The following is a 72,089-nucleotide window of genomic DNA, read 5'->3' as shown; positions in this document are numbered from 1 at the left end:
CACAAAATTATAAGAAGGTTTGGGTTGGAAGGGAAATTCAAAACCATCCAGTCCCAACCTCCCACTATGGGTGGTGTTGCCTTCTGCTAGACCAGGTTGCCCGAAGTCCCATCCAGACCAGCCCTGAATGCTTCCAGGGATGGAGCATCCACAGCTTCTCTGGGCAACTCATTCCAGTACATTCCAGCATGTCCAGTCCCATGCTGTGACTCAAGCAGTTAAAGCAATATCAAGTGTTTCTAACACCCAATGATGTGTATAATCTCTTTGGTACTCTACACCTCCTTTCTCTTTTTAACACAGGTTGAGACATAATAAAACACGAGATGGTACATTTGAAAGAGGAGAAGCCATTTCAACAATCACCGGGACCCATAAAATGGAATAAGAACAGTGGGAGATTTGCTTCCACCTCATAAATTAATGACAAAACTGCTTGCTACTACCTCCTAGTTGGTTTGGTGTTGCCAGTGTGCTACAACATGCTGGCCACTGCATCACTCAGAGGCAACCCCAAGAGTCATCCGAATAGAAGGAAGCTCAAATATTGAGTTTGTTTCCATGATATTGGCCTGAACTGTTGCTGGCACAGGGTGATAGGGTGACAGCTGTGAGCTTGCAAGGGGTACAGGAGACTAAACACATGCTTAAACACGGTGCTATTTGCCCAATAATCAGTAACATCGAGAGGGCGACATTAAACAAAATAATAAATTGTGTGCTGAGCTTCAAATTGGATCCCTTTTTTATTTGATTTTGCTAGGATTTATTCCATTTGACAAACCATGCTGTTTAGAATACAATAGTGGCATAATCACAGCCCGAGGCCCTCATTCTTCAAGATAATGGGATACTTATTCATCTAAGGCAGGTACAAGTCTGTCCTTGGCTTTCATTTTACAAGATTACTTGTATTTCTGTCTCGTTTGCAATAGGTGATATCTGTCAGAAAGCAATTTTCACCCAATTTGGGGTTCTTCATATTTTGTCTTTAAACTGGCTTTGTTGTTGATTTTTCTTTCCCCGCTGCTTGACATGCGTTTGGCAAGCAACCTGCAGACAAGTCGCTTTTCTTTTCACACAAATAAATAAATAACCAACATCCTGGCCCTGTTTACATAGCTCAACGATTTATTAGTTAAGCGTGACAGCACAGGAATTTTTCAATGTACAAGGCATCCTGGCTGATGTGTGTTCCACTTCATCCTTAAGAAAAGAGAGCTGTGCCCACTTTCGTTGTCTCTGGCCGTCTGAAGGTTCACCAGATAACCCCTCATCCCCTCCCAGATGTGCCAAAAAGCAGTGCCAACCGAAGTAGCCAAACAGAGGTCTTCATTCAGCAACATGCTCTGAGGGCTTAGCTTCAGTGTTTTGTTAAGTGAAGGCAAATAGAGAGAGGGTTAGTTTGTTTGTTTTGTTTTTGTTGGTTTGGTTTTTTTTTTGGCAGGAGTGGAGATGTTTTTTTCAGATGCTGTTGGAAAAGGGAAAAAAGTTGGTCCACTGGCAAGGTTCTGCTTAATGCTGAAATGAAACATTTGGATTGAAACACATTTTCAGTTAAAAAAAAAAAAACTGAGCTGAAACGGGGAAAAATGTACTAATCTGCTTGGACCTAGAAAGTATTTAGATAAGATGCTCACTGTTTGGGATATCAGTCTTTCTACATTCCCTACACAAAACCTTCTGTGTGATGGAGCTGTGTGAATCCACAGCTCAGTGAAGTGCTCAGCCCTTGTTACCAGTGGTTGTCCATCGCACAATGCATGCTATGGGCAACCCAGATGCTGATGAGCTTCAAAGATGGCATCTTCTCAGGTCAACAGTGGGCTTAGCCATTTTCAAAGGACAGCGAGACATCTCAAGGTGTCTGAGAGGCACAGGTGGAGGCAAAGCAAACAAATAAAATAGGGGAAATGTGGCTGAAATCAAAAGCGTATCTCTCATCTCTACTTAAGCCAGTTAGAGCAGCTCTGTGCAAAGAGAAGCTGCTCCAACAACTCAGACACCTTTCTTTTCTCTCTGGGTGTCTCCAAAGACTAATTTACTCCCTCTGCTCCATCAGCTGTCCCTTCCACTGTTTCCCACAAATGTGATTTTTTTTTGTCTTACTTCAGAAACATTCCTGCCTGAGCAATAGTCTCCAGCATGAAGAGCAGGGAGAGGAAATTAAGACGTTACAGAGGGTTGAGAGATATCTCATGTTTCAGAGTGGATCAGAAGGAGGTTTTTCTTCTTTTAAAATGCCTTTCCAGGGAGGTTGGGCAAACATGTTAGGTGGCTTATCTGGGCGAGAGGGCTGGGGTGGAGCAGGGTGGGTGTTCAGGGAGCCGGAACGCTTTGCTCTTCAATAAATGTGTCCTTAATTCCTCAGGTGGGTCCGTCAGCAGCAGGTAATCTCCTGGAGAGAAGAGTTTCATCTTTGGTGGTCTCCACAGGGCAATCACAAGGAGTTTTACTAGATGGATAAAAGTTCCCAGTTTTATTTGGAGAGTGGAGGAGGTTGGGTGGGTGTCAGTTGAGACCTTTTATTATTTTTTTTTTTGCAAAACTGAGCATAACTTTTGAGTGACATTTTTTACCTTGAACAATCACAAGCTGAAGGGAGCTGAGCCACTTCCACCAGGAGAATGTTTTGTCTTCTTATAGGAAAGTTCATTTTTTTAACTAAAGAACAAGATGTCTGTACACATGAAAATCCATCAGCTATGTTTTATGCAGTGGATTTCACTTTTTCCCATATGTTTCCCTGGATAGATGTGGACACCCACATGGAGATTTTAAACTGGCTCCTATATTGCTTTATTTCTCTCTGCTTCTTTTCATGGAGACCTTGGAGAAATGGTCTCCTGTACCTGGCAGCCACCCAGGGCTGGAGCCTCCAAGCCATGGAGGTGGCCATTGGCTCAATTCATTCAGTCTTTGTGGCTCTTGTCAACTATGAATTGACTCCATAAGGAAGGAAGATCAGATAAATTAGCATTACTGCTGCAGTTCTGATTAAATTGAGGCATAAAGTTAGGTTTACTGTGCAAAAACAATGGCTCCAACATCAGTTGGGGAATAGCAGGTGCCTTATCTGGGCTTTCTTGTGTGGATGAAGCATCTTTTCATAGGAAATAGCTCCAGCCCTGTCTCTTCCCCATGCACTTCCCCATGACCAATATTGTGTGGACTTGCAGCTTCCCAGTGTTTGGTGGAAATGAGTTCCTCAGGCAAAAATGCACTCTGTGAAATGGCTCATTCTTTGTTCAGCAGGTGTTGCAGAGACCTTAGGTTTGACCCCCAGTTGTTTCCAGTGCAAAGGGCACAACCCAATGGTTCTGAGGTCTGCATGCTGTGGGCAAGCTGGGCAGTCATGGTGGGTAGTGGGCTGGAAATAAGCCTTGCACAGATGGTGTCAACACTGCAGAATACTTTGTGTTCATTTATATTGTCTTATCCTGGCTGTTTTAAACATACCCAGATTCCTCAGCCATGTCCTAGAGCAAAACAGTCATTCCATGATGTGTTTTTCCATTATGATCCCTCCGAAAAACATAAGGAGGAAGTTTGATCTCCAAGGAGATGAAAAATCTTACCGACGTCATTTTTTATTGGACCTTCTGCTATGTTTATTGAAAAAACCTCACACCGCTGTTTATCAGTTCTCCCATGTGTTTTCTTGTGGATATGGTGCAATCCAACACTGATATTTTGCTTTTCTAATGCAGAGAGAATGTGATTGAAAGAATCCCAAACTGCAGGAAATCCCTACCTTCCTGGTGGATGGGGCATACTCTCTGCCTCTGGCTGTTGGTGGATTAATGCTGTCCTGCGTCCCTGCATCCCCTGGTTGGGGCTTCTTGGGAAGATTTGCAGGAGGAGCGTTACAGAGGGAACCCTGTAGAGATGCTGCTGCTGTGAGAAGGGGCTCAAAAGTCAGCAGGAACAGCCACCAGTTCGGTGGCTCCTGGGAGAAGTGGAGTTGGGAAACAGGCTTGGCTTGTCTCAAGCCTGTGGAAGCCAGAAAACGAAATGCCTTCTATGCTCTGAGTCCAACCTGGCATGCCTAGGATAGCCAAGATACAGTCTTACTGCATCTTCACTTGAATGCTATCCTGACAGTAGAGAAATTAAAGTATTTTCCTCTTTTGACTTCAAAAGGCGAAGAATGAGCTGTTCAATGGAGGCTGGGCTTCAGCCTCAAAAGGTCATGTTCACCTGGAGTCACTGGGCTATCTGTAGTGCCAGTGGGACAGAACTGGGCAATGGAGCTGAAGAATTTCCCAAGGCTGCACAGAAAGCCAGCCTTCATCAGAAAAGAGCCTACAAATCCTGAAGACACCGAGTAAAATGTATGCAAAAGCCTCAAGTGATGGACAAAAGTTGCAGGTATTTAAGTCACTTAGGCATTTTTAATATTTGTGTTGTCAAAGGCAAAAGAGGTTTCTCTGACATGTGCCTTGCAGCAGGTTGGAATAAAAGACCAGCATGGTCCCTTCTGGACTTGCAGCTTCTGAAAACAGAGACAGCCCCAGTGTGTAATAGGATCTTCACTGCTATGCCACGGCTTGAATAACATTATGGTGACTTTGCATAGATTTTTGCCCTTAATGCAAATAGGGAAATGATTTTTTAATCAGGTAAGATAAGGCTGAAACATGATAGATGGAGTTGAGGTTGTTAATGAAATACAAAGAAGTAGCCTGTAGGTCCATAAACTCTTCTTAAAAATAATGCGGTAGCACAAAAAAAAAAAAAAGAGTTACTTAGGGTAATAACGTGAAAGATCCTTGATGCAAATATTTGTAATGAGTGCATTTCGATGAGTGTTTGAAAAATATATATGTATTTATTTGCATTGATATGTTTATATGGCTTTACATATCAACTTAGTCAGGAAAAATTGAATAAAATGTCTCAGGTCTGGGAAATGAGAAGAGATTATGAAAAGCAGATTTAATACAGCACCGTTTTTTGATGTTTGTGGCACATTTCATCATATTGCCAGAGACACCCAATTACACAGCTTGCAGAGTAATCAGCAAATGGGGGATCCGAAGGAGAATATTAACTGTGGTCTTTTTTCCCCTTCCTCCTCCTTCTTCTTTAGCAAATATTGTGTTATGCTTTATGGAAATGGATCAAAATGCCACATGTGCAGTTAGTACTGAGCTCTGGAGCTCTTTCAAATCTTATTTTTCCCCTCACATTGTATTTTTCTGGAACAAACTTTCGGACATGGCTCTTAGGGCCAAAATATCACCTTGAACTTCCTGAAAGTTTGGCTTCCAGTTTTAGCAGGTGGCAAAATATATCTTGTCAACCTTGTGCCACAGGCAAAATCAAGTCATACTCATAATTGCATAGAACCATGGTGGATGCCTGTAGATAGTGAGTGTGATATTTGACAGCCTTGAAGCTTCCAGACTCTCTTTCCCAAAGGGTTTTGAATACTCAAAGCAAACCTGCAACAGCACTGAAAAGGGAAATCTAGTGATTAATAAAGCTACGTGACCCGTCCTCTCATTGTGAGCACAAATAGAAATAGTTGCAGTCTAAGGCGATGGTGGATGACTGACATTTTGTGTGCATGTGATCAAATGGTCCTCAAAGGCACTGATAGAAATGGGTCAAAGAAATCAACTAAAAATATTGCAGGCAGGTTGTTCTCAGACTGTTTTCATATTCCCACTGTTCCTGGCTCTCTGCCTGGTCTAAGAGAAAATCACTTTTCTTGAGAATAATATGAGAAAAGTCATTAATCATGATTACAAATGAACTTGCTTTACTTTCCCAATTATTTTTTCCCGACTGCATTTTTTCCACTAACATGTTTCTACAGTTGGGAAAAGAATCTAGGAAGTCATATCAGTCAAGTTTATGCAGAAGACATTCTGATTAGTTTCTTTTTCAAGAGCTTCATTAACAGGTCAGTAAAAAATCAATAATCTCAGCTCCATCTTTGTTTTCCCCATCAACTCCATCAAAGATCAAATTAGATCTGTAGCCAAGATGAAAAACATCATCACCAGGTTCTTCTCCAAACAGAAGCTTCTCCATCTCCGTGATTTACTTCTGACTAAATCAGAGAGTAGCAATGTAGAGGAATGAGTTATGCTATCTTGTCAAGCGCAGCCCATCCTGGCTTTCTTGACCTAGAAAAGGCAACTGATCTTCCATTAAAGCAATAGAAAATTGCCCAAGTTATGGAAAAGGCCCAACCATTTGAGAACAGCCAGACTTAACCTTTAAACCAAGCTCTGTCTCTGGTCAGGTCTCTCCAGTCACCACCCAATAAGACGTGATTTTGTCTCCTGGTTTGTGCTGGAAGATGCCTGGCTAGCAGACCCCTTGTGCCTGCCCTTTCAGTACTATCTTGCAGCCAAAGGGGACTTTCCTTTGCCATCCTGTCTGGAGGCAGTAGAGTCTAACAGCAAGATGCTGATTCCTTGATCCCCATGAGGTTGGCCATTCAGTGCCTTCCCTGCATGATGGCTGATGGCACATGTCACCACCAGCAAGGACATGTGGCAGGGAAGCACAGGTCTTGACACGGGCACCAATGCCTGGCCCATGCTAAAAAAACCCCATGCAGCCACCACTGACAGGTCGACCTGCTTGCACCCATGCCAATCTTCTTGGGTAGCTGTCAATGAAGGATGCACAGAATAAATTTTCCTTGATTTTTTTCCCCTTTTTATTAGTGGTGTATGAAAACAGGCAATAATTTTACAGAAAGCAGGACTGGCACAATTGGTACATAGCATCATGCTGCAGCTTTTCTGAAATGAATATAAACTCTTTTTCTTCTTCTTTTACCTATCAGAATAAATAAATATGATACAAGTTTGAGTTCCTCAATAGTGAATTCTAAAGCACAAGTTCTTACACTACAGCTCAATTTTACAGCAATCTGTACAGTATATCACTTTGTTTTCCTTTTTGTTTTCCTTTAGAAGCCTTTGTTCCTTTGCAAGATAGGTTTGACACACAAACACGTTTACACACTGGAGCTAACTGTATACCTTGGGTCAGAACAGCAAAAAGATTGATTGGCTCCTGGCATGAGGAAAGAAACCAAGAAGTAGTTTTCTTTTGCACAGACACACCTAAATTTCTCCAGCATGAGACAGACCTGCTCAGTAACTAGAACAGTTTTAAAAGGCTTCGGCCATTTGTAGGGCAGCAGATGCACTACGAGTTTTGTTTGTGTCTTTCTCAGCTTTTCAGAAGGCGTTTAGCCTGGAGCCCAGACTGCTCCAGAAATAAAAATAAATTATTCAATTCTGTTAATATAGGACAGATTTTTTATTCTTTGCAAATTAATGTTAGGACTAAATTTTGTTTGAAATCAGTGCAATTGTTCCACCGTGGCATCGGAGCAGTTCAAAGCAGTGTTGGTGTCTTACTTTAAAATCATAGAATCACAGAATGGGTTGGGTTGAAAGGAACCTCAAAGATCATCTAAATCCACCTGCCATTAACAGAGTTGCCAACCACTAAAGCAGGCACCAGATGAGACTGCCCAGAGTCCCATCCAACCTGGCCTTCAACACCTCCAGTGACAAGGCATCTGCAGCTTCTTGGTAGCTTCTTCTGAGACAGGAAAGATTTCATGACCTGGGACATATCTGAACTTACAGGTCCCAGTGGCACAATCAGTGTTGGCATTAATCAGAACCTTCATCAAAGAGAGGCATCCATTTATGAAAGAGGTGACATTGGCAGCTTGGCTTGTATATCCCTTCCTCAAGCAGCTCTTACAAACCAGGGACAACATGACCATCACTGTCCACATAGCTGGGGATGAAATAGTGCATCTGGAAATGAAATAGAGGTCTGGAAAGCAAAGGATGTTTCATCATCACTGGGCTGATTTGGGACATGGTGAGAATCCACACTTTTTTTTTTGTTTGTTTGTTTGTTTGTTCATGCTTTGCTGGACTATTTTTTTTTCTTATTGGAACAATCTTTTTCTAACCTTCTATCATGAGTTTGTATTGAAAGCAGATCTACTTAGAGAAATAGCTTTTTTCACTCAATAGTAAACGCAGGAGGTGTATTGCATTGCTCTGGGACAGACTGTAAAAAATCAGCAAGGGGTACATGGAGGAGTAAGGAAGGAGGGGTAGAAAAATCAACACAGCTTGTAAAAACCAGCAGGAAATTTCTGTAATTGAATTTTTTAAGCCTAATTGAGTTATGTTTCATAGCTACTGTAATTAAACTAATAGAATATGGTAGATTTGAATTTACATTTCCTCTCTACAGAGGTTTGTTTAATCCTTTTCATGTGAACTCTTCAGAAGTATCCTGAAGTTGCTCTAAGTTGTCGTGCCAATGGAAATACCATGCATGGCACATGGGACAGAAACAGATCCCTCTGTGTCCATCTGCCCTGGCTGCAGTGGTAACAGAGACCTGGAGCTGCTAGAATTTCTTGTTACAAAATGCCTCAGTGAGGAAAGAGATGCAGGGAGCAATCCATTTGTTGAGGGCTATTTTTATGTTTGGGAGCATTTTTGTATTACCTGCACATTAAATGATGATTTTTGATGGGGGAAGTGGAGGAAAAACTTGCATTGCTCTTTGTTCCCGTATAGGAACAAAGGATAAAGGGTAAAACATAAAGGATATTTCCCTTTGTTTGACGTAAAAAGAAAAATAATGTAAAAAGGGAAAAAAAAGCATTTTTTTTTCTTCCTCCCAGCATCATTACTGGTATTTCTCCTGCACCACTTAAATACCTCTTTCATTTTATTAATACATATCAGACTTCTCTTGCAGAGCAGGAGAAATTTTGCTGCAAACTCTTACCCTGAATATCATGACTTGTTTTCTCATGGGCTCTTACGCTGAATGGACCGTGGTTAAAACCCCTACAAATTCAATAAACAAGGGCTGAAGCCATGGCTGGTTCACCAAGGAAAGGAAGTGGATCAGATCTCTGCAGGGACAGCAAGGGGAGGGAATCCTCTTTCTGTTCTCTGAGACTCCATCAAAAGATTCCCAAATAGCTCGGAAAGGACAGAGAACGAGCAGACCTCACCTTCACCATCAGCAGTCTGGGGAGGTTTGCATCTGTCCTTTTCACTCAATAATGTTTTCAGGCTTTTAAAATGTGAAGAGGAATGACAGACACAGTACCATTCCCCTCAGTCTTTCCACTGTATATACTATATACTATATATAGCCCTGAATTGGTTGGGGAGTTGCTCTTTATATATATATATATATATATATATATTTCTATTTTTTTTCCAAATTCCCAGAGGCATTAAAACAATTTGCAGGAAAGGGTCTGTTTTGACAGATAATTCTTTGCAGAAGTTGTACAAGCTGGGAGCCTGAATTCTTTCTTTTCGTGCTTCCAAATCGGTTTTTGCATTATGCGTAAGCTTACTCTCGTTATGGAAGTTTTAGTTAATTTTGGCCATAAGAAAATAAAAATAAAAAAAAATTGGGATTAAATATTTTGGTGGCCTTATATAGATTTGAAGCAATGGTATGTGTTGTTGTTTTTTCTTGCTTTTTGTTTTGTTTTTTTTCCTGTTATTTTTAAATATTAGGCAATTTAATCCCAATTCAGGATAATCTCAACATAAGAAATGTGATCTGTCTACACCAGATGGAGGCAGATGTGCAGGATCCCATGGAAAGGCTGCGTCTGCCCTGGTGACAAAAAGGGGGGTTTATGGCTTTTTGTAGAAGGGGAGGACAAAAATGAAAGCTTTGTTCTGATGTCCCTGGTTTGGTTGACAGGTGCCCAGTGCTACCGACGTGAAAGCTGGGATGTTCAAGGGATCTTTCTGCAGACAGTAAATGCGCTTTGATGGTTTTAATTTAATTGGAGTCCTTTGAAAATGGCAGCCAAAAATTGACGATCTACAAATACATTCGGTTTTGGCAAAGCATAGAATTCTGCAGCGATCTGACAAAGTCAGGAAAGCTGAACAAGGAAAGAAAGGCCCAAAATGAAGCATTTGGCAGAGCAGAACTATTTAGGGAAGATGTTCCATTTACCTTGGAAGTTTGTGCAGTCAATGAGCTGCCCTTCCCTTTCTTGCAACAATTTTAAGAGGGATAAGGTATCATTTCCCACCAAATCTGGCTATTCTTGTGTCTCAGTTTAAGGGATTTAGATGCTTTTTTAAGATGTATTATTGGAGTTGAAAACACTCCTTCTCTTTCCCCCTCATGTTTAAAGAGGTAATTCAACCTATGGTTTCTGCCTTAGTATGAAGTGAGGCAGGAGCAAGAGGGTTTGTAGGCTGCGCACACGTTGCCTCTACATTTCTTCTTTAAATCAAGTAGGGACCAGATGATGGCCTGCAGTGAATTAGCCCAGCTCTGCTGCGTGTTAGTGGCAGACCTGGCTGACACCCTTTGGATTCCAACCTAGTACCTGCCACAGAGCCAGTCTGCATTTTTGGTCCTAGGCAATATTAGATTAGATCTGGGTTTCCTCCCTCCCTTCTGCTTGGTGCGGTGAGTTCAAAGGATTTATTTGGTTTGGGAAAAAAAAAAAAAAAAAGAAGTCCTTCGGGTTGGCAGAGAGGTTGCTTCTCAAGAAGGAAAAGCACTTTGAGTGGATTACTAAAATGAAGGGTCATTGCAGAGAAATAAGGCCAAAACTGTGGACTGAAATCACTTTGCAGTTGGTGAGTTTTGGTTACTTGAGGACCTTGTACTTTTGGCGAGTGTGTCTACTCCTTGCTGCAGAGAACAGAAAGTCCCCGATTACCACCTCGCTTGGCCTCCAGCATTTTTCATTTGTTACATTCTCACTTGCTAACCAGGGTCTGAAGCTGCACAGCTTGAGGGTAGAATTTGGTGATCGGAGCGTTTTTCTAAGAACAGCTTGCATTAATCGTGGTTTTGTCAAGGAACCATATAATTCATGGTGTATGAATGCAGTGGGAGTTCATACAAAGTTTTTATTGTTCTCTGTTGCCGAAGCTAGACCAAAATGCTCTCCAAAAAGAAAACCCCATAATTTGTAAATAGGGGAGTTTACACTTCACTGAAGACCAAAGAGGAAACAATCCAGTCAAAAGTAATCACGTGAGTTTGGCTTTCATTTTTTCTCCCCAGCCAGCAGCATTTGGCCAGTATTTTGTCCTCTGACTGTGAACAAGTGCTATTAGACAGTAAAGGAAAAAATGCTTGCCTTTTTGGAAGTGCTTAAACAGGAAATTCACCATTGCATCATTTCCTGGCCGCTATAATATCAGCGTTAGCAGAGAAGAGCTAAGTAGAGCAGTGAATTGCATAATGGTTTTTCTTTGCTCTAAGCACCATTAAGACTCTGAACCCAAGAAGAGCAACTAGCTGCGAGCTGAGGTTGGGAGCGTGGCTGATTTGTGACTTTGGGACTAGCTACCAAAACTGAGAGAAAGGGGAATAAAAGCAAAAGAGGGCACAGTTCTGTAACACTGACAGTAACACATGGGCAGTGGGTGCTTTCAACATTGTAAACTATGTACAAGACAAAGCAGGACTCTTTGTTTTCCCAAAGAATGCATCAACAACAAAAGAGGGTGTATATAACACAGTTGGCACATTATTGTGGGGTTGAGGTGAAGGGGCTCTTACTGAATGTTAACTCACAGCAGTCCAAAAGGACAGTTCATCTGTCTAAACACACATCTTCTCCCCCTTCCTCCTTAAATATTTAAAGAAGACCAAGCCAGTAGCAATGTCTGATGCAATTGTGTTGCTAGTAAGACATTAATAAATGCAAAGTTTTCCCTGATAGGGAGCACCTTACTCCAGGAAGAGACGAGGGTGGAAGGGATTCCAGGAGTGACATGTCTGGTGCCAACCTCTGGTGTATCTTCTTATGGGCAATGGTGGCCCATCTGGCAGTCAGTTGGGTAGGGTATCAAGCCCAAGGGATGCTGCATGCTGCTTTGCCCGGAGCCTTAGGTTCTCAATACTTGTTGTTTTACTGTTCAGGCTTGGCAGAGAGCTGGAGGCCTGCAGGATGGGTGAGGACCAGACCTGCTGAGCGTGGGAGAGCGATTGGTAGTACGACTGACAGTGCAGGGAGCTCAGAGGCGCCATGTTGACATTCATGCCCAAGTAGGGCATGGCAGATGGTGTCCCCATTTCGAAGGAGGAGTAATGGACCAAGTTGTTGGTAGCTGCCATGTGCTGGCGGAATTGCTCCTGCAGGCGGAAGAGGCTCAGGGGTGAGGAGGAGTAGGAGTGAGTTTGAGCCAGGCCACTGCTGGATGAAGGAGTCACAGTCGCGCTGATGGGAGACTCTGCATCAGGAAAGAGAGGGAACGGAGATTATTTTGGCAGGCTGGATGTGGGTGCTGGTCTGCACCTAGTAGGGTTCAGACTGCAGCAGGGTCTTCTCTTGTGCAGCCAGGTTGCAAAAGAGAAGAGTTGTGTTAGCACAGAAAGGCTAAAACGCATGTCCATTCCGAGCATCTTATTTCCTAGAAATGGAGTTGACATCTTTGCTGTGGCTTTCTGACTCTTAATGGACACTGTTCTCTCCACGTTGTAATCTGAGCAGAAGGCCTTTATTCTTTCTGCCATTCTGCTTCAATAGATATCATGCCCTCCAAGGGACACATTTAGCGCTGGGGACAAGAAGACAAGTCTGGACAGCCTACAAGCAAGCGCCCAAACCATAGGGAAAAAGGGTGAATACCCAACCACCAGCATCCCCTTTGGAAACATCAAGGACCCGATCCCAATTACCACCAAGATTCTGCCCCTCACCTGCTTTTGGGCTTGCTCTCTTGCAGTTCAAAGCCTTGCCGTCCACACCATGGCTCTTGTCCACTTTAGCCTCATCCAAGGTGCTCTTAAACTCCTCCTCTCTGTCAGTCTGGTCCTCGGGCGCCGACTCACTGGCTGACTGCTCTGACAGCGTTAGGTTGAGGTCCGTGCTCACCTCACTTGGGAGGCTCTGGGTCTTCTCAGTGTCAGGTACTGTGGACTGGGTCTCCAGCACCGGTGTTTCTGTCTTCCCCTCACTATGACTGCCTTCACAGTCCTTCTGCTTCTGCAGCTGCTCCTTCTGCAGGCTGCGCTGCTTCTTTCGGAATTTGGCCCTTCGGTTCTTGAACCAAACCTTCAACGTCACAAATAGTAAAGGGGAAAAATGTTGAAAATCACACATAATGCCAAATTCAGCATCATTCAGTAGGGCATCTTCAGGAGACTCCCACGTATGAGATACTGCAATGCCACTGTGCCCAAACCTCATTCCGCTTTGTTGTATCTTAGCCTTTTGTTAGTGCTTCTATGAGTAGCACAATAAATATATCGAAAAACATCAGTCATTATGTGTTTTTTTTTTAAGTCACCTCATTGTTTTGTTTCATTTTGTCTAAATTGATCAGGTTGTTCCATCCAATCAGAATGTCTTGTAGTTTTGTTTGATTACACTACACTGAAAAGTGCTCCAAATGGTGATTGCTAAAGTCATTCTGAGTGCATCAAAACTACAGAGGAGACAGTCAAAGTAAGTCATTATGATCACAAATCATTACAGGTAGAGGGTGGTATCTTGGACATGAATCTAGGGAAGGGGAAGGGAAGAGAGAACCCACGTTCCTTTAACTAGAATCAGTAGACCTGGAAGAAGTATGTTTGTAAATATTGTTACTGGTTTTTTTTGGTTGGTTAGATGAAGAAACAGAAATCATGAAGATCAAAATAGCTTGACATTCGTATAAAATAATTATTTTTTCCACTGTTTATCCCCAGTGAGTAGCTTGCTATTTTGTCTTGTCAGTGCAAGAACCATTCCACCAGCAGGTTATGAAGCAAGTTGCACAAGTTAGTCCTTTAAATAAATAAATAAATAAAGCCTTGGCCTGAGATGTTACAGTTATTGACACTGGTGGAAAAGAGCAGATGGAATTACTTGGGTTTCTGCTCCTCTGAGAAAGCCAGAAAAGCCTTACAAATAAATAAATAAGTAGACTTCTGTTGATGTTTCTAAAATTTTCCCCAAAGAAATGCGAAAGAACAGATGAAAACCAGTGTGCACTTCAGTCAACCCTAAATTAAAAAAATACGGCTGGGATTTAGAATTTCTTTAGCATATGTTGTGACCTCAGTTGAATGGTTTAGGAGTTGGGGCTCTTTTTTTCTTTTTTGGTTGTTTTTTCTCTCTCTTCACTGATATTTGTATTTGCCATGAAATATTTTGTTACATTGGGAGTATCTTGAAAGATCTGGGTTCATTAAGAGACGGAAAGGAGAAATGGTTTTAAACTAAAAGAGGAGAGAATTGGATGGGATATAAGGAAAAAGTGTTTTACAATTAGGGTGGTGAGGCACTGGCCCAAGTAGCTCAGAGAGGTGGTGGATGCCTCATCCCTGGAGATACTCAAGGTCAGACTGGATTGGGCTCTGAGCACCTGATGGAGCTATAGGTGTTCCTGTTTGCTGCAGGGGAGTTGGACCAGATGGCCTTTAAATGTTCCTTCAAGCTCAAAAAATTCTATAATTCTGTAACACCAGTACATTCATTTAATTATCCCCACTCACAAACCCACATAACAGCAGTACCTGGACTCTGGCTTCAGGCAGATTTGTGCACATAGCCAGCCGCTCTCTCATCACTACATCTGGATAGTGTGTCTTCTGGAAGGTCTTCTCCAGTGCCTCCAGCTGTTGGGCAGTGAAGGCTGTGCGGCTTCGCCTTTGTTTGCGGTGCTGGGATCCATAACGTGCCTCCAAAATGATGTCTTGAAATGTACAGCCGTTGGAAGACAAGAAAAGTGGCCAATTTAATTATTGGAATTTGTATGCTGACATTTGAATGAAGCACTTGCTAACAGCAGATGAGCCAACACAACGGTGTTTTGGTGGGCTCTAGATCTAATAAAACCCACGCATGCTTTTTGCTGGTTAGTTGAGGTGTCTGAGGAGGTAAAACCTGGGACTAGAAAGCTCCTTCTGGAGCAGAAAACTACTTCTATCACAGCTGTGGGAACTATTGAGACTCCTGATCTAAATTTGATTGAAATAAGCCAGCATTACTGGGGTGGAACATGAAGGTACGCAGCCCTCAATGTGGCCTAGACCTCTTAAGGCTCTTTCATTAAGAAACACATTTGAAAATAAGGTGTGTGGATTCCCTGTGCCAACTGGGAGAGGAATCCAACATTGTGTGTCATGTTCTCCTTGAAGCCATGGGCAGAGCTTTGACAGGCTTCAATGCTGCCATGACGTGGTGTGCTGATCAGTGGGAAGAGTCCATACAGCTCAAACACAGCTTTCCCAAGCCTGTTTTGTTGGCTGTAGCTGCACTAGAAGATATACACCTTCCCAGAAACCAGGCTGAGCTCGCTATTCTGTAGTGCCTTGTGTGTTGCTCACTGTAGTCTTCAAGGCATGACACTAGAAAGCCGTCCTGGGCTCCAGTTCAGGAAAGCACTTAAGCCCATGTGCTTTTGTGTTTAGCTTGAAGGCACGTGCTTTACTGAGCGTGGACACGCTCCAGCATCTGGGATAGAAAAGGCAGCCAGGAACCCAACCCAGCCCTGCTGACTGCAAGCCTAGAGCTCATGTGCTGAGCCCATCTTGGTGGAGGAGCTGCTAAGAGGGTCCGACGTTGCAAACTGCGCTCACAGAATTGAGAGCAGAGAAGAAATTCAGGCTGGGGGAAATCTGAGGCCCACATTTAAGGGTTATTATTTTACCACAGGCGTTATTATTGCACAACAGTTGGTGGGAGTAGAAAGATCTTAAATCAACGAAAATAAGTTATTTTAGAATGAAAAATAAATCCCTGTATTTCTCAAGTTGGGACATGTTGTGCTGCAGTGCTGGAATGAAATAGTCTGGCAAGAGGTTTGCTCTCAAAGAGGAAAATGCAGAAAGAGCTTTAGCGGTGTCTGGTATCATTTTTAATTCAGTTAAGAATGTAACTTCCAGTAGAAGAGAGGGATAAACACACTCGAAAACAACCTACCAGGGAGAAAAATCAGCATTATCAGTGTGAGGAGCCAGATGATGGCTCTCGCTGCTGTTTGTGCTTTTGTCATGAGTATCGTGGCATGAATGTAAACAGTAAAAGAAAACCTGCTGTCGGGCCAGCCCTAGAACCACACAGCTGGGTTCCAAATATGTCAGCTAACGAGCGTAGCGAATCAGCCCTGCACTGCTCGAGCATTCCTCTTCCCAGCTTCCAGCTGTTTCATTCTAGGTCAGCATTTGCTGTGCCTTTCTGGGTTATTGCCAAAGCAGTGTGGGTTTGGCAACCTGGAAAAGACTTGACTGGGGCAAAGGGCTTCAGCCAAATGCAATATGGCCCTGGATGTGTACAAGAGACCTTTGTGTTCAAGGTATCAAGCTCTTGGGTAATTGAAACTGGTAAAAGCTGCCACTTTGGAGGCAATGACATGGAGTTGAAGCTGCTCCTAAATGTTTCACAAAGCTAACAATTGTGTTTCAAGAAGAAGAAAGCAGGAGAAAGGACGCTGGTTTAACACCCTACCTGGAGGCTGCAATACTCCCGAATTTCTAGAGCAGAGTTAGACCAACCAGCTCCCCAGGGGCAGCAGCTCATGCATTAAGTTTGGCCACTCCAACGAGAGCTAACCAGCAATTATTTTAATGTTTTAACTATGTTTTCAGGCTTTGTGCAAGAAGAATATAAATTGCAGGTGAGGCCTTGCAGTTACAATCAGAAACCTCTGTTTTTTGACTTAAGGTCGTTTGCTTTTGTGCTGCTTTATTCTGACTGTCCCTAGAAGGCAAATGAGATCTATAACCCTGCACTGAAAGATATTCAGAAGTAACAGAATGTGAAGCAACTGCAAAGGAACCAGCTCATAGGTATGTAATGCGTTTCTTCTACCAAAGATAAGCAGACAAGGAGGCTGCAGGATTTAATTCAGAAAGGCTTCCAGGTGGGATATTAATTTTAAAGATAAGAGGTTGGAAGACCAATTGAATCTCCCAGTCAACAATACCAGAAGAGCTTTTTATTTCATCTTTTTATCTCCCTCTTTTACCCTAGTTAAGGTAAAAACTGTAAGTCCTCCATCCTGTAGTGTAAAAGATAACAGGTGATGACAAAAATCTTTGATAAGATACTTGCATCTAGGAAAGAGGCACCTTGAGACCAAGGTCTGGGAGGCACATTGTAGGTCTGGGGTCATCCACTCCCCTCTTATCATCTACGTGCTGGAATGGTTAGGCCAGGAGAGAATGGGTGACCAGGACAAGCAAACTGCTCATTTGTCCTCACTTTGAAGTAATAGAGACAGGATCAGTCTCCTCTCTACTTTGAATCCCTTTTTTTGACTCCCAGTTCTGCCCTATGGCCTCCCAGAGATCCCATAGGCTACAGTGAGTGGCTCAAGGAATCATTTTGAGGCGGCCACTACTAGCATTTCCTTCAGCAGATGGATAAGGAAAATTTTCTGCTGAGAAGACTTGAGTGGTGCTGAGAAGACTTCACTGGTACAGACCAAGACCTTCACCACCTTGCCTACATGGCATACTCACTTGAGTGGACTGTCCTGAAAATTCACCTTTTTTTTATTTCCTCAATATATCAGACAGCTGCAAAGCTTGCTTAAAGCAGATGAGCAATTTTTATGTGGTCAGGGAAGATGATCTATTCTGGAAAGGGCTCTGGAGTTGCACAGCAAAGTGTCAACTTTAGCTTCAGCATACTACTGCAATGCTTCTGCATCTCTCCTGTTGTCAGATCTGGTCTGCCACACCACGTCCCAGTTTGTGACCAGAGTGCTAATTTGGCTGCTGTTGGTCATTTGAACTGCAGAAGACTTTGATGATCTCAGCCGGATTTGGGTGCCTACAGTAGGCTGAAAAGCTGAGCGGATGGATTTACCTTGTCACAGTACAAGTAAATATTCAGGTCTCTATCAAATATTTTTGAACAGTTTCCCTCTACCAAAACATAAAATATTATGCACACTTTGCACTCCCTTTTAGATGGGACTCACAAATCAAATCAAATTTGGGAAATCAGATCAAATGGGAAAACAGGTCAAGCCAAGGGTTTGTGTTCCCTGCTGAGAAAGAGTTCTGCAAGGTGCAAGAATCAAGGGCTTTTCCCGTGGAAGGGCAAAAGCCGTGGGTTGTTCTTACCAGCCAGTCTCTCCGCCAGGGTGAGGGCGTGCACTGAGGGCCGGTAGTCGGGCGCGTGCTGTGCTTGCTGGGCTGCCTGCTGGTGCAGGTTGTACATGGCGCTCAGTGAGTTCATGGCATGCAGGGAGTATCCGTTCACCCCATAGTGCTGCATGGCGACATCAACCTGCAAAACAGCGGCCAGATCTTTGGAAGCGTTGATCCCAAACTCATTCCCAACCTTGCAATGCCTGCAGGTTTGGGGACAGGTGCTCCTAGAACGCAGTTGACACCAATCCGGCTGCCGAACTTAGAGATCAACATCTGTCTGTATCCTACACATGATATGCCTAAGGGATTTTTAAGCTTTCTTACACACATACCATAATAAAAGAAATCATATTATCATTGCTTTTAACGAACCGATCCAGCTCCATCACAGAATCAGCTGAGTGTTTCTTCCTATCATTGCCTGCAGTGGGCTGTTCCACAGGCCCTTTGCTAAAATGTCAAACTATGTTTTTTTTTTATCTGAACCTACTCACGTGTAATTTATTTCCACCCATTTTCCTTAAGGTTCTTCATGACAAAACCCAAATGATAGGAGGAAAAAGAAAAAAAGCATTTGGTGTAAAGGAAAATAAACCTGTAGCTTAGTAGGGCCAAAAATGTTGCTGCTAAAGAGGGAGTTAAGGTTTGCAATAAATGCTGAAGACTCACAGCTCAACAGCAAAGAAATTATTTGAAAATAAACAAATGGCCTTTTTTTCCACGGTGGGCTCTGCATGAAACTTCAAGCTGCTTTTCCTAACATGCCATCTATAAAACTGAGCTAACACTGATCCCAAAAGCTGAGTGATGCTACATTCACCCACATTATGAATGACGGAGGGCCTCTGGGATGTCATTTCTGTAGCTCATGAGCCGTCAGAAAGGAAGTTGTGAAACATTTGCCACAAAAGAAAATTTCAAAAAATTCCATTTACACCATCATCTGGAAAGTCAGTGTCATGAATGGGCATTGAGAGAAAAAAACCTCGTCTGCATGAGCTGAAGGAAAGCAGGCAGGATGTGTAGGCAACCTCTTAGAAAACAGTTCTGATCACTGATCATTGGATCATTGGTGGCAGTTAACTTGACTCCTGCCATTTTAGGAGGACTGTGATGCAGTTAATAGCAATCATGTTAGGATGGAAAATTATGTGATGCTCTTTTTGAGCACTGAGGACTCTTTAACCTATTGAAAGTACTGGCAGACGATTTTATTATCAACAGATGATTTATTGAATAACGCATCTAAAGGGTCCTGATACATATGTTGAGGAAAGTGGGGGAAAAAATGACATCAGATCTGTCCTGTATTAACAAATCCAGGCAATTCTGAATTCATTTTCAGAATATTTCAATTCAAAAGCTTAACCCAAGCTCATTAAAACAAAACAAAACAAAACAAAACAAAACAAAAAAACACCCCAAAACAAAACAATTGGTTCACCTTATCAAGGTTTTATTCATTCCAATGGGAGAGAAAACCAAAGCTGCTCTGAGCTGAGTCACTGCGACAATGGATGTTTTTTTTGATGGTTGGACTGGATGATCTCGGAGGTCTTTTTTAATCTTAATGGCTCTATGATTCTATATTTGGTACAAATGCTGACCTAAACACAAGGATGCAACAGCCCTATGCTAATTGAGGGAAGACTTAAGCCATGCCAGAACTGTTTGGTTGTTCTCTAAGTTGAGGGCCTTCCTGTGGCCACCGGAAGACAAGTTCCATCACCTGAGAGGGGAAAGGTCAGACTGGAGCGTGTGGCACATCCCCAACACAGATATTTCTACAGAATCCACACTGGGGCTCAGTCTGGTCAGGAGATACATGGGAAGCCAAGAGGCTTTGGCTCCCCAGCTCACAGAAATGCCTTTTTAATTCTTAATCCCATTGTACCTTCAGAAAAAAGAACAGAAGGGGAATTTTCCCGTATCATCAATGCTGGAGGGCACTGCAGTGGTGTGCCTTCCAGCTTCCACTGGAACTGTTGCTCCAGGGAGATTGCAGGTTATCTGGACCATAGAAGACTGCCGGAAAGGAGGCTGTGGTGAGATGGGGGTCAGCCTCTTCTCCCAGGTAGGAGTGACAGGACAAGAAAGAAAGGCCTCAGGTCGTGCCAGGAGATGCTCAGGTTGGATATTAGGAAACACTTAGGGAAGAGTGGTGATGCACTGGCACAGGCTGCCTAAGGAGGTGGTTGAGTCACCGTGCCTGGAGGTGTTCAAGGAACGTGTAGATGCGGTTCTAAGGAGCATGATTTAGTGGGCAGCACTGGTGGTATGTGGACATCTTAGATGTTTTTTTCCAGCCTTAATGATTCTATGGTTCTATATCATACACTTACTGTGTGATACAGTTTGAACTCATAGGCAACGTCAACTGAGATAGAAAACAGCTCCCATTTAATCGTCAGCTCTGAGCACACTCCAACCTCAATAAATTAAATATTTAAAAGACATCATACAGCATTTTTTTTAATGGAGAAAGCCATTCATCAAGCCACCGCTGTGTTTCACAAGCTGTCGAATAGTGCTTACACTGGTTAAAACAATCTTTATATTTCATTAAGCAACCAAATAAGCTGATCCCTCCCCACTGGCTGTATAGATGGTTTTAATTTCCAGAATCTGCAAATGCATCTTTTATGTGTCTGGATGGTTGGAAGGCCCGGGAGGAGGCTGAGTGCAGCCACCTGCATGTTGCATTTTGCCTGATGTTGTAGGAGAAACTCCCTGCTCCTCTCCTTTTAAGCCCAACATCACCAGCCCAGTCCCAAAAAACTCCTCTGTTACTGCTGCTTAATTTGATGCAAAGCAATGTGCAGATTTATGACTGGGGATGGGAACTCTGCTATCCTTGAGCACTCCCACTATTTCCTTCCCAACATTAGCCTCAGAAGCCTCAAATTCCCATGAAGTCATAGCATGAGTGGTGTGATTTTTTGCAGTTAATGTAGCGTATAGGGGAAATTTGGCTCTGAACGTCAGTATTGTCAAACACAGTGGTGTCATCTGACTTTGGCTTCTCAATTTGTATAAAATTCTTGCAAATCCCCTACTTAACCATTCATAAGGTTGAACAGAGGCAGATCATTCTGTCCTGAAACAAGATACAAAGAGGAGAAAACCACCCGCTTCCTTTCCAGGTGAATCCTATTCCTGTTGGCTTGTGCTTCTGTATGCATTGAGTTCAAACAGTCTGAAAAGAAATTTTTAAAATTTGATATTGAACTATTCTGCAAAATGCCTTGTGACAAAACATCTGTATCTTTCCCCTCTAAAGGGGAAAAAAGAGATAATAATAATAATAATAATAATAATAATAATAATAATAATAAATAAGACCTAGAGCTGTACTAATCTCACTCAAGAATTTGAGTTGAGGGACATTTTCTGCTTGCTGCTCTCCTCATTCACCCCCTTGCTCCCCCATCAATATGTCACCAGTCAGTCTCTGGCTTTGCATGCCAGCTGCACGTGAGGCATTCAACAAAAATACACAACTGACAAAACTTGTTAGGTCAGAAATGTATCGATTGCTGCAGCCCAAGTGTCACGGTGCTGGCCTCAGAGCTCGCGTCAGCGCCGCAGAGCCTCCCCGTGCTGAGCTGTGCTGAGTGAGGACATCCATGGCAGCTTGGCTGTAAGAGCAGAGTAATGCCGAACCAGTACAGCTTTTGCTTCTGTGTGTTATCCTGGAATAAATAGCTCTTACTCCTTTCTTCCTCTACATGAACGTAACAGGGTCTACAGGGAAGGATTTTCTTCTACAGTTCATTCTGGCCAGTTTTCCCAGGCAAGAGTGGAAAATGCCAGGGGTGAGATATTTGCCCTTCCCAAGGAAATGATATTGGGAGGGAGAGACCTGAGGTTGGGAGTAAGATGCTTTGCCAGGGCTGTGGGCCATTTTCACTTTTCTCTGCAATTGGCTCCTCTTGATATTGAGCCATCCCAAGCTCTAGAAAGTACTGAGACCAAACTTCAAACCTCCCTGCAGCAGGTGAGTTGGAACTGGATGATCTTTGGGGTCCCTTCTAATCTAAGCCATTCTAAGTTTCTAAACTGACAGACCTACACGGGATCCTCAGATACCACCATGAAGAATGGAGTAATAAAACCTATGAGGCACAGGTTGCCCAGTGAGGTGGTGGATGCCCCATCCCTGGAGACATCCAAGGTCAGGCTGGATGAGGCTCTGAGCACCTGATGGATCTGTAGGTGTCCCTGTTCATTGCAGGGGAGTTGGATAGGATGGCCTTAAAGGGTTCCTTCCAACTCCAGTAATTCTATGACTCTATGATAAGGAAGACAAAACTTTTCTTGGAAGGGTCAGGAATAGGATGCTGGAGCTGTAATTTAACTGATGGACACTGTGGGGTGTTCTCATTTCATTACATCTTTCCAAAAATTGGGGAGCGCTGGAGTGTGCAAGGGCTTCTTTATATAGAAAGTAATAAACTGTGCCATACGAGTGACATCTGGATTTTGACAGCTCATTGGTGGAAGTGGGTTTCAACACCATTGTTCATTTCTGATGAAAAGAGAAGAGCCAGAGATGTGTGTGAGGTTTGGAAGAGTTCTGCGCTGCATCAGGTCTGTGCCAGGAAGCAAGATGCTGCTTGGGAATGGGAAAAACACTGGGGAAAATAAAACAAGAAGAGAAAAAAAAAAGTAAAGATATGGAAAAACAGCCTGGTGTTTACAGGGAACCTATGCCTTGTTGTTGGCATTTGGGTCCTGTAGGTGACAGCAATACAGGAGCAGCTTTGCCATGTAAAAGCAAAGTTGCAGTCTTGCAGCCCGGCAAATCTGCTCAGTCAATGCGAATTCCTGCTTGCATTCTCTTTGCCAAGCACGGGAATCTGGTCGCTATTAACAGGGGAGGACAGAAAACAGTTTGTGCTGACAGTGTCCCCATTATTACTGATGGCAATAAGCCTCATCAAAACCGAAGTCATGATAAAATATTCCCCCCCCCCCCCTCCTCTGAGGGCTGCTCTGCTTTATGATTTCACGCTCTGAGTCCTTACTCAGAAACACTTCAAATCAGCAAGATGGATAACAAATCTCTGCCCCTGCGTATCTGACAGCACGGGGAAAGAGGCTCCATCCATAGGCAGACAGATGTTTTATATGTACTTGGTGCTAAATGAGTTACATGCCTACGAGGTTCTGAACAAATGGTCCTTGCAAGAGGTTTTCTTCAATCTTGTTTTTTTTTATATCCCTAAATCTTTGTATAACGGTCCAAAATCATGTAAGATAATAACCAGCGTGCCATAAATCAGTTTTGTGCCTCACATGAGGTCGTTCCCTCAGACATTCAGTAATCTCACCTTTGTAGGGGATGAAATATAAATAATTTCCAGTACTGCAACACATCATATTTTCCCATTCAAACGTCAAGCCCGAGACCAACATGCACCATAAAACCACCCTTCCAAAGGGCTGAGATCAAGGGAGTGAGAACAGCTCTCAAAAAATAGAAAAAAAAATAATCAAGATTCCCCCATTTCTAAAGCACTGGTGATATTTTTACATCTGTTCAAATTCTTGGATTGAAACACCGTTAATTCTAAGCGTGGAGTGAGATCTTAATTACATCTGGTCTGTCTGGACAAGTCACGGACCAACAAAAGCAAAACTGGACTTATTAGGTTTGTAGGTTTTCGAAACCAAGTCTGAGAGCATCCTGCTGGGATGGGGAAGTTTTAGGGCTCACAGGACTTGGGGATGTGAGCGGCCGAGAGCCAAGCCTGGCTGCAGCAGGAACGCTCATTGGTCACTGTGATTTTTATTTAAGGCTTTTGGGAAATCGCTTTCCCCCCTTCCTAGATATCAGCACCAAGTGATTGATTAGACAGATCCTGGCTAAGGAATTTACAGGGTCTGTGCTTTGCGAAAGCGTGCTTTGAAGGGCAGCCTCTCCCGGTCAAAAATAAAATATAACAAAATGAAATAAAAAAAAGAAACACCTTCACTATCCCTGTTTTTGAGTCAGGCACGGTTTTTAAGGCTTGGACCCCAGTGACGTGCAGCACAGGGACAAGTCTGGGATTGCTAAGCATCACCGTGGCGCTCACAGTGCTTGCAGATCAGCTCTGTTGGAGGAATTCAATAAGAGAGTCTGTAATTCACGTCGAAGCAAAAACACTTTCCTGAGTAAATAAGCTCACAATACGAACACCTCTACTTTCAGGATTTCATTCTGCTTCCAGCTCAATCAACAGCAAAAAAATAAAATAAAAGGAAATAATAATTTTTAAAAAATCACATTTTTAGGCAGATTTCTTCTGATGAGTGCTGCGGTAAGAAATGAACTCTGCAGTCCACACAGCAATGAGGATGGGGGCACACACAGCCCTGTGCTGTGCCCGTGGATGTCAGCATTGTACAGAGCTGGACTCCAACAGACTGCACCACTTGCACCTCTCAACCCATCCCTGCCTCCATCCTGCCCTGAGCCCAGCCATGGGGTAACCCTGAGGATGCTGAATTCACCAACAGCTTGAAGTGTTTGACTTGGCTGTTTGTATGAGGGAAAAAAAAAGTCCTTTCCCCCTTGCCCCTTCCAAAACAAGCATGTTTCTGGCTCCGTTGTATTTGTATGTGGGTTGTCTGGCTCAGCTCTTCCTCTCACTGTCCTGAAAATGGTTTTGCTCAAGAGGCACCATTTTGTCTGCCTTGAAGTTGGCAAAGTTGATTTTCCAAACCTGACAATGAGGGAGACCCAGAGATCCCAAAGTGCTTTCAAGACTCCTGGCAGCACCAGGGGATGCGATGTCCTGGAGGTTCCTACCCATCATGGGGTGAGGGACACATCGTGTCCCTCTGCTCTCCCTCCAGGCAGAAGACAGGGACAAGCACCTACCGTCGCTGCTCATCCACTGACCCCCAGGTTCTGGGTGTTAAACTGAGAGCAGATGGCCACTGCACCTTTGTGACATGCAGCAAGTTCGTGCTTCATTGTAGTTTGCCCCATTTGGCACAAAAATGACTTTTCTAGATGCTTTTCCAGCAGCAAGGTTGGCTATAAGGCAAAATGACAGACAAGTCAAATGATGAGGGATGTGGTTTGGTGCTCTTGGTGGTGATGGTTTGGCAGTTGGACTAGGTGATCTTAGTGGTCTTTTCCAACCTCAATGATTCTATGATTATAATAATCCTGAAAAGCACCTCCAGTGAGTCACACAATTCCAGGGCATTTTTAATACCTTAAAAGAATAAGGCAAATGTTTTGAGTTTTCATCCTTTACAAGGATAACAACGCTAACATTCCTCCTTCCACTGAAAAAACCCTCTACTTCCACACCAGGACTTTGCACAGGCTGGGGGGAGATGTGTCCCCCTCAAAGCACCGATGTGACTCATCCCTTCCTGTAAGCTCTTGGCTGCACGCATGGAGCTGAGCACAGCTGCCAAGGTAAGCGGCGCTCTTTGCCCACCAGCAGGTGATCTGAACCCATAGGACAGACAGAGCAGCTAAATGCCCAAGCACCCTCTTCCCATAAAACACTTTGCAAGTTGTCATCGGGGCGGATTAAAGCAGCGTTCCCCCAAGCAGTGTTTGCTCTGGCTGCGATCTCTCCCTAAGGAGCCGTGCAGCAGCTACCAGGAGGAAACCACGTCTGTGCCGTGGCCCACCCACAGCCCTGGCTGCAAGTGCTGCTCAGCCCCGTTCCCACTCCCTCCCTCTTTTGGGGACCTTTCCCTTCCCACGGGCCGTGGCTGCACTTTGGAACTCATAAAAGAAGGGCCTGATCCCAAACCCAATGGAGTCAACAGAAATAAGAAATAATCAATCCCAGCAGCTTTTGGGCTGGCACAGGCTGGAGGCAAAAGGCTAAGGATTTTGAGCAATCCTGTTGCACTGTGAATTAATAGCGATACGTGTATGGCTGCATTTCAGAATTTTGCACGTGTTGCAGCAAGCGTGTTTCAATGTGTTACCCCAAAGTAAGGTAATTATCAGTAGCTTTGTAGAATTAGGAAATTTGGGCCCTCCGTGTTCTTAATGTTTTGCACTTACTGCTTTTGTCAGATGAAGCTGTAAGTGTCTCTGTTCTGACGCGGGCGCTAGAACTCAGCACCAAATCTCAGCTGACATCCATCAGTGAGCTGAGTTTGGGATGCCCCTGAGAATTCTCTGACCCAATGTACCTGCAGGCTTAAAATATGCTGCTTCAAGCTGAAGCATTGCCCTACCACAGCAATAACCACACCACAGAGAGCTGCGTCCCACACCCTTCCTGCAGCATCTCTGCTTTGGCAGAGCAGGCAGTGGGGATGACACAGAGGAATGGTGTCCTGCTCCTTCTCACTTCCTTTCTTTAGGATGCCCTTTTTCTCAGCAGAACTCCCTCTTTTTAAAGGAGAAATTCACTGCACAAGGAGCAAAACCCTCTGTATTCACTCAACTCATGACTACATTGCTTCTCCCCGACCTGCAGGAGCTGTTCTGCTCCTTTGGTGCAGGTAGAAGCAGCAGCAACACAGAGAACATCCCAATTGCCTATTGAGTTATCTTTAAATTATCAGGAAAAGCTGGAAAGCCTCTCTACCTGCTTCCATTCAACAACTTTGGACGCGTTTGCATGGAATACATTGGTGAAATTTAATGCAATCTCTCATCAGTTGTGGGGTAGCAGAGTTGAAGCCGCTCACAGTCCTTCAGGAATTTTCTGCTCTCTGTTAAGTACCCATATGGAAAAACCGACCTTAGAAACACCATCCAAAAGCCAAAGGGCTGTCCCACACGGGGACATGGGACAACTGTGTCTGAGTGAGTTGCCCAGAGCTCAGAAAGGGAATGAAAAGAGGCAGGAATGGCTCGAAAAGGTGGGGAAGGGGATGCTAGCGGTCATCCTACAGACACTGCTCAACGACACCCGAAGGACAGCCTCTGCCGGGAGCAGATTTCCCCCCTCATTTGCTTTGTGCTGCCGGGCAGAGGTGTGAGGAGAGAAAAACCCCTCCAGCTCTGCATTTGGGGGAAGCGGGAGGCGACTGCAGACAAAACTGTTATCCATTAACATCCAATTATCACTTGGTCCAAGCCATTAATTATAAATCAGCCTCCTAATTGGGATAATTAGCTCTCTGCTACTTAATGTAGTATGACTGATGCGTTTGGAAAGAAGGTAATCACTCCATTTGTTTAGCGTTAGGAGAACAAATCCAACTCACACGGTTTAATTTCAGCTTTAACCCCTCCTCATACCCCCTCTTCCCCCCTTCCTCCCCCCCCCCAACAGCAACACGAAGCTCTCACCGCAGCCCCATTCATTGTCCGGGGGTCGCTGAGAGGGGTGCACGCAGCCTCGAGGGGTTGGGGCCGGGGCTGGGTGGGTTAATTGCAAAGAGTTAATTGGAGGGGACGAGGTTGAGTCCCGGTGGGACCCACAGGTGCGACGGTTCCGGAGGAAGAGGGGAGCACAGCAGCCCCCCCCTCCCGCGGAGCAGCTTCGCGTTTGACACCCGTTTAAAAGAGAGCGGAAAAAACTTTGCTCCTCGCTAATTTTCTTCTCTTTCTTCTTCCCCCACCCCCATGCCCCACGTCCCCGAGAAGTCTCATTAATGCCGGCTGCTCGGCGAGCCGCCGATGGCTGCGGGACATGATTAGATATTTATTACTGTCATTTACATGGAAAACTTGAGCTAACCAAGTGGAACTGGAGGGGGCCGCCGGAGGGGACGGGATGAGGCCGAGAGGGGAAGATTATTATTATTATTTTTCTTAATTTTTTTTTTTTCTCCCCCCGGCATTGAACACAGCCGGAGCCCGACCCGCCGGAGCACCCCCACAGCGGGATGAGAGCTGCGGGGCTGAGCCCACCGCGCTCCAACGCTTTGGTTGCGCTTTTCGTTTCAGAAGGGGATCGAGCAAGGCCCGCATCCCATCGGGACAAAGCGGATTTTCCCCCTTTGGGCTGTCGGGCGGGTTGAGACCGAGACGATCCCGGAGGATAACGGGGATTTGGGCCGGGATGCGCTGAGCCGGGTCGCTCTAAAGCTGGAAGGGATGCCTCCGAACTGCGCGTCTGCCTGGAAATCAACGGGAACGGCAGCGGAGGAACGCTCAGGGGATGGGGGGCACATGGCTCCTGGCGGGGCGCTTCCATGGAAAGGAAAAAAAGGAAAATAGCAATAATAATAATAACAATAAAAAGGACTGTCGCAGCAAACCTCGGTGTTAAAGCGCATCTCCGTCGAAAAACGGACTTCTCAGAGCGTTTTTCCTGGAGCGCTTCGTTTTGCCTGCAGAAAGGAGCCCGTGTCACCCCATCCTCGGGCGGGACCCCCACCCCGGTGAGGTCCCCTCGCCCTCTACGTGTCCCTGTCACGGTGGCCGCGGTTCCGGTGTCCCCGCAGCATATCCGAACGCGGACTTTCCCCCTCCCCCGCCCTCCCCGAGCCGTTATCCCGTGGCCCGAGGGGCGGCTCTGGCGGAGATGTATGAGATCTCAGGCGGTAAAAATATGCATGCTGCTCCCCGTTTGGTCAGCCCCGTAATGGAGGTGTAAATAGGTTTCGACTGCGGAGCCCTTCATTCATCAACCCAGCCTGACAGCGCAGGGCCGGGATTTATGTACCTCTAAGAGTGAGAGCGGGGAAAGGACCCCCCCCCCCCCTTCCCCAGATCTTTGGGGGCCAGCGCCCAAACTTTTGCCCAACCTTACGAGGTCTATGGGGGAGAGAGGAGGATGATTTCCCATAGAAACATATCGTAGCGCTGCGGAGTTTCGACGCTGCCCTTTTTTGCTTAACTTCAGCGGCACCAGGAAGAAACCCCGCGGCCCCCGCACCCCACGCCGGGATGCACCGCTCCGTCCCGGCCCGCTCTCACTCACCGATGCTTTCCCCGCCCGGCGGCTGCGCCGTTTGTTAAAACATCGTTATGTAAATGCGAGAAAGTTGCTCTTCCCGGATCGTGGCAAACGAAGGATGCGCACCCCCCACCCGTTCCTTCCCGGCTGCCAAAACGCGCACCGCCGTCCCCGACCGCAGCGCGGCCCAGCGCCCAGACTTGTTGGGTTTTTTTTTTCATCTTTTTTTTTTTTCTTTTCTTTAAGAAAGCACGATATGCTCCAAAGAGAGGAAAACAAAAAGAGAGAAAATACGCACCCGGGGCAATGGGACTTGCGCTGCGTTTCCTCTTCTCGCGGTGCGCGCGTCCCCGCGAACTCTCCCACGGAGGAACTTCCCTCCATCGCACCCAGTCACCCTCAAACTCTCCTTGTTTCCCCCACGGAACCCATTCGGATGGCTGTTGGGATCTTACCTGGGGCGGTGGCGAAGCCTCTCCGCCCGCAGTGGGAGCGGGGACACTCGTGGGGAGCGGGCGCGGCGCGGCGCCCCGTCCCGCCCTACTCCATCCGCCCGCGTTTCCTCCGCGCTGCCTCCGCGCCCGGCGGAGCTGCCATCTACCGGGAGGCAGCATTGAAGAAGGATTTTTAAAAGGAGCTTCAGAACGACCCGGGAGCTACCCAGCAGGATTTTCAATGGTCCTCCACCCTGTCAATCAAAACGGGGCTGCTGATAGATTCCCCCTGCACACACACACACCCCTTGCCTTTCCCCCTCTAACCTCCCCCCTCTCTCCCCCCAACACTTCTTACCAGTCGTTTACTCCAAGCCGAGGTGTAAACGCCTAATTAAATCTCTGGGAGCGGACGGGATGCTGCTGGAGGGAGGAGGGTTGAACCCGGGGGTGGGGGGCTGATGGGGTCCGTAAGGCATAGGGGAGGGAACCTGTGCCCCGCTCCCTGTTTAACAGCACGTCCTGAAGTTTTCCTCTCCCCGATAATGTCCGGCGTTAATCACCGAGCTGCTCCCGGCCCCCTCTCGTACCCCTTTTTTGAGACGGGACGGATGAAACTGGGGACAATGCGAGGAGCCCTAGGGCTGGGAGCGGCTCGGCGAGGAGAAGGAAAGCGAAGAAAGAGGAGGCGAGAGGGGGACACTTTAATAGGGAAGAGACAACCACTAAACCACCCTGATTTATTTTTGTTTTATATGTACATCTATACGGACACCCTAAATATTTTTTCGGGACATAAAAATATGAAACCCCTCTTTTTCTTTTTCTTTTTTTTTATTTTTATTTTTTTAATTTCTTCTCTCACCCTCCCCCCCTCCTTTCCCTTTTCCCTTCCTTCCTTTTTTTTCCCTTTCCTTCCCCTTTTCTTTCCCTCTCTGCGGGATCTCCGCAGGTACCCCCGTCCAAGCGGCCGGGCTGGGATCTGGCAGAGCCCACTAGCTGCAGCCGTGGCTCTATTTGCTTTTCAGCTTTGCCATGCCTTCGCAGCAGAAAGAGCAGTTTAAAGCCTTTAGAGAGATTGCTAATAGATGCCAGCTCCTTGCCTTTAGATTCTCTCCCAGCCCAGAAGGATTTAGGATGGGATTGGGAGACAAGACGCCATTTCAGGCTCCAAAACACCCTGTTTTAAAATGACTGCGGGTAAGAGGATTAAAACAATAATACCCTTCTCTTCTTGAAGGTTTTTTTTCCTCTCTCCCTCCTATAGAAAAGATTTCTTCTCCCAGAGCAAAACCGTTTAGACAGGAATTAAGGGAACAAGAAAGAATAAGAAGGGGGGAGAGGACCTTTTAATTTGAGCTTGATATTTTGTACAAATTCTGACCATAAAAAGAAAAAAAGAGAAAAACAGAAAAAAAAAAAAGAAAAAAAAAAAAAAGAGGGAACCGGTCTGTCTCAAGGCACCCGAGGCTCCGAGTGCCACTTTCTTGTATTTATTTTTATCGTATATATACTTTTTGCAGAGGTTATGCGGAACCAAGCGATTGTCCCGGCAAAGAGAAGGGTGAGGGGTTTGCGTGGGGAAAATCCATTTAAATCTCTTCCATCTCTCCCAGCCCTTTCTCCCCACGAAGGAGGGGAGCCCTCGCGTTGCTTTTCCCCCAGCCCCGATAATTGATAACCACCCGCTTTTGTCCTACAAACCGATCGGGAGAAACTCGGCTCTTTTATTGCCGTCATCGCTTTTCGAGGGCGGTTTTTTTTCGGGGGTCTCGGTCGCTGATGTTGCGTGGGCATCACCCCGCAAAGCTCACGGGGTGCCTGCTTTGGGGTGACTCTACGCAGGGATCCCACCCGCCCCCAGCCCATACACCGAATCTTCAAGCAGCGCCATCGCTACCCCGCAAACCACAACGAGTTGAGGCGGAGGTGAGCGAGGGGCGGGCGGGCGATTCTGCCCCAAATTCGGCCGCTCGCCTGGAAGCTCCCCCCGGCTCCCAAAAGCCCGGCCGGCAGCAGATCCTCCCCCGACCTGTGGCTCTCAAGAGCCGCGGCCCCTGGGTGCAAAAACCCACGCACGAGCGGCCGCCAAACTTTGAAGCATCCTCCGTTGAATTTAATGGGGAAGGGTCGCCCCGTGTGCCGGGAGGGGGTTGGGAGGGATCGAGGTCTCCTCGGTCGTTCCCGAATTGCTGCTGGCAGCCCGGGCACGAGAAATCCTGACCCCTCCGACCGCGATGTCACCATTGTCTCGCCTTAAACACGGGAGATTTTGAAATTGCTTCGATGAAAACTCCTCAGTTTTAATTCTCCCACCTTTCCCCCCTCCCTAAGAATTAATAAGAGTTCCTCTCTGTTTTCACAAAATCTTTCTGAGCTTTCTACCGTCGGGTTTTAGACAGACCCGACAAAGAAATAACCGCATTTAATTCGGCGCATCTTCGCGGAAAAGAGCAAGCGGTGCGCTCCGCACAGCTCGCCAACGTGTCCTCAGTTTGTCCGCACGACCGACTGAATAAATACCCACCCCCCCCCCCCCAAACGCACCCCCAACCCAAATGTATCGATACGAGCAAAACATCGGGAAATCGGCGCGGTTGTGTGCAAGGAAGAAGACTTTATTCTCCGAAGGCGGGGAGAGACTGGGGGGAGCGCAGCCCCGCACAGCCCCGACCCCCCCTTTTGCCCCCCACCAAACCGGGCTCCTCCCGGGGCTCCGAGGACTCGCGGCCGGCAGCGGTCCGATGGCAAAGCTCGGCTTCTCGGGGTCAGAAAGGGCTGCTCCCACCCCCGCCGGTGAAATCACCATCATTAAAAATAATTTAAACAAACAAACAAACCAAAAAAAAAAAAAAAAAAAAAAAAAAAAGAGCGAGGGGAGGAAGGGGGCAAAAAAAAAAAAAATCGGGTGATTTTTTTTTATTCTGCCGAAGTTTTGCCGGGCGGAAGAAGGGGCGATGTAGAAATGCACACATCTGCCACCCCGACTCGGTGGGTGGGGGTGGAGGGGCTGTTTGCTCGGCAGCAGAAAGGACGCTTTCCATTGCCGTGACATCAACGATATAACTCTGGCCGGCGTTGGAGATCCGAACGTGTCCCCCCACATTCCCCCCAAATGCCATTTTTTATATCTTCCCGAAGTGAGCGGTGAACTTCAGGTTTGGGTGTAGGCACTGAACGCCTTCACCTGCATCATAGGACAGACAGCAGAAAACCGCTTTTTTAGGAAGAAAAAAACCCTAAAATTTATGGAACGATCAGAGCGTAATTGTGTCTTCCTCATACATATAGAGGAAAATGCAATATTTCTGTATGTTGGGTATTTTCCCCCCCTCTCCTTGCACCCCCTGAATATGTAGGGATAGGCAATTAAAGAATATCGCCGTGCTTCTGCCCCCAAATCGTGGCTGTTTGCTTCAGAACAACTAAAATCACAACCCAGCTGGTTATGTTTTAAACAGCCAATGCATTAACTCCCTCCTCCTCTCCCTCTTTGCTTTTGAGAATTGGCTCCCACCTATTCGGACGGCGAAGTGAGCAGGGATGAAGGGTGTCAGGGACGAAGTGTGCTGGGGATGGGATATTTAATTTCAGATCGAATGAAGAGGAATAAAACTCCATCCTCTGAGGGTGGACAAGGGAGAAAAACTGTATTTACGGCAATACAGTGCAGGATGATTTATACCCGCCTCGAATTATAGTGGCAACGAGGTCTTAAGACAGTTACTTAACTAAATCAAGACCACTTCACCGGGTTTTGTGTTGTTTTGTTTTATTTTTTAGGTATGGGGCATCTTTTGGGAGGTTTGAAATGTCCCAGACATTGTCCAGGACTTTGTCCCCGACGCCAACCGCATTCGTGTGAGACCGAAAGGGGATTAACTTGTGAACTTTTAAAAATCAGAACTTAAATGAGAGGCAAATCTAGGCCACAGCTCATTGTGGGAACCGTTTCTTAAGCAATTAAAGCGAGAAGAAATTCCTCGCAGCCTTTTTCCTTAAAGCAGCTTTCTGAAGGATTTAAGGAGGACTAGTGTCCGGTCCATCAAGAAAGATTTAAACTGCACAGTGATATAGAAAATCTCCACTTGCTCTTATTTAAAGGGGCACTATCACCATTTCCATAAGACCCTTGACATTGTTTCTTTAATCTTGTTTATAAACTTAAACAGATTTAAAAAGTTTTTTTTCTCTTCCCTGCCTCCTTTTTTTTTTTTTTTTTTTCCTTTCTCCCCCCGTGAATTCATTGAAAACATATTTGATGCAGCATTTGAAAAGAGACCAAAACAGGCTCACATTTAAGGATTTTCTGTTACTAAAAAGTCTCAAGCCACAGCTTGCGACATTTCTCCCTTTGCACTCAGAGGTTTGGAGGAAAGCAAGATTAGGAGGAAGAGGAATTTATATTATTTTTTTTTTCTCCAGGGTCAACTATGCAATAAAAGTTCCCTTTCCCCCACATGAGGAGGACGTGGAGCACCTTTTCCCCCAAACCGACTCCAACCTTTGCTGTTTGCACATTTTCTGTTGGCTGAGAGCAGAAATGCATTCCCCCAAACCTCCTGCAATGCCATTTCTTGCATCCCCTCCCTTCTCTCCCCTTGCCCCACTCCATTTCTGCTCTCTCCTTCACGAGTCCTTTTGCCTCAGCACACACTGGGGCTGTCCCTACCCATATTTAAAGGTCAGAATCTCATACAGTTTCCCCCCATCACAGCACTCAATGCACAGCTTTACAAAATACCTGCTAATCGTATCTAGCAAAACCAGTTGTTCCCCCTTAAGTCTTTAAAAGAAGAAGGGGGGAAAAAAAAAGAAAACAACACAAAGCAAAAAACAATTGAACACCTTGGAGTCACCAAAGCTTTTGGTGCTTATAGCTAATTAATAGCCCTAATGATATTTTTCCAAGACCATGAATACATTATGTTTGCAATCCAAAAAGGCGTTAGCCCCATTCAAGGGTACTTCAACATCTGCTCATTTAAGGGCAATTAATCATTTTGATATATGGTTTAAAATTGACTGCTTCCAAGGGACTTTTTTTTTTTTCTTTTTTTTTTTTTTTTTGACAAGAATAACAAAGCAATTTGCCAGGAGCCATCTTCTGGACATGTTATTAGCAGAGCCTTCATCTTAAAGAGGGTTTTAAAAAAAAATCCTCAGATTTAGGTACCTGCTTTAAAGGGAACCAACCACCTCCTCACCCACTTCCCTTTTCCCACCTCCTCCAGTGCTCCATCTGCCCTTTCATCTCCTGGATGAGAGCTGGAGATCTCTTCCCTCTTAGACCTTGGGTGGGATGTTTGTATCTGGATGGCAGAAGACGTGATTTTATACTGTTTATTAATTTTGGGATGGCGAGCTGCATATCACAGATATGGGGAATCCTTCTTGGTCTTCTGCTCTTCCTTAATTATGATAACAACTATCCCATATAGCCCTACGGTGCTATAGGTTGGAGTGTGGATGCTTTGTTTTCCCTCATTGGCTTCATCCAAGGGAATTTCTTGTTGCTATGAACTGCAGTTTGTAACCACCATAAACCATTTCTTAGTTTAGCCCATTTTTTAAAAAATACCTGTAAGGAATCAAATCTACCAAGAGTATTAGGTGAAAACAGCCAAAGAGATCAATTTTTTCAGCCTCTGGTTCCCGCTAAAAGTGTTAGCTGGGAGAATGTAAAGGGGAAGTCTCTCCCGTGCAGGGAATTTAAAGTATAGTTGTGACGGGCAGATCTGCTTACTTATTTATTCTGTGAATCCCAGCTGTGCTCAGAGGTTGCCGCCGGACCAGGCTGTGCTTGAGCCTGGGATGAAGCAGGATGGTGAGCTCCCAGAGCAGGGGGTGTGAGCAGAGAGGTGGTGGGAAAGGCAAGGAGCTGGACCAGGCCTGGTGGCAGCACTGGTGCGGAGGTGATGCTTGGGAACACCTTGGTGCTGGGGTTGTCATTCCCATGGGAACACCTCACACCCAGGCTGCTCTTTGATTTAAAATGATATTTATAAAGCCTAGAAGAGAAGAAGTGTGGGCAGTTCTGATTTGTTTCCACTGCCACAATGTTGTTGGGTATGAAACACCTCCTTTCTCCTCTGATGATGGGGCCCTATGGACAGTGGACCACCCCAGGTGATACAGGGGAAGATGTGGGAATGGGGGAGTGGAAGCTTCAACCACCACATTGCCAAAAAGACCTTTTCTAGCTGCTTGATTTTGAGATCTTCTTAGGAAAGTGTTTTTCACATACTGGACTTGAGTAACACCAAACCGTTCCAGACCCTTCACCTCTGTATGCTGCTGAGAATCTGAAAATGCACCACTGTTCAGCCACAGTTGAGGAGCTTGAGCAGAGGCTGAAGGGTCAACCAACCCTCTTCTGCTGGAGGAAGAACCAGGAAATCTGCTCTGTCCCTACTCAAGGGGTGGACAATGGGGCGGTGTTCTGGTGGGCCTATCTCCCATTGATTAACTTAGGGGGAAAATACCTCCTAGTGCTTTACAAGCATCATGCTGTGTGTCCAGTGTGGACAGTGTCAGCCCTTGCTGTCTTAGCCTGAGCCCAACAGAGAAAGCCCAAGCTCTCTCTGCAGTACCCAGCCATGTAGGCAATTGCCATTTGTTGTCAGATTTGCTCCCTTTGTGAATTATGCCGTGCACCCACCTGTAAGTAATGAGAGCAAAGAAGTTTCTGACCCAACCTCACATCTCTGAAGCCAAAGATGGGCTTTACCATTGTCACTACAGACCCATCCCTTATCTAGCACATCACAGAACTGGATCTCCCCACCCATCTTATTAGGAAAAAGTCCACTTCTTGGTCTCTTGGCCATCAATGAGATCTCTGCCTATTCTGGCAGCATAGCTGGATGCAGTTTCCTTGGTGTGCATCCGAAGTAATTTATTCAAAAGCGATGGTATTTATCTAGATTTACATCATTTAGCACTAAGTTCAGTCCTTCAGTAACGGATGCTCAAATGCATGACTGCATTTATTTCCTACCTACCTCTGAGCAAAATGATAGATATGTTTCCTGGGGGATAAAATCCATCTCCCAGGCACAAATCTGGGCTGGCCATGTTTTCTGCAGGAGAAATTTCAAGGACATGAGAGAGCTGGGAAAAGTGATCTCTCCCTCCTAGAGCACAGCATTCATCCCAGTGGCTGCCTCCAGGAGTGCTACTGGGATTGTGGTTCTAATCTGTGTGTTGCATTCTGAGCATCTAGAAGAAGCATTCCTACCCAATTTCTCCTATCAGAGACCACTGTAGCTTAGTTCCCATCATGGGGATGCCTCCATGAGTGCCAGCCCACCTTGATGCCAACCCCTGTGCCACCTCATTTCCCCAGTGGAGGACAGAGGAGGGGAAAGGAAAATGAGCCGTTATGCAGGTTTGGGAGGCACCTGACATGAAATATGTTAGGTGAACACCTTATTAGAAATGATTTGCCATCCCTCTACCTCTCTCAACTGCATATAACTCTATCTCCAGATTATTATAGTATCAAATATATTTTACAAAAGTTTTACCTACAGGTGACTTGCTCTTTATTATTGGATGTAGGCAAAATCAATACTTTAGTAACTAGAAGATAATTTATTTTGCTTTTTGAAACATTTTTCAACAGTGGGAGAGCAGCTAAACCCTGCGAAGCCATGATTAAGAACCGCAAACTCTACCTTCCTTCCCTTCTCTCCCTCCTAACCCATTTATTGACTTAAATAGGTAATTTCCAAACCCAGAACAACATCCCAAATAGCCACTGCTGGAGTATGGTTTTCTTTCTCTTTTTTCAGTTTTATTTTTTATTTTTATTTTTCCCTTGCAGACAGATAATTCTTTAAACTTGGGTAATTTCAAGGGGGAATCAACTTAATATAAATGTACCTGTCACTGGTTGAAATAGAAGCAGATTCTGGCCTTTCAATAAGGCCACTTCTGCAGTCCCACACTGGGGAAAAATCAAAAATTGCTGGGAACTGATAATGCATTCCTACAGCGACGCAGCCCTGATGGAGTTCAGTCAGGCCAAATACCCTGCCTGGTTTTATGCGTTTATTTTACCTTCTGATTTGTTTTGAAGGTCATCTGATGCAAAGAGGTTTTGCGAAGAAATGCTTGTTTTTTAAGGAGGTTTGTCCCTAAGTCGCGCTGCCCCGCTGCCTGCTGACCATGGTGGCTGCAGCCCATAGGGCTCAACCACTGAATTCATCTCTGGGAGATGGAATATCTGTGTGGTCACTGTAAGGTCAGCCAGCTCAGTAGGGTCCTGTCCCCATCCCATGCTCCAGCAGTGGGAATGAGTTGCCAGCTTTATGGAGCTTCCTATGTCTACAGTGATCTGTGCTCCCCAGTTCATGAGTTGCTGTCACAGGGGGAAATGCAGACTATTTCCCCTAAAAAGAACAGGAGAGGTGGATCTCATTCAGGAGTTCTCTCTGCATTTGAACATTGGCAATTTTTTTTATGTGTTGCAAAATCTATACTTACCAGTCAAGAAAAATAAAACCGGACCAGAACATATTGAGAGATAAGATTGCAAGGCAGTGTTCTGAAGAGTGAGGCAGATCGAAGTGTTGTGAACGTGTATAAAACCTCAGGTTTTTGGAGGACTGCCTGCGAATGTTCCTTGCTTGGATAGCCCACTTCAGAAGCACTGAAGATGCACAGCACAGAGCTTGGTGTGGACATGAAAGGATGTTGTTACATGGGGTTTCTCTGCTCCTTCTCTATCACTTAAGACTAAAGGCAGAGCTGATCCAGGACCTGGTGCTGGATGGTGCAGTGCAGATATTGTATGGACATGTGCCCAGGTGGAAGCATCTCCCAGAGATGGGAAGGCTGAAGGTCACCATTCAGCACCAAGTCCAATTTCTTCCTTGTTGTCCAAGCCTCACCTTTCCCCCACTCTTCTAGATGTAAGAACCTTTCCAACCTGAGCCATTCTATGATTCTCTTGTCAACTGGTGCTGAATTTTCCTCATTTTGGGGAGGAAAGCTCGTGGGGAGGCTGGGAGGTGGCATTCAGGCTGTCTCACAGCACGCACTCTGCAGTTCACTGTTCCCACCAGGTCTGGCCATCTTGCATGCATGACATGTCCAGCAACGTTTGTGTCAGGGGGTTTAAACTTTAGATCTGTGTGACCAAGGAATTCCCAATTCTGCTGCATGTGTTCCCCTGTCTCTCCCGCTCCCCCCCGTCTTTCTCTTGGCTGTGAAACAGCACAAGGAGACTCTTTGTATGCTCCTAATCCTGAAGCAACACAGCTTTAGCAACATCCAGGGATAAAAGCACCATCAAACCACAACTTTATGGGGGCAAATCTCCTCTAATCCCTCGCTTTAGCTAAACAAAGCTTCTTGCCCTAATCCGCTATCGCTTTAAAAAAAAAAAAAGCTCAGATTTTGTTTTTAGTAAGAAGATGATCCAAAGGACTAATTTTAAGAGAGACTAACCAACTCTGACAGCTTTTAAAATAGACGACAAGAAAATAGATGCAAACTTCCCTCTCAATTCAAGGGTTTTCAGGCTATGCAATACGAAAAATATCCAGGGTTTAACTGCTTTCCTTTAAGCTCACTCTTATTGTATTAAATGCTCTGACCAACTCAGATTCAAATCACCAGGCCTAAATGCCATTTGATCTTTAAAAAGAGAGTTAAAAAGTGTGCATATTATTCCCAGGAAGGCAGTCCAAGGAAAATCAATTATCATAAACAAGGATTATATTACACACACAGTCAATATCGAAAAACAAACATGATGCTGATAATAGGCTGTGGAAGTGGCTCACATCTGGAGCCCCTTTGACTGCAATAAAGACAGGTCCTTATTAATTTAAGGGTGTGTGTGAGTAATGTAGTAGCTAGTAGTAACTGAGCTCTTAAGCAGTCAGACCAAGCTTTGACTCCAAAGCTGAAGCAAATCTTGACTTTTTCTACTTTTTTTCCTCCTGTAGGAAATAGGAAAAGAATCAAAACTTGGCATGGGGCTTTGGGGTCTGTATGTGGCTTAGAATTGCTTGGTTTCATATGTGGGAAAATGCTGGGCTGAGGGAGCAACAGGGAACAGCTGCAAGGGTGCTGCGGGAAACCCATTGATTTCTTCCTCTGGTTTATGTCTCTATAATTCTCAGGTTAGGGGTTTTGGGTTTCCTTCAGTGTCTGGTCTGGCACTCAGCAATCTGGAGGAAGAGGAAAGAACACCTCTGGGAACACTGAGGGTGTTATGGTATCATAGTTTTGTCTTTACACTTGCTTTACACCAGAGGAGCAGGTCAAATAACACCCAGCTTTTCATCATGTCCAATACAGACTGAACACCTTGCTGATGTCAGAAGAAAAGAGACACTGCCATGGCTCTGCTCTTCTGCATACCTTGGCTGGTAGGGAAGGTTGTATGAGTGCTCACCCACCTGCTCCATGCTCTGGTTCCACCTCAGAGCACCAATGGGACCTCTTCTGATCACAGAGTCTTCCCTCAGGCACAAAAATATATTCGTGTCCCCATGGGAATTCCATTGCTTTGCAATGCAGTTTGGTGAAAGTCTCTCTGGGAAGTCAGAATTATCCACAATAATGTTGGTGTTGTGACGTCAAAGGACGTGAGTAAATAATGCATATGGCATGAACAGGGAATGGGATGGAACTGTGGCTGTGGGAATATGCTGACATAACATAAAAGCAGAAGTTAAATAAAGCGAGGGAACTCCCCCTCACGTGGCAACTTGCTGAAATGTGTCACTTTTGATGCCTGGCGCCCTGAGAAAATCTGTGCAGATTCTTTGGATATTTTCCTGTTCTGAAAGGTTGTTGAGCACAACATCTTCTCGCCACGTGTTGGCTGATCACTGTCAGATGGGAAGCGATCCTGCCTTCATGCGCTCAGAGCAGCCCCACGGACTCAGATCCCAGGATCATCATCACCTTTGAGTAAACCAGCTGGTGATCTCCAAGATGCTCTACCTGCTACGTGGTGCCATGTTGGTGCCCATCAGATGCCCCTGACCCACTGCATATCTGCAAGGAGGAGTAAGAACCCAAAGTGCCTGAGCAGAGGAGCTTTGTCCTTGACCAAAGAGACGTGTATAATCTTTGCTAAGCTCCCCCAGGACAACCAGCTTTTCTCTGCTGAGCCACACAGAAAGGGCCCTTTTGAAGTCTGCCCGGCGTGGCGGGGTGTGTTTGCATGCCGATGGCGAACGAAATTGGTAAACATCATTTCTCAACGAAAATCTTCAAAGTTCATATCCTTTCATCCTGAAAGTTTCCCTTTCTCATTGACCTGTGCCCAGAAATGACTCCTGATTTGAATAGTAAATAGTAGCCGTCTTTCCCTTTGTGGCTAAGCTGTTTTCTTTCCCCCAAAGAGAGGTGGTATCTTTTCATGATGATCTTCAGAGCAGCCATGCTGCTGTGGAGGAGAAGGGAAGGTGATGGAGATGGCCCATGGTGGATGCCCCCAGCCTGGCTTTTGCAAAGAGACTTTGACTGCCCTGCTTTTTCCCTATGCAGAGCTGGACAGCAATGATTTTTCACTGGTAAAACATGTCATGGCACAGGGCTGAGTTTTTTTGGAGGCAGACATTGGTTTGGCTGACACAGAGGGTGAACATCCAGCGATGGGCTGATTTTGCAGCATCTCGTGTCACGTGCTGGTGATTTGGAATAGAGAAACCCCAGTGGAGGAGAAGGATGCTCTGTTCAACACTTTCAACATTGTTTATCTCCCTTGGAGCAAACATAAACAATGCATCCCATTGCACACCTTTGCATACCATCACACCCCATCACACTCCATTGCATCTCACTGCATCCTATCCCATCGCATCTCATTGCATCCTGCTGCCCATGTGCAGAGCAGGGATGAGCCGCCAGGTCACAGTTAACACCCAACAGTCATTTCCAGAAGATAGAATCAGTTGGAATTAAGCTATGGAATGCAATAATTGGATTATTTTTGCAAAATATTTTACCTCCCTGATGGCCTTTGGGCAAGCTGTGATTGTCATATGCCAGGTTGGGGGCATCCACCATGGGCCATCTCCATCATCTGCCCTTCTCCTCCATATGGGCTTTGGCTTTCTTTGGCTTTCCCAAAATGACTGTAGAAAGTTAGTGGTCATAAGGGGCTCTGGAGAGCTCAGCTCAGAGCTGTGGAGGTAATGGGATGTTTTCTGTCCCTCAAACGGAGCAGCCTGGGATTGTTTCCACAGGTCACTGGTGCTTTGCCTTTTCAGTGCTCTTCCACTGGAGCTGGACAATAGGGAAAGCGCCTTCATTTGCTTTTGTGCTAATGAAGTCAAACAAGCATCAGGGAACTTGCAGTGGGGCTTGGTCTTACAGGTTTGATCTTTACTAAAAAAAAAAAAAGAAAAAAAAAGGAACGTTTCTTTGGATAAAGCATCTGTTTGGCTGAGGGCATCTCGTTCAGTTTCAAAAGCAGAGCAGTGACTGGGAGTAAAGGAATTTGATTCGACCCTACATTATTTCCCCATTTTGGCAGAAGGAGTGGGATGCAGCAATACACAGTGTGAGCTCCTTGCTGGCACTGTTTTCTGAAACAGAAGTTGTCAAAACCTAAAGCCTGGACAGTAGTCCCATGTGCCCTCCACTCTCAGATCTCCAGATCTAGAAGCTTAGTGATGGTACAGAACTTTCCCTTTTGACATTGAATCAAACCTCAGGTTGGGACCTATGTAGCATTTTAATAGCCTGAAAACCAGACTTTGTGAGATTATAAGCTCCACTCCTTTGTTGTCTATATATGAAGCTGAAATCTGCAGGGTTCGCTGTATTACCACTGCTGTGATACAGCTTCTATTTTTTACCCAAACAAAATGTCAGGACACAGAGTTTCAGCCCCAGGTTTCAGATCCCAGAGCATCCAGCTCTCTTCTGCAGGGCTTTCTACTTCCTATTGCCTTTCTTAATATTTGATGTGAATATCTCATAAATACCCTGCAAAAAGCAAGCCAGCAGCAAACCCAAACACAGCTCCATTGCAGCAAATGCTGGAAGAAATAAATTGAGCTGAAAAATCCCTGTCTTGTTTTTTTGTTATATTTCTTTCTCTTGGATAAGGCAGTGGAAGGAGGAAAAATTAAAATCCCTTGGTTGCAAAAATGCCTTCAGTCAAGTTCTCTCTCTTACTGACAGCTCAGTTCCAGCTACAGGAGTCTTAATGATATTTTGGCCATAATGCCAAGAGAAGCAAGAAAGCCCCTTCAGACACTTGGAGCTTTCACCTGACTGGAGCAGTAAGTAGACAGCTGAAATGTGTCTTTGAACTCAAGCAGGGGAAAAATAGTTTGCTGTGGCATCCCTCCTTCCCATGTTTGGATGTGCAGATGCAGCAGGCACTGTTTGAAGCTGTCCCCTGCAAGGTGGTTGGGATGGGAAGATGCAATCACCCTGCAAGCTTGGTGCTAGATCAGGAGGGCTTGTTCTTCTTTCCCAGGTCTGGAGGTGTGTTGTCAGGATGTGGTGATCAGCAAGATGTGTTTCTGCAGACTCCCATGGAAAGGAAGTAGTTGGATGTCTCATCAACAGCAATCAGTCCTGGTGCCACCAGATGCCTGTCTTGTGGGCTGTGACACCTTATGGGATGAAATGTCAGAGGTCTGTATCAAATGGAGATTGAACTAGGGGAAAAGGATCTGCTTTCCTCTTAACAACCTCTAGGGTGTCCTAGAGAATACAGCACTCCACTGGTCCAGATGGGCTGGTGTGCTTTCACCAGCCTTACTAAGCCCTCAGTGGTTGTGTTCAGCAAACGCCTGGGGAATGACCTGAAGAATGACCCAGGATCTGTCCCAGAGCTAGAGAGGTATACTCCTTTTTTCTGCTGCTGACACCAAACCTCCAGTCTGCTTCTAATGGCAATCCTATTTTTGCAGCAACCCTATGGTGATAATACAGCATTGTCCTCATGGGCCCCCAGCTTTCAATGGACAGAGGTAAAGTGATATCATTGTAGACACCACATATCCCTCTGCTTCTCTGCCCTAACAGCATATCAGAGAAATCTCTTATTTTGCCCACCTCTTCCTTGTGTCCTCCATGGGGACACCCACAGGGCTACTAGGCCATCTGCAGAGGCAAAGCCCCAATCCAAGGAGAGCTGTGTTCTGCCTGCTCAATGAAATGGGAAAAACAAAATAAAACAAAACAAACAAACAAACAAAACCAGAATCTTTTACCCCTTAATCAAAGTCTTAATCCATATGTTTTATTTGTCTTTAAACTCCAGCTGGAACCGTTTGCATCCCTCTCCCAGCTATCGCCTGATCCTAAGTAATAAGTACTAATGTTTGAGCTTCAAAAATCACTTGCAATGTTGCAGCCTGGTAAAGCCATCTGGCTGAAATCTGTCAGGATTTATTTTCCATTGAAAGTTTCTTTCTGGGCAGCTCTGATTCTGTCTTTCGTTATCACGGAGAGATGATCATGTTAAACTAATTACAGGGAATAGCTGGGGACAAATTCCTCTTTAAACTGCAATCTTTTTTTTAAAATCAGAACTAAGGTCATTCTCTAGGGCTCTGATTTTGGAATCTCCCTGGCAGCAGTTGTTAGCCAGGTTGAAATATTTACAAATGTATATACTGTCTTTTACTCCCACTTTGAATGAATAAGCAGAGATTTGTTTTCTAGGCTCAAATTCTCCATCATCTTATAGGTACCAAGTATTGTTCCCATGTACTTCCTCCACCATGAGGGGTGGGTGAGAAGGGCTTTCAAGCAAGTCAGGTTGCTTTTTTTTTTTAGTGTAATTAACAGTCCCTACACTGCTCAGAGAATCTCCTCACCATGCAGTTTGTGTCCCTGCAGTGAATGGCAGATGGGCTGGAAGGAGTCACCCAGACATGGGAGGGGTGGCTTCATACTTCAAAAATCATTTTCCTGTGATGTGATATGATGCAATGTAATGTTTGAGCTTACTGCTATGTCCCTAGGATGTCACTTGGTACAACTGCCTCCACGCATGCGAACAGGAGCAACTGGAGTCCTTCCCTTAGGGCTTACACAAATACACTATATTTAATAAGAGTTAATCCTTTTAACACAGTTGCTGGCCTTGCCTTTTGAAATTGGATTAAGATTGATGCACTATAAAGAGTTTTTGATGCCAATGAATTCAACCTGTTCTAGAAAATGGAAGTTGTAAACATGGTACGGATGCTAAGATCATCCTGGCCCTAGGAGATGGCCTTGAGAAGAGCCTTTGTCACACCTCTTGTTCAGCAGGACCCAGAGGCAAATCTGCAGATGTGAGCGGGGCTATCAGGAGTTTAGCTGGTTCTCTGCCATCCTCGGAGGTATAATTCAGTGGGAGTGAAAACTCAGCTTGTGAAAGTGTCCTGAAGAGGAAAAATACCAGCACCAAGTGATTGGAGAAGTCAAGCTCAGATGCAGCCTTGAGACTGAGTAAAACTGTTGTATATCCAAACTATTATGGGAAAGAAATTGTAAGCATCGTCATGGGGTTGGGCACCCAGTGCTGAGTTGCTGATGGGCAGCTGGAAATTGGCTACCTTCATGCCTTTTCTAATGTCCTTTACTTTTCAAAGTACTAAGGGAAGGGACATGTTTGTTTAGCCTTTTCTGTTCTGCCATATTGTTTGTAATATGAAGCCATGTAATTAAAATCAGGATATCCCACCCTACTGATAGGCATGGTCAATCCTAGATCCTTTCCCCCTCTATGGCAGAGGCAGATCACTGACATAAGCAACTGCATTTCTGCAGTGGCATTTGGATGTGTGTTTGTGGGGGGGAAAGGAGCAAACAGACCCAGGAAACTCCAGCTTGACATAAAAAACAACATGATGGATTGTCCACAGTGGCCATTGGCTCATGTGGCTGCAGGACAAGAGGAAAAAAAATGCAAGCAGGAAGGAAAAAAAAAAAACAACCAGGACAAGCAATCTGCAACCAGCCTAGGAAGATTACTGCCATAAAAGCAATGCTGGAAGGGGCTAGTTATCAAGTGGAAAACAAGAAAGTACAACTAGCTCCCCAGTCACCAGATTTAGGGGACTCTGGTTGGAAGGTTCATACTCCTGTGGGCCATTAGGGCAGAAACAGAAATGGATGCAGTAATCCAAAACATATTGAGTCTCTGGGTTACCATGAAATATAATGCAGGGAGAAATGAATTATTTTCCAAGGGAAGCTGTAGAAAGCACATATATAGATTTTTTTTTTATTGGAACTGTGTTATCAACAGTCTCTCTTAATAGTCAAAAACAGCTTCTTACGTTTTTTATAGAGTTTTAAAGATCCCTCTGGACATGTCTGTAGGAGTGGGATGAGGGGAGCTGCAGGCGGAGGAGGCAGTGGGGGAAGAGAACAAGGGAGGTGGATGCTGTCAGAGTGAATGTGGGCTGGTTTCCTCGGATTGTCACAGCATTTGGGCACGGTGTTGCGTTACGTTTCGTCTTGCTCCTTGTGTAGACATAACAGCATGTTTTGTTTCAGTTATATGTGGAGCCTGGTTGAGCTGGTTGATCTCCTTCACAAAAGGGTTAAACAGAATTGCTACAGAAATCTATATAAAAGTCAAAAGTATGCCTCCACTGATTTGATGCTATTTCTATGCAACCTAGAGTAAAGGTGGTAGAAAGGAAGCGAGAGAGCAAGCTCCTCCTTATATTGGAGGTTCAGAGTAATCTCCTTGCCTCTTCTCTCAAAAGACAAACAACCAGCTGAAACTATTGAAGGAGACAACGGCCTTGTAAGTTGTGCCAGAGGAGATTCAGGTTGGACATCAGGAAATATTTATTCTCCAAAAGAGCAGAGATGCACTGGCACTGCTGTCCAGGAAGGTGGTGGGGTCACCATCCCTGGAGGTGTTGCAGAACCTTGAGGATTTGGCACTGAGGGATGTGGTCAGGCATGGTGGGGTGGGACTGTATTGGATGATGTTACACATCTTTTCCAACCTTAATAGTTCTATGATTCTATAAAATCAGCTGTGGTCCTCTCAGGCAATGGATCTGCATGGTGCCTCTTTGGGGGTGAGCTGGATCAGTACAAGGACTCAGATGAGGAACGATGGCATGGAATGGCACAGAGATCTTGCTATTGTGATTTTTATTCCTGCATCCTGGAGACATGCAAATATCTATGATTTCCTTTCATGTTTCACAAAACAAGGAGGTTTCTGGCAAACAATGTCATGAACAGCAATACGTGTTTTAATGTCTGAAGACACAGAAGATGAATATTGACCTATCTCTATTCTTTAAAGAATCTCATAAAATCACTCTCGTGACATTGATGGGACTTTAAATGTTTGGGAACATTAAGGAAAATCTAGGTTTTGATCTTTTTTTCCATGCACAAAGATCAGTTTTATATTTTAATGTCTTCTAATGTTAACAACTTGTGCTTTTTAACAGCCATACAGAGAAATGCCTATTGCAGCTCAACATGCCCATCTTCACTTCCCCTGCCTAAAATATGTCCCCAGACCTCAACCACTGCAGTAAACACCCCAGGTCCCAGCTTGACAGCCAGCCTGCAGTCCTTGGGATGGATAGCAAAAGCCCATTGGGATGTGATCTTGGCAGTGTGACTGACTGAATGGGCAGCATCTTCCTCAAGGGCTCCTCCAGCCCTCGGGTATCCAAAGAAACAGAGATCCCAACGTGGCACGTGCTGGAATTTCTTTCTTGCTGTGCCAGTTTCCTGGTCTTGTGGGAGCATTTAGGGTTTGCAGCGGGGGGAGATTGGCACAGATTTATATGCCAGGCTTGTCTCCAGCCCTGACTCTGTTGTTCTGCCTGGGCTTCCTTCATTTAGAGCCCTTTGTTACAAAATGTAATGGTTATCGCCCTAGGAGCTGTTTCCAATTGCTCGTGACCATGTAAAAAACAATTAGGCAAAGCATATTTTTGTTTATATCCTCACTGCCTCCTTTCCTTGGAGAGATTTAGCAATCCCTGCCTGCTGGGTTGTTAAAACACTGCTATTGGAGACAGGTTCTGAAGAGACCTGAAGAGGTGGATCATGGTTACAGCCCTTCAGGCTGGGCTGGGGCTGCAGGAAGAAAGGTAAGGGTTAAAAAAACAATTCTAATTGACAGAAGGAATGGAAATTGAAATAATTTCTTTTTTAATTTGTGTCAGACAGGTTTCTGATGCCATCCTACGGGTAGTTTTCAGACGGACCTCGTTCTACTGAATGACTGAACCTATGTTGGACAATTGAAAATATACAAGATGCTAAAATCCATATGTCAGTTCCTGTCGTAGATCAACCAGAGCCACCTGGCTGAGGATCCAGGCAAGGGGTGGCAAGTGATGGAATTGTGGGAGGAAGCAGATGCAGTGTTGGTCTGTGACTGCAGGTGATGTCTAGGGAAGTTCCTGCCTTGGGTTGTCCTTGCCAAGCTGGGCTGAAGGCTGGATACAGCAAATTGTATCTGGATATGGGCTCCTGAGCAGGTCCTGCATGTATTGTAGAGATACAGAAAGGGATGGAAAGAGAGGAGGCGTCCTGCTGCTTCTCTTACTGCTTTGAGGAATGCTGATGGGGGACGTGGGCTGCCCTGGGTGTTGTTTCACTTGGAAAGGGGTTCTTTCGAGTTGAGTATCCAGCCTGAAATTTTGTCAGTCAGGTCCTGGACCTGGTTGGAGCAAAGCCAAGGGAGATCCCAAAGGATGCTGCTGAAAGGGACAGAGTGTCATCTGAAATCAGAAGAAAAGGGAGAAAGCCCCAGGAGAATTTCCTTGTGGAAATTTCAATCCCTGACAACACCTCTCTCCCGAGCACTGTCAGTTTGGCAGAATTTTGTGCTGACAAACACTTGGGACAGACTGAAGGGCAGTGGGACACTGGAGCCCACCTGAGTGCAAGGATGGGCTCCGTGTGCGGCTTCTGAGCACACAATCCCCGTGCTGCTCCATGATGGGGTTTCCCAGAAAGAAACTAGAGATTGCTGTCTGATGGGTTACAGGGATAGCAAGCTTGAACTGATGGGGCTGATCACTTCATCCTGCTTCTGGTGCAGGATTAATCTCCACTGGACATTACTATATGGTCTGCCTTCTTCCAAATGGCCCAAATAATGGGGCTGCTGCTCCCAGTAACTGGGATGAGGACACTCCATCTACTAGACATGTAGCTGTGTTTGCCCATAAATGGACCCTGGTTGTAAACACAAAAAACAGCCAAGAGCAGGCAATGCCAGCAGTGAAATACTCCTGCTATCCGCAGGCAGACACACTGCAGCCCCTGTGCCCCCATTAGGCAGGGCAGGCCCCTTCATCAGCTTAACGAGCCCAGCAATCTGCATGCAAACAAGGGTGGGGGGAAGCATTCATCACGGCAGAAAAGGGCTTGGAGATGCTCACAGCACATGGCTTATCCTTGGGAAATTGTAGCCTGAGGATAACACAGTATTCGGACCTTCATCTGGCAGAGGGAATAAACTGGGAGCTGCCTTCCTCAGTCATTTCAAATAAATCTCAGTTACTGATACAAAAGGCTCTCAGGGGGTCATTGATAAACCTCAGTGTGAAACCCAAACAGCACGGCTACCTCCTGGTGAGGAAGGAGCAGGTTTAGAATGGGTTAATTAGAAAGATAATGAGCTAACAAGGCTTCATTTCTGTTCAGTGGCTCAATGAGGAATTCATTAGGAAGGCTTAATCTAACTGAACAATCCCACGGTTTAGAGAGATTGCCCATTGATTGCCAGCCCGAACTGTTTATTTACAGGTTTTTGCTGGCTGAGAGGTCTCATTCCTTTATTTCTAAGGCCACTTGGATGTGCCATAAGGACATGGGGGTCCCCCTCCCCCCCCCCCCCAAAAAAAAAAATCAGGAGCAATAAAATTCTGGCATTAGAGACAGATGGGAAGGAAAAAAAAGATCGATGCTCCCAGCAACACTAACCGTCTAATTTCAGTGTCCTCCCAGCTGAGGGTGAGACCAAAGGAGGTTATATATAAGCTTTGGGTGCTGTGGGGAAGAGAGGAGAAATGAAATGTTAGGAGAGAAAAAAAAATAGAGTGCCACTGGAGTCAAAGTCAGTCCTCCATGGTCTCTTCATGTTTTTACAAACTGCATCAGTGCTAAATCGTGCTGTGTGAAAGTCTCAGGAGGATTTCCTAGATGGGATTTCAGCTTCTGGTAGTACTTCTCTCTTGAGAATTGGCAACATTTCCAGCCAAAGCCTCTGTTGGTGCAGCAGGGATGGTCCAGCTGTGCTTCACAGTGGTTATGCTTTGAGTTTATTCATGTCTTCATCCACCCATGCAACGTGTACTTTCTGGGAGAAGTGCTGTCCTGGAGCAGGGGCTAGGCTCTCTGCAGAGATGCTACCACTGATAAGGCCATCTGCTATTGTCAGAAAGGTGGTGAGGATGATGAGAGCAGATCTGAGCAAGGCTGAGAGCTGCAGGCTTTCCAGGAGCCACTGCTCATCTTCCAGTGATGTAAAAGCAAGGAAAGCCAGAGTACCTTTAAATAAACATCTCAGGTCTTTGTAGCCACTCTGTGCTCTGTGCACACGACCATAGATCACAGCCATTACAACTGCACCAGCCAGCGAGGCTGGTGGTAATTTTTAGATGGAATATGTTAGACTCACATTATATTTGCAGAGGTCTTTGGTAGATTAGTAGCCTTTAAAAAGAGAAAAATCTATCTTAGAACCACATTAAGCACAGGCCACAGTGTATTAACTGACAAAACCCAAATTGTTCTTTAATATTCCTAAAGCTGGTGTTAAGCACAATAAGGACAATTTTCACTTTCAATAAGAATCTGACCCTGCCTTTGCCCTCTGCCCTGACCTGAGTCTTTCTCTACAACCATGAGGGACCATGTGGAGTTGTTCTGTACTCCCTTGAAATGATGACAATTAAAAAGCATTTACTTTCAGATTATTATTATTTTTTTTTTCCATCTGATTATCTCTCCGCCTTTGGTCTCTCTCCTCTCCTGGGTATGCAACTGGACTTCCTTTTGTGTTTTTTTTCCTGCTTCATCGCTGAATTCCTCTATTCTTCTGTTGAATCACAGCACTCAGAAGTCCAAATTATATTTATCACTATGTTGTTCTTGCTGGGGTTTGTTTATGGGCAAGAAAACTGATGTGTTTGCTGGATGAATGCACAGTACTGGTTGCCTTTTGCCTCAGTTTCCCATGCTGTAAACTCTGAATAGCAATATTTCTGTGGCGTCTTACTGAATGACATTAACTGTAGCTCAATAACAAGGAATATATCAGAACTTGGAAAACAAACAAAAAACAGAATAAGCAGCAGCATTTTCCATCCATGCAACGTGTTCGTAAAAGGAGGAGCTTGGTATGTCTTTGGTGCCTGCACCTGGATATTTATGTGGTTATCCCCAGTGTCCCTTTGCCATTTGCAAGGGAGATGAGACCTCATGCTCTGGGGTTTAAACTGATCTCCAGGTGTTAGGACAGTTCCGTGTGGTCACGGATCATTTGCCATCATGCACCATTATGGCACCTTCTGCTGAAGTCACTGGTGCTGGATCCTCGCTGAGGTCAGAGATGAAATAAAGATTATGGCAGCTTCTGGCTATCCCAAATTGCAATGAAAAAGGAAATGTTTGCAAACTCAAGCACCATCAGTCTCATATCAGTATTTAATGAAACCTCCAGCACCTCGTTGGTTTGAGAAGCCAACATCTTCCCCTCTGCCTGCATCTCTGCCTGCCTTGCTGAGCACCAGGGCACTGCTGTTATCCCAGTGACCAAAACAATACGGCTTAGACATGCTCTTCTCCTTGCTTTTTTTTTCTTTCTTTCTTTTTTTTTTTTTTAGGACAGACTTCAGCCTGAATCAATCGGCTGAGCAGCACGGGGGGGTGGAGTACAGAAACTTCTTAAGCCACTCCGAGGAGTGGATTTAGAGCCACCGAGGAAATCAGGGCAATTCACTGCCCACAGTGACTGCTGCCAATGTGTTTTACGGTTTTGGTGCTGCAACATAAAATCAGCGCTGGGTTGGTTTTTATTTTCCTTGATCAGAGGATTCGGTAAAACTGCACTGGTGCAATATTGCAAAATATTTCTTAGCTCAGAGAGGAGTGTGGGAAGAATTGTTGAGAGTAGGACTGATGTTGCTAACTTGCAGCTTTTTGGCTGTGGCTGTACGTACCTGCTCTAGCAGAGAAATAGTTTCGGGGGGTGGAAAGAGAAAATCGTATTGTCTCTGTGTTTCCCATGCATTGTTCCCTATGAAAGCATCTCCCTGCAACCTTTACCTTCTGTTCAGACGGCCCCAGCCTGCGAGGAGAGAATGGCAGATTTGTGCTTTCTAAGCTCCAGATGGGGCTCCTTTCTTCTTCCTCTGTAAGTTAATGGTGTCTTGCTGAGACCAACTGGGCATGTAAAGATTTGGGCAAAACTCACAGCAGTGGTCTCATAACCTCAAGGCTTCCCAGCCTCATCCTAACTTGATGGCCAGTCCCCAGTGGAGCTCGCCTGTGGCTCTGATGTGGTGCCAAAGAGATGGGGAAGGTTATGTTGATTACATCTGTTTACCAATGGTTAAATAAATTAAAAGCCCATTGTAGACCACCAGCAGGCGAAGGTCCCTGTACAACTAAGTGGCCTGATAGGGCTTCTCTGCTTATAATTTCTTTGATTCTCTGAGCTAAGCCATCAGATCCCTATTTGAGGATTTTTTTATAATTCATTCCTAAGCAGCCAAATTACCAGCCATATGGACAAAGGATACAGGGGGAAGATGATTAAGATTATTAAAACAGATTACTTTTGCCTTTGGAGCAGAAGTTGTGATTAGTGTTGAAGGTCTGAGCTGTTCCCCACTCCCCTCACGTGCTGAGATTGCTCCCAGCGCTTCTTCATTCACAAGGACTCATAAGGTTCTGTGCCTTTCAGTGGTTATTCTGGATACCTGGGGGCATGCTGTGTACCATAGGGCCTTGTTCACTGAGGCACTAGTGTAGCACTGTGAAAAGTTCATCCCACTGGAGTGGAGGACACGCTTGTCTAATATTTCAGGGAAGGGATACACCAACTCGTGTGCAAAAAGAAGAGCTCAAGAATGGCAACAATTGAGACCAAGGTGTTTCCTGGGGACTCTGGATGTCTTACCTTGCATTCACTGCTGCATGGCTTTTGGGAAAGGAGGCAGAAACTCAGTGAATTGTCTGGTTTTTGTCCACACGTGTACAGTCTCCATAATGAAAGGGACATACCCTTTTCTTCTGTTGACGCTCTCTGGTTGGGCGATACCTGTGTTGCTGTCAGGTTTCTTTTGCAGTGGGAAAGGGTATAGACCCACAAACTCATCAGTGCAGCAGCATGTCAGTGATGCATTTCTCTGGATTACACAAAGGTATTTACAAATGAATTAAGGACTTCCAGATCCTTTTTGAAAGAAGGTCTAGGTCTGATGCAGTTGGAACCTGATGCAATTGGAGCTACCAGTGCCTGCACAGCTTCTTGGTGCTCACATCCCATACCCACTGGACTTGGGAAATGAATAAAACAGCATATAGTGTCAGGATGGAGGGCCACCAGGCCACGGACACTCCTTCTAGCCCAACCTGACCTCAGAGCTGCTGGTGCTTTCTGGAGTAGAGGTGTGTAAACTGTTCTAGAGATGCGAAACCTCTGTGTAGTTGTTGTCAGCTGTTGTTACCAAAGGTGGTGGAAGGAATGTGCCCAAGAATTAATATTTATCCATACATCACTAGGTTTGCACGTGGAAATTGTGTGCGAGTTCCACTCGCTCTGATGGATACCAGTACCGAGGGAAAATCTTCTATGATAATTGACCCAGGAGAGAATCTCTCGTCTATCTGCTCACCACTTTTTTCAGAGATGATCTCTCTTCTTTCACTTCATCCATCACTCTATTTGTGATGCCATGAGCGTATCCAGCTCTATAGCAGCAGAAGCACAGACCACAGCACCGCACGACGGAGGAGCTGCTGGGGTAGGGAGGCTCCTGGGAAGGCCAGGCCACGCGTAACTACAGAGACTTGCAGAGGTACCAGGCACAAACATTATTTTTAGTATAAGTGTTCTTGTTTCAAGTTTTTTCAGGTGTTTCACCGTTCGACAGCCCATCAATCACACCGGGGGACACCATTAATAAATCTGTCCCAGCTTCTCCCTTGAGCTTGAAGAAAGAAAAACTCCAACTGTTAACAATTATTATAGAAAATTAACTCCATGGCTTTAAACAAAGACTCATTGCAGGCTATTTTTACATCATAAAGAAGTAAAAAACACCCTAGGAACTACAATGATATGAATTTTAATTTCTTGGTGAAACACAGACATATTTAATCCTAGAGATAGATTTAAGTTCAATTCCTTCTGTTAGTCTCCTGTTGAATTTGACTCCTTCCTAACTCTTTGTTGTCTGGACACTGCAGAATGTCATAACGGGGGCCAGTGGTATTGCATTTAAAGAGCCAGCAAGGCTTGCTGTGATGTTCTAGGGTCACCCAACAAAAAAGGCTTCCTTTTCTTTCCTGATTTTTCACAGCATTTGTTGTCCAATCTTGGCTTGTGTCTCTTAGAAAGCCCCCAGTCTTGATTTCCTGACTGTGAGTAGCTAATTGCCATGGCTGCCAGTGATTTGCATGAGCTTTTGGGTTTGAACATTGCTGAGTTCTGCTGCCAACCTCTAGGTGTTATGACTTGGTCTCTTTATACCAGGTGAAGGAGACCATGATTCTGACCGTGGCAGAAGGGAATCAGCAGAGAAGAAGTACAAGAGTGTAACCATAGAAAAAGAGCCCTGTCTGCCCAGAGTTCCCTTGGAGAACAATGGGGTGTCATAGGAAGGAAAGTGGCTGGGGATTTTCATATGCTTATGCCCACTGAAGAGCAACCATCTTTGATGTGATTGCTATGCACACACTGAGGAGTCAAGATTAGACCTAAGGAGCTGTCCTATTAGAAGTGCAGAGCCCTACTGCCCTACACAAGCTTTGATTGGCCACAGCCCAGTAGACTCCTTCATTGCCCCCCAGATTCTGGCTATCTCCAAGAAGGCACTTAGCAGAGGTCTCCTTTTCAATCCATGTGCTTCCTAGGAGCTCAGTGCAACCTTACTGTGTTCCTCTTCCTCCCAGAGCTCTCTATACAGAATCTTTTCCCTCCTTCCCTCTCGCAGGAGCTTTCTCTGGGTTGCTGAATCCTTGCACACTGCTAGGTTATATTCATTTGTCTTGCTCTCCAGTTCATTTATCACAGTGAGTGTTCTGTTGTGAAGAATCCTGATAGAAAGTCTGCTTATTCTTCTGGTTGGCTGAAATGTGGCATTTCAATCAGCTGATTGCTTATTTCCACAACCTTGCTGGAAAATCTAGACAGCACCCAGAAGGGTAGGGAGAGAGGTCTTCCTTTGTCACTTTTCTCGTGCAGAAGAATGATAATAGCATTCTCATTTTTCTCCTACTGGCTGCTCTGAAGAGTTTTGCCTTGACTTTCATTTTCCAATCCTGAATCTGGGTTATGAAGCTTTTATTTTACTCCTCACCCTCAGATAGTTCATTATCTGGGACCCACCTAGAGCAAAACCAGGGTCTGAAATCCTCCAAGGATGGTGATCCTCAACCTCTGGTGTCCTATCCCAGTGCTGCACCATCCTCAAGGAGCAATTGGCTGTTGATGCATGTTATGTTGCTTGGCACTGCAGAGAAAAAAAAAGTCTTTGTTGTCACCTCCAGTTACCTGACAGCAGCATTAGACCTTCCCTCAGTCCTTTTAGCCAGAGAAAAGAGGCCCTGCTGCCCTTGCCTCTCCTTGCAGGATGTGCCTCAGCTCCTTTGTCCCTCTTGAACTGCAGGTCCCAGATGTGGATGTTACCAGCTGTGGCCTCATTGAGGCTGAGCAGAAGGTATGATTGCTTCCCTCTATCCTCTTGCTAATTCAACAGTGTCTAGATAAAAAAAATGAGCAAAATCCATCAGCACTACATCACTGGTGATGGCAGGGGAGAAACCTGGGAACAAGTGGCTTCCTAAAGCGCCCTCTGTCCTAACATCTGTGAGGCTGTGACCCACACTGCAAAACCAACACAACTGCCTGTGAAATATCTATAGGAGAAAGCAGAGATGGACAGGACAGTGTGGGAATGGATGTCATTTGCCTTGATCTCATCTGGCACAAATGACGCCCGCAGATGGTTTGGTTTGTATGCACAGTGCATTCTCCCTGGTGCAGCCACATCCAGATACCTTGTCATTTTCTCACGAAGAACCTGCTACTTGCAGATGCATGTGTGGATTTAACCTTATGAACAGAAATGCTGAAGACTGCATACTTGAAATAAAGAACTGTGATGGATGCTCCACCCCTGGAGAGATTCATGATCAGGCTGGACCAGGCTCTGAGCACCTGATGGAGCTGTATGTGTTTCTGTTCATTGCAGGACAGTTGGACTAGACGGCCTTTAGGACTCCTTTCCAACTCAAATGATTCTGTGATTCAGAGACTCAACAACTTTTCAATAATGTATCTCACTGTGTTCGAAAACTTCAACAGTACATTTTAATACCTCCCTCTGCATCCATTCTTTTGGCAGCAACAGACTTAGTAAGGAATGTGATGCAGTCTGAACCTTTCCCCATCGCCACTCAGAACAAATGGATTCCAGGAGCAAAGCACACCATGACTTTATCATTCTTTTGACAGGTAATTTTCTCCCTGGTGAATATATCAGAGGCTTTCTCAAACCACCTCCCAGTGACTGCGATGAAGTGGTTTCACTCCTGGCAGCAAGGAGCGAGCCCAGCAGTGGTGCTGGCTTGTTGCTCTGTGTCTCTCTGAGCCCCACGCTCCTGAAAGCCTGGTGAGATTCTTTATTATCCCCTGATTATGTCATATGTCCTCCCTCGCCTGTTGTGACCATCAGGCATGTAATTTATTACAGTGTTTTTCCAGCAACCTGGCATGGTCCCTTCTCCGAGGCATTTCACACGAAGGTAGGAGATAATATTCTATCCCAGGAGTTCCCAACAGAAAGGCTTACTGTGCTGCCAACTCTGCTAAGAGTTGCCTCTCACCTTGATAGTCAAATCAAGATTCAGATGTGAACACCACGAATGCAAAGAAGACACAGCCTCCGCTGCACGGAGAACCAACATCACAGATAGATAGAAACAAGTTACCAGGGGTGTTTTACAAGAAGGAAATTCAACAAAGGAAATGCAGTAATGGGTCTAGAAGGGAAACTGGGGGAAGGAGTGAAGGCTGCAGCAGAAAATCTCAGGTTTTCAACGAAAACTAAGGTGAGAATATTTCTTTTCAGTCCCCACAAAAATATGGATATCAACAGGCTGCCACCACTGCTTTCCTCTGCCAGGTTTCAAATCCTCCAGAGACCTTAAAATCGCAGCTCTGGGGGAATAACCCCCTCGGAGGGAGGCCTGTTAGGTTGGGAATGGGCAGAAAACCCCCAGCTCTGGGCTGTGTGGGCTCCTGGAATACACTTTCTGCCATGTACTGGAGGATGTGATGCCTCCAGGGAGACTTGTGGTGGAGAGGGAACAGGAGGAACCCAGCTGCCAGTTCCTTGAACTGACACAACCAGTCACACATCTGCAGCATGAGGAAAGGGGCAAGAATGCATAGACATATAGGGCAGGATAGGAACAGAGCACAGTAATCCTGATATAAATAGATTTCAATTGGAGCAAAACTGGATCTGAATGGCTGAATGTCTATAAAGAGTCATCGGGGTTTTTTTTATGTCCCCAGTTAATTCAGGGATCTGAATTCCACCACCACAAAGCCATGGGACTGAGCTGTTCCCGGGACGCAGGCAACAACCACATACTTCCTGAACAAATTAATGAATGACAAATGTATTTTTGCCACCAAACTTCAGGTTTGGGGAGGAAAGAGAGAGTAAAGGGTACTGATCACTGCTGTCAGGACTGCAGGTAGTGTTCCATGGTTTGCTATGGATCCATCCTCCCTGCAGAGCACTATATGGGATTTTGGTGGCCACCATGAGAGGTTTGAGGAATATTTCTTCCAGCTGGTAATACTTATTTTGAGACATGGTTCTGAACCAGGACTGAGAAAAAAAATGCAAAGCATCCCTCAGAGAAGGTGATGTTGCTATCTTGGTTCAGGTGTATTGAAAAATTCTGCTTCGTGCTTCTTGCCATTTCAGTATGGATTACTGAGAGTTGAGTGCTTCCCTCTGTTTGCTCAAATGCTGGCATCAAAAGTAGTAAACGGAGAAATAGAAAATTGAGGACACAATCAGAAGAGGTGGAGAAGCCTGTGGTTTAAGTCAGCTTTCCTTTCTTTCTCTCTCTTTTTTTTTTTTTAACTTGAAAAAGACATCATCTCAATGGAGCCCTTCCCATAGACAGGCAAGTGATGAGCTGATCTGAGAGCAACAGAGCTGGCTGGCAGGGACTGATTCCTTATGGATCGACCGCATCCTGCAGTGTACCTGGGCTGTGACTTGGCTACTTCTTGTGCTGTGCAAGTTCATAGCATGTTTTCTCCTTCCCTTCACATACTGATGAAGATCTGGGTGTCCTGACGATGAGGACAAAGCAGTAGGGCAAAACATTTCTTTTTCTTCATCTTACAAATTCATAGAATCATAGAATTCGTTGAGAGGGATCTTAAAGTCATCCCATGCGCAACCTCTGCCATAGACTGAGTGCCCCCAGTATATATAGTTGCCCAGGCTCACCCAACCCAACCTTGAGCACCTCCAGGGATGGGGCACCCATGGTTCTCTGGGCAGCTATGCCAGGGCTCCACTGCCCTCTCAGTAAAAAATTTCCCGCTGACATCAGATCCAAATCTTCCTTCCTTCAGTTAAAAACCATTCCGTAGGAAACATTCCTAGGGATGAAGATGGGGCAGCCACCAGGATTCAGCCTTCAGAGTGGAGGGAATGCTGTATGGGAGAATAGTGCCCAGCTCTCTCTCCCGCTTGCTCCATCACACAGCCCCCAGCCCCTTAGCCTGCTCAGTTCTTCTCCATTTGAGCAGATCTATTTAAAATTCAGCTGGGAGATGGGCTCCAGCTTGTTACAATGCCATTGCTGGAAATGGAGTCATCACCGGAGACTATTCCTTTTTACAACTTTAGGTATATAGATTTTCTCTCGATTCAATTTATTTTTATATAGTGTCTTTAATACACGGTCTCTGCAAACGCTTTAGCAGATAGAATTGAAATAATGAGATAACGCTTTGCAGAATTGTGTGCAGCCACTCTCAGACGGGCAGCGGGGCAAAGCAAGAGACGGAGATGGAGCAACGAGTGCAAGGTGGAGGCAGCGGTAATAGCAGCAGCAAACGGTACTGCAGACCATTACAGTGAGCACAGGAACTGATGGATATGGGGAAAAGCTTGTAGTCAGGTGCACTCTAAAAGGAGGAATTAAGGAGCAATTTGAACTGAGGAAAGATGGCTCTAAAGGGGGACGCATTTGAGACAGGGGTGTTTTCAGATGAATGGATCAAGGACAGTGAAAGCAGGCTTTAATTCTCTGTTTGGCAGGAAGAGAGGTCTTGTTTGCTCCTTCATCAGCACAATATGCAGCAGAGCCAGGGAGAGTGTAGGTGCCACAGCCCTGTTGCACAGAGATGCCCCAGTGACCTCCCTGGGAATAGCCAGGTGTGTGCAGAGGTAAATACTCCCAGATGGAATTTCTCTCTCAGCTTGGTTTTGAATCATAGAATCGTATAATCGTTTGAGTTAGAAATGACTTTTAAGGCCATCCAGACCAGCTCCCTTGCAATGAACACGGACACCTACAGCTAGATCAGGTGCTAAGGGCCCCATCCAGCCCGACCTTGAGTGTCTCCAGGTAATTTCTTTTTGCCAGACAATGTTGATTTGAGATGAGAAAAAGGTGTTAGAGGAGAAGAACTGGTCAGGAAAGGGAACTGTGTTTTGGTCTCATTAACACAGAACAGATTGTTTTTGATCAGGGAAGTGGAATGAACCCCCATCCCTGGAAGTGTTCAAGAAACATTTAGATGTTGTACTAAAGGAAAGGATTTAGTGGGGGAAATATTGGTGGTAGATGGAAGGCTGGACTGGATGATCTTGAAGGCCTTTTCCAACCTTGCTGAAACTATGACATTAAGATTCTGTGATGTTTTGGCTTAAAATAAACACCAAAACAAATACATATTGTGAAGAAAGTGAACAAAACCGGAAAGCAAACTTAATTTCATCCGCTTTAGCTTAGTTTTATTTTGTAGGGAAGAACAGCAAAAGAAATTTCAGGGCTTTTTGTTTTCATTACACTTTGGACTGGCAGGAAAAAATGAAATCACAGGTTTTCCTGCAAAAGGGGCAATCATGTCACCACTCAGGCACAGTGAGTGATGTGAGAAAAGTCAAAATGCTTTCTTGGACTGGGATTTCTGGGCCTAACCAGTGACTACTGAACCCGAGGGCAGTTTCAGTGGGACTTCTTAAGAGACAAATCTTGCATGGCAGGGAAAGCCACCGGCAGGCAGAGGCTGCCAGTCAGAGATTGAGCAAGAGGATAGTGCAGGCTGATGATGCATGGCTCTACCAGCCATGAACTGCATCCATAAGTAATGCTGGAGCTGGGGTAGGGATGGATGCAGAGCCCCCAGCAAAGCTTCCCCATCCAAAATACCAACCCATGGTGAAATGCGAGGGATGCTGGCTGGCTCCTCCCGGGTCTGCCACTGGATGGCTCTGCCCTTAGAGGCTGCCATAAGGAACTGGCTTGTCTTGAATATCATGGCACATTGGGTGGAAACACCAGAGCAAATGTTGTGTGGACATCTCCTGGGGTCTTTATTTGGACTTCAAAGAAAAGGTACAGCAACATGAATTTTGATTATGTTTCATTTAATGAATTTTGAAAAGATTTGGAGCTGAATTAAAACAAACAAAAAGCCAGGGAGATGAATGACCCTTATATTAAATTCAATTGGCTTTCGTGCAATTTGTTGCATAGAGAAGCCTCGTTAATACATTTCGCAGGCGTTTGGATCATTTGTCATTACAATCATACTTTATGGAAACTAACTTTCCTCCCTCTTCAGTTATTTTGCTCTGAAATGAGTTTCCCTGGGTGCTATCTGCTGGCAGGAGCTGAATTGGCTACAGCAGAGCCACAGTTTCATGCCAGAGAAGGATCTGACCTGTTATTTTCAATATATGTATGTAAGTTGTCCTTAAATAACATATTCTATGGTTAACATCTGAAGTATATACACTCATAGTCCTCATCCATTACAAAGCAACCCAGACCCATAATATAGTTAATAATATTTATTGTTTCCTCTTGTTTTTCTTGAGAGCCAGTGCGGCTTCCCTCTCTGGAGAAAAGAAAGGCTGAAAAAAAAATAGAAAAATCTTATTTCGTTTGCATTTTCCTAATTTACTTTCCTCTGGCTCAGACATGTGTTGCCTATAAGCTATTAAAACTCTTTCTCTAGGGTTATTCTCCCCCTCCTTCCCCCATCTGATATTCACAACTTCATTCTGCCTGGATCAATGCCTGCAAATTTGCTTTATGACAACTTGAACAAACCCATGATGGATCAGAAAGGACCTCAAAGTAGGCTGAAGCCTACTCAAGTCAAGAGCACCAGACACGTTTGTTAAAGACCTCATTGGCCTCTGATCCTTGGGTTGCTGCAGTATTGATTTTTAGGGTCCGAGCTCAATTGCACTGGAAGTCAAGTTGCACGGAGTCTCATGCTTGTGGGGAAGATGGGAGCTTTATAATGGGAAAGGATCGATGGGGAATGATTTAGCACAGCGGGACCTGGAGGCTTGGCAAGGAAGTTAAGCAGTAATCGAGCTGGGAGCTGTTTCTGGCTGGCGTTCTGCCTGTCTCACTGCACACCGCAGTGCCGGCCAACCTGCTCTGTTAATCTGAAGTAGGTGAGTGTCAGCCCGTGTCCCCAGCTCCAGGCTGAAGTAAAGCCACTCAGATGCTCAGTTGCCATGATCCAAGGCCTGGCAGTGTCAGCCTGTTGTGGTGCTGGGCTTTTCCTATACATGACTCCTGCTGGAGAGACAGAGCATATGTAGAAGTGGCACACTGCACAGTAGACTTGGCTTGTAGACTCTTTTTATCTCTTTCTTCTGGGACTGTCTTGCAAACAGTCTTCTCCATTCTCTGAGCCCCCCAACAACTGAGGGATGTGGTTTTGTGATGGGGCTGTTTAGGTCAGCTTGTTAACTGCACTTGGTGATCTTGAAGGTCTTTTCCAAGCTAGACAATTCTGTGATCAGTATGGCTGAGGAACGAGAGACATGTGGACACTGGCTTTCTGCTGTGTGTCAGCATGCAGAATCCTGCAGCCCCCTCCATACCTGGGTTACCCTAACCTGTATCACATGAAAACACAAACAATTCCTCAAAAATGAAAATGAGGCAGGTTGCAGATGAAACACCGAGGCTTAAGGTTCGGGTTATGGTTCTTTCTCTATTGTAGAGTGCCTCAGTTTACCACTATTATTGTAGTTAATCCCCACCATTGCCCTTCTTTAGGACAAAGGTGATGCCTCTCTGGTGGCTCCATGTCACCAACAGATTATTTCAAAAGCTAAGTGAGGTTCTATGTTTAGGGTGTTGTGGCTTTTTGAAATTTTTTCATGTCCAGTCCTAATACCTCCGAGGAGCAGGGTGCTGTCTAAGATGGGCCTCAAGGCCTAGAATCCAGCTATCATCCCGGAGGAGTTCTCCCCTTTCTAATCTCAGGATGTGCCTCCTGTTACTGTAGCTCTCCAATCTGGCTCCAGGAAAATATTCTCCTCTGCAGTGGGCAAGGATGTCAAGGTGCTTGAGCTTCAGCCTGGGGCCAGGATCTTTCCACACAGTAGTGCTGTAGCAGATATGGAGCAGGTAGCTGCACTAGAGGCCTGAGAAATCTTTACCCATCTAACCTAGAGAATACCCATCGAAATCACAGAATCATTAAGCTTGGAAAAGACCACTAAGATGATCCAGTCCAACTCTCAACCCACCATCACCATGCCCACTAAACCATGTTCCTAAAATTGTTATAATTATGCCATGGTCCCTGCCATTGTTCCATCAAGCTTTAGCTGAGGCTTGGTTTGGCTGTTTCAGACCTGTCCATCCAACTGGAAGTGCTGTTTTGAACTATTTCTGGGAAGCTTCTTCTTTCCCAGCCTAGGAATGTTCATAGTCGCTTCCAACTAACCCCAGTGTCCCTGTCCAGCCTCACCTGTATATCAATGGAAGGATCTAGCAGAAACAGGGTTAATAAAAACTGGCAGAAAAGGTTGGCTCAACACCCAAGTGAACACAAACCAAGATGAGACAACTTGTCTAGATTGTCTTGAACCCAGTGTTCCATTTTCAGATGGCTACACCTGAGGCTGAGCCCTCCGCGATTGCATTTCCAAGAGCTTATGTTGCAAATAAATGTATTTCTAACTATATTTATATAAGAATCTCTGCAAAGGAAGCTCTGCCTTTCTCTATGGATAGACAATTTCTCCATCCCACTGATGCTAAGTGACAGCCGGTAACAGATGCAGGATGAGAGCAGGTGTAGGCATCCAGATAAGTGCAACTGGTAAATCTTTGCTTGATAATTCACAATATTTTGGGGAAAAGATAGTGGTGTATGAGCACAGTGACAGCTAGGTGCAGCTCGTGCTCTGAAATCTTTGCAGAGAGGTGGGAAGAGGCAGCCAGGTTTTGTACTTAAGGGCAGATTATAAAGTGTAGAGATTAGTGAGGAGTAATTACAGTGCTTCCGCTGTATGTTAAGTGTGTGAAACAATACACAGGCACTCAGCGTGTGGCAGGCATTATGGTTGGGTGTCATCGTTGATGTTTTTACTATCCATTATTCAAAAATTGATTCCATGCCTGACGATCAAGCCGCATCCAGCTGTACTATAGGACTAGTACTGCACAACAGCACTGACATCTGCTAAGAGCTTTACAAACATTAACTAATTCTGCCCATCCCCTCCACCAGAAGCAGGTAGGAGCTGCTATTTCTGGCTGTCTGAATCACTGAAGCTGTTGTAGATGGGGATACCCCAGAAGCAGCTGATGTTTGTGGCTGAGAAGTACAGGAGTGCAGCCAGAACTTGGATTTTTTCTTGTTAAAGTGAAAAAAATGCACTTTGCCCAAAATATATTTTTGTGGAAGTGTCTCATTCAGAGAAAGGTGTTTTTTTTCCCTACTGAAATAATCCATTATTTCAATTCAATTCAATTATTTCACCATTAACTGGTGTATGGGTCCTAAGTGCAAGCAGCAGTAGGGTCTGTTGTAATAGGACAAGGGGAAATGGTTTCAAACTAAAAAAGGGGAGATCTAGGTTGGATATAAAGAAAGTTCTTATAATAAGAAGGTCAGGCACTGGCACAGGTTGTCCAGAAGTGGATGCCCCATCATGGGAGACATTCAAGGTTAGGCTGGATGGGACTCTGAGCATCAGATGGAGCTGCGGGTGTCCCTGTTCAGTGCAGGGGAGTTGGACCCACCTGATGGACTTTCATGGTCCCTTCCAACTCAAACAATTCTACGATTCTTCTCAGAGAGCCCAGGTGATTTTTGGTGTGCCCACTCCTGGATGGCTGCTGGCAAGCTGAAGTTCATCTTCCTCTCTCACCCCTACTTGACTCTCTACCTCTACTTGACTTGAATCTCACTCCCAAGCCTCCATCTTTTTAGGCAGATCCTCTCTAAAGATTACCTGCATTACCTCCTTCTCCCTGGAGACAAGCTTCTGTCCTGTGCTTTCAGTTAATGAAAAGCTCTCACCAACCCTTCTGTTTAATTGCACCATTTTGAAGAGCAGCCCTCACATTCCAGGTCATGCAACACTTTGTGCTGGGGATAAATTTGCAGCTTGTGTTAAAATCAGATGCATGTAAACTCCAAAACAATTCCAACAATCTGCTCTGAAGCTGTAAATATGCAGAGCCAGTAAAGAATCAGGCAAGAAACCTTCAAGAAAAGGATAGATGTGGCACTGAGGGACACAGTTAGTAAGCTTGGTGGTAATGGGCTGGCGTTGGACTGGATGACCTTAGAGGTCTTTTCCAACCTTTGTGAGTCTGTGATTTGATCTCCAACTAAACAGGACCACTTCCAGCTGTGGCTGCTCCTGTGGGGTGTCACATTGCTGGTGGTTATATATATGTGGGGCTTAGCATACCCATAAATGTACCTGGCAGTGCTGTGTGCCAACTGCTGGGACAGCAAAACAAAGAAACATAGATGTGTCCTTGGATCCTGCCTCATTTGGAGGTTAAAAATAATGCAAAAGTTCTTAGAAAAATAAAAAATAAAAAATAAAAAATAAAAAATAAAAAAAAGAAAGAAACCACCCCCACACTTGAAAGAAACCTGCCCCTTTAAGAAAGGATTGAACGTAATCTATTTCCAGCGTACGAGAGATCGGCTAAGGATTGCTGGGACATTTTCACTGACACAAATCTACATAATCGTTTTAAACTTCTCACCATTTCTTCCGATTATTCTCTTTCTGTCACTTTAGGAAGCTCTAAAACTGATTTTCTCTCCGTAATCTTCCAGTATTGCTTAGCACCCAAATCTCTAATATTTTAAGAAGATTATTTCATTTATAATTGATTGAGTGTATTTGCCAGTTTGCTACTTCAAAGATGTTGTGCTTTAAGGGGTTCAGGTAGAGCATTATTAAGTTTCCACCCCTTTACCCCCCAGCCTAAAAAAGAGCCAGGAAAATTTTGCATCCTGCCTGACACTTGATGCAAAAAAATTTTTATGATGATTGTTATCAGTATTATTTACATTGTCAGCAGGCTGAATAGCTAAAAAAGATCTTCAGAGATGAAAGGCAAATGGAGCTGCTTGCAGTGGCAGGCTTCCATTGCAAGGTGCGGGTTGGGGAGCAGTGACTGCAGGAGGCAGCTCGGGCAGCAGCACATCTCCCTGTGCAGCACTGGGAAATGGGTTGGAAAACTAAGAGGTATTGAAGCATCTTTTTAAATAATTTGCTTTTTTATTATTTTTCAATGGATGCAATGCTTTTCAGCTGAATCCATACCTTGGGATGTTTTCCCGCATTGAGGTAGAAAGGATTGCACATTCGGTGGGCAGGGTGAGGGAGAAGGCATTGAGTGAAGAGTCTTTCTAAGACACATTGGTGCTGAAAGCCATCTTCATCCAACTCAAGGCTGGACTTGGGTAAGTGTTGCCTGGATGCAAGTGGACTCCATCCCTCAGTGGTAGGTTTTGCCTCAAGAGAAGGAAATAAGGCTGCAATAGGCAACATTCACTGATAGTAGAGGAATTAGCACATCTACAAGCAAGAGGGCAGGCAGGGATGTGCAGAAAGAGACCCTACCTAATGCACTGAGTAACCCAACAGCTTCAGAAATAAGGGGGATTTTTCCCTGTTCTCAGCACCATTTGCTCTGTGTCACCTGGGAGCTAGCAAGGAGACGTGCAGCGCAGCGCAGTGTTCAAAGGAAAGCTCTGAGCTTTCTTTTAGGGCTGGAAGAGACTTAGTGATGCTCTGTCACAGTCATTTCGGGGAATGGAGCAGCTATCAACTAACAAGAATGAATTTCAAGGCTGATCACCTGCAAGCCAGGGATAATGGGAGGTCTGCACAATCAAACATGTCTCCTGTTATAGTAAAACAAGCAACACTTGAAAAAGACATGGAAACAGGCTTCTTTAAATCCAATTCAGGGATTTGGAATCCCCACTAAACGCTTAATTAATTTTTGATTAGCTGAGAACCCATTAAACAGACTGATTCTTCTAGCTTTATAAGTAACGACAGCATGCTGCTTTAATTAAATTAATACTAAGAGATGTTCATTTTCAAATCCTTATGTTGGTTATTTGAGAAAAATCATTTCATTTCCTTCCCTAAGAGGTTTACCATAGTCTTTGAGCCCACTGAAGTATGTCTTTGCACTCTGTTTGTGTTGCTGCTGGTTTGTCTGGAAGAAGGATCCTCCAGGGCCCTCAGATTGTTCATCCCAAGGACAAGGGGGTACCTCTGCAATTTTAAGGACCAAGAACCTCATTTTCCTATAGGGGTTCATATCTGAGCATGTGTATTCCAACTGTTCGGGGTCTCATAGTCTTGGCTTCTCCCATCCATTCTTTGTGTTGGGTTGCTTCCTACTGAAGGTAGAATTACAGAATGGTTTGGGTTGGAAGAGGCCTTCAATATCACCCAGTTCCAACCCTCGTTTTTATGGAAGAGACACTTTCCACTAGCTCAAGTTGCCCAAAGACCCGTTCAAAGACCCTGGGCCTTGAGCACTAGATAGCTGATCCCTCCTTCACAGCAACAGCGAGCAGCTTTGATTTATCATTTGCTTTTTGAAGGTAGAGCAGTTGACACACAGCTGTGCTCGGGATATCAGGAAATGTGTTGTGGCTTCTTTGCCCCTGATATTCAAACCCTAAAGGTTTTCTCTGTTTCCCAGTGGAAATCAGATTACTATCCAACTCAGTCTTCTTCTCCAGTGATTGATAGCTCCCAACCTGTGCTGGATCCTCTGGCCATGGGACACATGAAGTCAACTGTCGGTCCTTTTCTGGAAGATGGAGAACTGGGATGGAATGGAGGCATTGTTGGGTGTGACAGGACTTGTTCTTAGAGCAGCACACCTCATGGGGGGATTCAGAACCTCCCCCTGCCAAACAAGCAGCTCTGTGCTGGGGTAATTCCCCATGGATATAATCATGAGTCCATCAGCAAGTCCTGATGTTAGACAGGATCTGGAGAGAGGGACTCAGGGAGCAGCTCCATCCTCCTGCACCTCCATCCTCCCGCAAACCTCCCCCTCTCCCCACTGCCCACTTCTTGTTAGGAGCTGTCGGAGGCAGCTGGCTGCTCGTGCATTAAATTAGCAGATGTTGTGGCTACACAACATTAAGCACAACAATACTGTTAATGTGCCCTCCGAAGCCCTCTGTATCCTTCCTCACCAGGCCTCGCCAGACACAGCCTCTCTGGAGGCAGATTAATTTCAACTCTCTGGATCATAATAAATTAATTTTTATTAGAAAAGTAGTGGGGGAGGACTGATCTCCTGAGCTGCAGAGATTTAAGCCAGCTGTCGACCGTCTCCTGGCATTTGGGTTACGAAGTAAATACAGAAGGAGGGGATTTTTAAAGAACGCTGCCAGCCCCTCCTCTGTAGGAGGAGCATGAGGGAGGCTGGGAGGCAAGGGAGAGAAGATGTTGTGGGGTAGTGTGGAACCAAACAAGGGAGAATGTTTTCCTTTTTCTCTTATGGGGAATCTTCATGCTACATCCTGATGTGGGAACCCAAAAGAGGTCCCCATGTTGGCCAAGCCCTCCTTCGCTAAGGATTTCCTAAGGATGTTCATCTGAATAGGATGAGCTTTGTGCTGCTCTCGGGGATGGGTGGAAGGTCCTGAAAGCTCACAGCTCCTTTTGGCTTAAGCAGAGGCTGTTTGTACTCAGCACTTATGAAAATAAGCCCCCTGTCTTTGCTTAGATTAACAACTGGTATGAGAGTAGAGGATGCTGGAAATCCAGATCTTCTTTGATCAGCGAGGATCATTTTTCCAGCCTGAGTGTGGAAGAAGAGGGAGCTCATCTCATTCCTGAGCTGTACATTTGGACCTGGTGGGTTTAGTGTCAGTTGGAATAACTGTTTAGAGACCTGGACTTCGGCAGGACTGTGGACATCACCTATTAGTGCTATCTTAAATGGCAGCACCATTTCTACTAGATCTTTAAAACACCAATGAAAGCAGCCAATATCTATTCAAAGACATCCACATCAGCATTCTCTCTCCAGCCATGGAGAGCTATGAATGCTGGTGAATGAAGGTAGCACAATAAACTTGCAGTGACCCCTCACCAGACCCCTCACCTCTCTCCCAAAACCCCCAAGGAGTGTGCCTAAGGGACTCCTCATGCAACTAGAATGGATTTATTTTCTCCTTTAATTTCTCCAGTTGACTTGATCATTCAGCACCAAGGAACTCCATAGGTGGAACAAGTTTAAGGTAAAAAATTATTTTTCCTTTTCCAGCTCCTCTGAGCTGCTGTGTGTTGCTCCAGAGGGCTGTGAGGTGCTCCAGCAGTTGGGCGAAGACCTTCCCATTCAGCTCTGAGAGCTGCTGGTGTGCATCACCTATGGCCCTCAGCCCATGAACGTCACATTCATTCAGTCATGAAGGCAATGCCCAAACCTGACCCCATCACCTCACATAGCTCTCCTGAACTTCCTTTTGACAGGAGAACTTGGGGGAAGGAGAAGGAGAGCAGGGGCTGGGAAGGAAAGGGGTGCTTGTGATAACACTAGATCAGATTTCACTAAGTCTTTTTCAAGCACCAGTTGAAAACCCCTTCTGTCACTTGACAAGTTTCCAAAATCCTCTTTCTTTCCAGGCTCTGCCCATGGCCCTTGAGTGGGGAGAAGAGGCTGTGAAATGAAAGCCCTATTTGCTCTGTGAAAGAGCTTGACAATGTGTTGAGAGAAAGTGTTACTCACCGGCTCTGAGCATTCAAAAGGCATCCATTTATCTCTCTCCTTTTTATTTTCTTGCTTCTTCTAAGGAATCTCTGCTTGTAATCCCTCTCTGAGATTTTTCACAGTGGTCTGATAATGTTAATATTTATCCTGGCTCGGAGATGAACTGACAGCAGTGTACTCTCTGCTTTCATTTTATCTCTGTACATCTATTGGGTGTTCTGTATGGCTTTAACTTCATTAACACCCAAGTTGAGGACAGGTAAAACCAGCTTCCATCACTTCCTTTCACCTTTCTCACCTCCAAGGGTGTATTTTCTTTGTTTCCACTTATTTATTAAAAGATCTAAGATTCTGGACAAAGTTCAGTCCTTTGATGAACAGGAACATATTGTGCGATGGGGTTCCTCTTACTGATTTCAGAGCATTCTGGAGAATGGAGGACAGTGAAGAACCCATCAGGGTTTCTGTTTCCCTTGGGAGAGATGCTTGCAGAACAGCAATAGCCACACATAATTTGTGATGGAGACAATCAGAATTTCCCTCTCTGGGCTGTGGCACAAGAAATTGGGAAAGAACAACAGCGGAGTTTCCCTGTATGGAATCAGAACTTGGACTCAGCGATCAGTATGGGTCCCTTCCAACTCGGGATATTCTGTGATTCTAATACCTGCCAACAGTTGTGATTTTGTTGTGAGTTTTGTGAATGGCTGTATTTATCTAGGAGCCTCCTAAACTGGGTAAACTTAATTTGCATTTGTATAAAAATGAGATTACTGGTGTCACGCATGACATATACATCTGAGCAACAAATAAAAAGGCCCCCAGACTGGTTTAGTTAGCATGTAACAGTTAATCTTGCAACTGCTATTACAATCTCCATATTGCTAATTGCTGTAAATTGACTCAGAGAACAGGAGTGTTTGCAGCTAGCTGTACTTTCCCAATGACCTCTGGAGTATTTACAGTCTACCCTTAGCAGAGCTTTGGGATGAAATGGGCATGGGGAAGGTCTCTGAAGCCAATCACAAGAAAATGCTTACAATTTTAAACTTCTACTGGTGGAGTAAATCATAGAATCATTAAGGATGGAAAAACCTCTAAGATCGTCCAATCCAACCCCACCCACCCCACCATGACCACTAACCATGTCTCTCTCTCAGTGTCACATCTATCCTTTTCTTTGTCTCCTCCAGGGACAGTGACCCCACCACCTCCCTGGGCAGCCTAATATCTGTCCTGAACCTCCTCTGCTGCAACTTGAGGACATCACTTCTTGTCCTGTTGCTGTTACCCTGTAAATCACCACCTTTCTGCAGGAAAGTAGCTCTGCAGTGATAAAGCAGATGAAATATGGAACTACTTTGTGGTTTTGAAGAGATCAGATTCAGCAGCAGTGATACAGATACTATGGTGTCTGTTTGACAGTGGGAGCACCCATGTTCCCAAAGCTAGAGACTCCAAAGTCCCTCCATTTGGAAGATGTTGCTGTAAGGCTGTTTTTTAATACTATGCCCATCACAGTGTTATTAAGAGTAAAGAAATCAAATCAACCAAGATGTTTTGTTGCATGAGGAGGAGCTGTTGTTCACCTCTATGTGCTGGCTTGTTTCAAACCAAGACAAAGAATCAGACCAAGAATATCGAAAGGAACAAATCATTTGATGAGAGACTGCCACTGAAAATATCAATAGTGCAAAGATCACAGCTTCCTTTTTTGAGATCTATGCTGCAAGCAGCAGCCCCCAGAGAAAATCCAATTCCCTGCAGTCTGCTGTGTACTGTAGACACAGGAAGGTGTGTTACTTCACATCAGCACCTCCGTCCATGTGCTCCCTCCCCATGAAATCCCATTGGGGGTAACACTGATGTACAGATTCCACCATACTGCGTCAGGACTGACCTCAGTAATCACTGCTGCCAAATCAGACCAGAGCCGGGAAGAATCATTCCTACCCTTCTTCAAGCAAGAGGAAAATATGTATGTTAATGTTACGCTTATTAACTATAATTAATTAATTCTTAGATTACATACTTGATGTGGACATGTCACTGACTTCTGTTGCAAAACTCCTCCCATTCTTTGACCTGCCTCCTCTGAGCAAGTTTTTTTTTTTTTCCAGCAGAGCTTTTATTCAGTTCTTCTGCTAGATTTGCAAAATATATGCAGATTTATACAGTGAGGCACACGCTAAATACTCTGGGGGAAGGAGTAAAATAGACATTAATCAGATATTAAAGGACTTATGAGACAGGGAGAAATATACATTTGGGCATAGTTTGGGATTGGTTTTAATTGTTACATAGACGTGTGTATATAGTCACCATGCATATGTATGTATTATTCTGTTTCAAATAGTTAGGTTGGATAGGGTAAGAAAGAAAAAGGAGGAGGCGGAAGAAAAATACTCAATAACAGAAACATTATGGAACTATAGCTAATTTGCAAATGGAAACCAAATAGAATCACACTTCCTTTAATCTGTGTTGCTTTAAAAGCCAAAAAAAAAAAAAAAAAAAAAAAAGGAGGAGAAGGCTGGAGATAGTGAGCTATCTGTCAGTCTGAGCAGAAACTCATCTGCTTGCAGGGATTGGGTTGGGAGCAGATATTCCCAGGTGTCTTGAGTATCAAGCACACATGGCTTTTGGGCCAGGTGCTGCCTTTGCTTCCCTGCTGGCTCCCACTGGAGGAAAGGATCTCCCAGCTGTGCAAAGAGGGAGGTGATAGTGGGGTGACTGGGACAGGAATAGCACAGCATTGCATGTTTACAGCAGACCCTGCCCTTTCCTCTGGCTGTGTTCCTTGTAATTTCTAGAAATCAGAAATAAGCTGACGTGATTAGAGAAGAACCGATCTGGCTTAGTGCTCCTCAAGCTTAAAAAGGTGTTAATGACTTGCCGAATTAGAAATACAGAACTAATAGCGACCCAAAATAAGGAGGGTTTCCTAATTCCTTTGCAACCAGAGACAAAATGAAGGATTGCATTGCTGTCATTCATGGGCCAGAGAGAACAGCCAAGAGCTGGTGCCCAAGTGAAAGCATTTTATACCCCATTCACCTTTAATTTGTGCAAGGCACAGTTTTTGCAGGCCCTTAGCTTTGGTGATGGTTTGTCGGTGACCCAGTGGAAACAGTTCTGTGGTGTTGCTTTCCCCAGGGGTGGAGCCAGCCTTGGTTTTTCTTTAAGTCTCACTTTTTTTTTTTTCTCCTTTTTTTTTCAATGCAATCTCTTGAAGTCATCTTGCATTAATTAGCCGTCA

General features: G+C 45.1%; 1 protein-coding gene across 2 annotated transcripts; it reads right to left on the bottom strand.

Annotated features, from left to right (window-relative positions):
• Positions 1-11,850: 11,850 nt before the first annotated feature.
• Positions 11,851-29,548, bottom strand: DMBX1 (diencephalon/mesencephalon homeobox 1; the record flags this gene model as incomplete). Of its 2 annotated transcripts, XM_079535427.1 has the most annotated exons (5): positions 11,851-12,251; positions 12,721-13,075; positions 14,524-14,702; positions 18,082-18,247; positions 29,390-29,548. In XM_079535427.1, 5 exons carry the CDS (start codon positions 29,546-29,548, stop codon positions 11,851-11,853), a joined length of 1,260 nt encoding a protein of 419 aa, XP_079391553.1. The 2 variants fall into 2 exon arrangements, with proteins under 2 accessions (XP_079391553.1, XP_079391554.1); XM_079535428.1 differs by lacking the exon at positions 29,390-29,548 and having other exon boundaries at positions 14,524-14,717; positions 18,082-18,235.
• Between the last annotated feature and the right edge of the window lie 42,541 nt (positions 29,549-72,089).

Source organism: Tetrao urogallus, assembly GCF_951394365.1.
Source record: "Tetrao urogallus genome assembly, chromosome: 5".
In the NCBI taxonomy this organism is placed as follows: domain Eukaryota; kingdom Metazoa; phylum Chordata; class Aves; order Galliformes; family Phasianidae; genus Tetrao; species Tetrao urogallus.
Note: the sequence above shows the minus strand (reverse complement) of the source record. Positions and strands in the feature narration are given on the sequence as shown.